This window comes from Harpegnathos saltator, unplaced genomic scaffold, assembly GCF_003227715.2.
Source record: "Harpegnathos saltator strain DR-91 unplaced genomic scaffold, Hsal_v8.6 scaffold140, whole genome shotgun sequence".
Classification (NCBI taxonomy): Eukaryota; Metazoa; Arthropoda; class Insecta; order Hymenoptera; family Formicidae; genus Harpegnathos; species Harpegnathos saltator.
Window position 1 is genome coordinate 7,111 of NW_020229918.1, and position 72,089 is coordinate 79,199.

At 42.0% G+C, this 72,089-nt stretch overlaps 3 protein-coding genes, 1 long non-coding RNA gene and 1 other non-coding gene across 20 annotated transcripts; 4 read left to right on the forward strand and 1 right to left on the reverse strand.

The window, feature by feature from the left end:
• Positions 1 to 6,757: 6,757 nt before the first annotated feature.
• Karybeta3 (karyopherin beta 3) lies at positions 6,758 to 14,954 on the forward strand. Its single transcript, XM_011151039.3, has 14 exons — positions 6,758 to 6,909; positions 8,205 to 8,354; positions 8,541 to 8,767; positions 8,844 to 8,940; positions 9,265 to 9,830; positions 10,306 to 10,414; positions 10,757 to 11,056; positions 11,147 to 11,329; positions 11,415 to 11,541; positions 11,668 to 12,033; positions 12,152 to 12,405; positions 12,489 to 13,009; positions 13,083 to 13,302; positions 13,375 to 14,954. The coding sequence occupies exons 1-14, from the start codon at positions 6,778 to 6,780 to the stop codon at positions 13,462 to 13,464; spliced, it is 3,342 nt and encodes a 1,113-aa protein (XP_011149341.2). The 5' UTR covers positions 6,758 to 6,777; the 3' UTR covers positions 13,465 to 14,954.
• On the forward strand, positions 8,984 to 9,117 carry LOC112590747 (small Cajal body-specific RNA 8). The gene has a single exon (XR_003114441.1).
• Positions 14,955 to 16,746: 1,792 nt separating the features above from the next.
• On the forward strand, positions 16,747 to 24,063 carry LOC105189131 (choline-phosphate cytidylyltransferase A). 9 transcript variants are annotated; one of them, XM_011151041.3, is made up of 9 exons: positions 16,747 to 17,064; positions 18,779 to 18,932; positions 20,115 to 20,223; positions 20,339 to 20,455; positions 20,534 to 20,685; positions 20,804 to 21,025; positions 21,168 to 21,335; positions 21,733 to 21,854; positions 21,933 to 24,063. In XM_011151041.3, exons 2-9 carry the CDS (start codon positions 18,822 to 18,824, stop codon positions 22,033 to 22,035), a joined length of 1,104 nt encoding a protein of 367 aa, XP_011149343.1. In that variant the 5' UTR covers positions 16,747 to 17,064; positions 18,779 to 18,821; the 3' UTR covers positions 22,036 to 24,063. The 9 variants fall into 9 exon arrangements, with proteins under 9 accessions (XP_011149343.1, XP_011149347.1, XP_011149342.1 ...); XM_011151045.3 differs by lacking the exon at positions 16,747 to 17,064 and adding an exon at positions 17,346 to 17,506; XM_011151040.3 differs by lacking the exon at positions 16,747 to 17,064 and adding an exon at positions 17,737 to 17,849.
• Positions 24,064 to 24,269: 206 nt separating this feature from the next.
• Positions 24,270 to 25,774, reverse strand: LOC112590746 (uncharacterized). The gene is made up of 3 exons (XR_003114436.1): positions 25,717 to 25,774; positions 24,862 to 24,997; positions 24,270 to 24,366 (listed from the first exon to the last, which is right to left on the reverse strand). It is a non-coding gene; the product is annotated as an uncharacterized LOC112590746 (long non-coding RNA).
• pbl (epithelial cell transforming 2 pebble) lies at positions 24,991 to 42,203 on the forward strand. Of its 8 annotated transcripts, none has more exons than XM_025308205.1 (17): positions 24,991 to 25,280; positions 26,981 to 27,191; positions 27,441 to 27,579; positions 27,686 to 27,889; positions 28,031 to 28,177; positions 28,404 to 29,651; positions 30,245 to 30,379; positions 30,452 to 30,656; positions 31,092 to 31,219; positions 31,312 to 31,711; positions 31,827 to 32,267; positions 32,336 to 32,490; positions 32,647 to 32,732; positions 35,516 to 35,608; positions 36,510 to 36,684; positions 38,373 to 38,571; positions 39,554 to 42,203. In XM_025308205.1, exons 1-16 carry the CDS (start codon positions 25,220 to 25,222, stop codon positions 38,484 to 38,486), a joined length of 3,942 nt encoding a protein of 1,313 aa, XP_025163990.1. In that variant the 5' UTR covers positions 24,991 to 25,219; the 3' UTR covers positions 38,487 to 38,571; positions 39,554 to 42,203. The 8 variants fall into 8 exon arrangements, with proteins under 8 accessions (XP_025163990.1, XP_025163993.1, XP_025163991.1 ...); XM_025308208.1 differs by having other exon boundaries at positions 35,516 to 35,554; XM_025308206.1 differs by having other exon boundaries at positions 31,101 to 31,219.
• The last annotated feature ends 29,886 nt before the right edge of the window (positions 42,204 to 72,089 follow it).

The following is a 72,089-nucleotide window of genomic DNA, read 5'->3' on the forward strand; positions in this document are numbered from 1 at the left end:
TTGGAAAACTTTAACCTTCGATATCTCCTAAACGGTTAGAGATACAGGCTTCGGACTGGTACCAAATTAAAGCCCTTTCAAAACCCTACATTTTGGACTACATGGACGACTCTCTACTCCCAGTAGAAGCGGAGATATCGAAGGATGAAGGCTGGATATCGATGGAGAAAGGATGGAAAACTTTAACCTTCGATATCTCCTAAACGGTTAGAGATACAGGCTTCGGACTGGTACCAAATTAAAGCCCTTTCAAAACCCTACATTTTGGACTACATGGACGACTCTCTACTCCCAGTAGAAGCGGAGATATCGACGGAGAAAGGTTGGAAAACTTTAACCTTCGATATCTCCTAAACGGTTAGAGATACAGGCTTCGGACAGGTACCAAATTAAAGCCCTTACAAAACCCTACATTTTGGACTACATGGACGACTCTCTACTCCCAGTAGAAGCGGAGATATCGACGGAGGAAGGCTGGATATCGACGGAGAAGTGTTGGAAAACTTTAACCTTCGATGTCTCCTAAACGGTTAGAGATACAGGCTTCGGACTGGTACCAAATTAAAGCCCTTTCAAAACCCTACATTTTGGACTACATGGACGACTCTCTACTCCCAGTAGAAGCGGAGATATCGACGGATGAAGGCTGGATATCGACGGAGAAAGGTTAGAAAACTTTAACCTTCGATATCTCCTAAACGGTTAGAGATACAGGCTTCGGACAGGTACCAAATTAAAGCCCTTTCAAAATCCTACATTTTGGACTACATGGACGACTCTCTACTCCCAGTGGAAGCGGAGATATCGACGGAGGAAGGTTGGAAAACTTTTACCTTCGATATATCCTAAACGGTTAGAGATACAGGCTTCGGACAAGTACCAAATTAAAGCCCTTTCAAAACCCTACATTTTGGACTACATGGACGACTCTCTACTCCCAGTAGAAGCGGAGATATCGACGGATGAAGGCTGGATATCGATAGAGAAAGGCTGGAAAACTTTAACCTTCGATATCTCCTAAACGGTTAGAGATACAGGCTTCGGACTGGTACCAAATTAAAGCCCTTTCAAAACCCTACATTTTGGACTACATGGACGACTCTCTACTCCCAGTGGAAGCGGAGATATCGACGGAGAAAGGATGGAATGTTTTAACCTTCGATATCTCCTAAACGGTTAGAGATACAGGCTTCGGACTGGTACCAAATTAAAGCCCTTTCAAAACCCTACATTTTGGACTACATGGACGACTCTCTACTCCCAGTAGAAGCGGAGATATCGGCGGATTAAAGCTGGATATCGGCGGAGAAAGGCTGGAAAACTTTAACCTTCGATATCTCCTAAACGGTTAGAGATACAGGCCTCGGTCTGGCACCAAATTAAAGTCCTCTCAAAACCCTACATTTTCGACTACATGGAAGATTCTCTACTCCCAGTAGAAGCGGAGATATCAACGGAGAAATGTTGGAAAATTTTAATCTTCGATATCTCCTAAACGGTTAGAGATACAGGCCTCGGTCTGGCACCAAATTAAAGTCCTCTCAAAACCCTACATTTTCGACTACATGGAAGATTCTCTACTCCCAGTAGAAGCGGAGATATCAACGGAGAAATGTTGGAAAATTTTAATCTTCGATATCTCCTAAACGGTTAGAGATACAGGCCTCGGTCTGGCACCAAATTAAAGTCCTCTCAAAACCCTACATTTTCGACTACATGGAAGACTCTCTACTCCCAGTAGAAGCGGGGATATCAACGGAGAAAGGTTGGAAAACTTTAATCTTCGATATCTCCTAAACGGTTAGAGATACAGGCCTCGGTCTGGCACCAAAATAAAGTCCTTTCAAAACCCTGCATTTTCGACTACATGGACGACTCTCTACTCCCAGTGGAAGCGGAGATATCGACGAAGGAAGTCTGGATATCGACGGAGAAAGGCTGGAAAACTTTAACCTTCGATATCTCCTAAACGGTTAGAGATACAGGCCTCGGTCTGGCACCAAATTAAAGTCCTCTTAAAGCCTTACATTTTGGACTACATGGACGACTCTCTACTCTCAGTAGAAGCGGAGATATCGACGGAGGAAGGCTGGATATCGACGGAGAAAGGCTGGAAAACTTTAACCTTCGATATCTCCTAAACGGTTAGAGATACAGGCCTCGGTCTGGCACCAAATTAAAGTCCTTTCAAAACCCTACATTTTCGATTACATGGACGACTCTCTACTCCCAGTAGAAGCGTAGATATCAACGGAGAAAGGTTGGAAATCTTTAATTTTCGATATCTCCTAAACGGTTAGAGATATAGGCCTGTCTCTGGTACCAAAATAAAGTCCTCTCAAAACCCTACATTTTTGCCCCTACAGTTTGCATTTCGTTTGTACCTCGACCGGTTCGAAGATACAGCATCTTTAAATTCTTCAAATAACGCTAAATTGGTACTACCGCTATTGGCACCCCATATAGGGCGATCGAGAGAACGACTCCAACATATAGGCGGCGCTTGCCAACCCGGATCCCCCTGGGTCTGCATTAGTCTGGCTAGAGCCAGACCTGCCTTTCTGATCCGGGGACCAGATTCCTGAAATGGGCCCTGAAGTCCCACCGGCCGTCCATCGTCAGGCCCAGATACTTTATGCTGGGCCCGACGCGGACGCGGACTCCATCCACCACGACCTGGGTCTCCGGTGGTACCCCACGGCTGCCGTCGTGAAAAAAGACGGTCTCCGTTTTTTGGGGCGCCACCTTCAGACCCAGATCACGAATGGTGCCCACCACGGACACCAAGGCCACCTCCGCATAAAGGCGGGCCTCCCACCAGTCCTCCCCCCCGGCTATCACTACGGTGTCATCTGCGTAGCAGATGACGTACAGCCTGGGGGGAGGGGCGTTCGCAAAACCCTATCGAACGCGATGTCCCATAGCAGGGGGCCCAGAACGGACCCTTGTGCGTACAATATTTTTTATTGCATTGTTGTAATAATTAATTTGTTACAATAACAAGTAAAATAACCATATAACTCAGTGTCCTAATAAATAATGATAAATTTTATTTGTAAAAATTTGTTAGTTTATTGAAAAATTTTTCGAACGAAAGTTGCATGGCTTGAAGGACGACACATGACGGAAATGTGGACTTGACCTTCAGTGACCTTGTCAAAATCAGGCCAAGGTCATTAATGTTTTTTTAAATAGAAACTACAATTTTTTATTACATATTCTTGTAGCTTATCTCGAGCGCTTTCCAAAACATTCTAACAAAGTTACATTTCATTAAGTACTTTCCGAGTTTTAAGGCTTGGATGTTAAGGCAAGACCGATCACTGATCCGACCAATTAAGGCAAGACCGATTCGAATATGTCTTTACACGTTAATAAGTCTTGGCCTTAGAAGTTCGAAATAAAACCTCTTTGCTTTAATTACAATATCCTGTAAGTTAACAAATATTCTTCACACATACAAGCATAATATTATTATATTTTTATTGAGTAGTGCACTGAACAACAAATGACATTGTTCTGAGAGTTTTCTCATTTAGAGCGACAAAACAAATATATTTTATGAATTTTTTTTCGCGCAGATAGAAAATTTCACGGATGTAATTGTTTTTGGAGATTATTTAATACTGTATGAAAAATATTTATTAACTTACAGGATATTGTAATAAAAGCAAAGAGGTTTCATTTCGTACTTTTTGATTCTGTTACAATATTCTTTTATATTTCATACTACATCCTTGTATAACTTAAAATTATTCTTAAAATATTATTAAACAATCCAATAATCAAACCTGTGAACCTGCCCGACTCCGCAAAATAATTAATAAAATATATTTCATTTTCTTGGCGCCGAATATTATTAATACTATTACAAATAATATTACAAATGATATAAATTTTTACAAATAATAAAATTTGTAAAAATTTGTATTATTTGTAACATTACTATACAATTATAAATAAAATTACAAATAATATTACAAATAATATATATTACAAATAATAATATTATTAATAATAAAATATTATTTGTAATAATTTGGGTGCGCCGAGTAGACAAAACTTTCAGTATTGTCATAGAGAGGAAAGGAGAGAGAGAGAGACAATCGCGCCCGCGATTCAGATTATGGGCAAGAAAGAATTAGGCTCGCTGAGCGAGAACGAGAGCGACAAGGAGGGAATGATATTCGCTCTCTCTCGCTCGCTCGCTCGGCGCGTCGACAATTGCCGATCGCGTGGTTCACATGGATTGACCGAGCTGGCTGTGTGCGTGCATGGGGGGGGGATAGGGGGAGAATTTTCGTGCAAGCCCGTCACCAAATTCGCATCACTGATACCAATGATGTCAAAACCGAACAAGCTGCGGACAAGCGTAACTTGTAAATATCGGAGATCAACTGTTTATCAGCTCATAGACAATTAATATGACGAGATACCCGCGGAGACCCGTGTACTTCTCTTTCGTCTTTGCGTACAATTGCGATCAATAAAAAATTTTCACGAATTGTTCGGTTTTGACATCATTGGTATACGTGTGTATGTGTACACATACATGTACAATTGCGATATACACTTATCATGTTAGCATTGATCATTTTTATTCATGCTAAAAGAAATAAGTATGATTATGTAAAGAATTTGTCTGCGTATTATTATACATTCTACATAGTTTTCCCTGTGATAGCAAAAATAACACACTTGAACAACCTCTACGCTCATATCACAAAGCCTGATCCACTGCGCTACTGAAGCAAATTGGTAATTCTTCTGCTATAACGACATTAACAGAAAAGACTAAACTTCAAACTGCATTTCCCAAAAACGTTTAAGATTTGCACTGTTTTTGGATAGCATTTGTTACTATTACATCAATATTATACTTTTCTAAAAGCAAAATCACGCGGTGATTTCAAGGATGAAGATTCCTCTTGTGTGAGATATTAATTATTCATTCTTTATTAATGGGAAAAGATTTTCCTTTGGTTTAAATGTTTAAGAAAAGTTATTTGTTCTCTAAGAATCTTTCAATTTTTATGTTCGTCAAAAGTTTATAAAATTCGTAAAGAAAGAAAATTATTTTATTACCTACCTGTTCAAGAGTTGCGCATAAGAGATATTTTAACAAATCTGAATCTGAATCAGTCAACAAATTAAATTTCTCAGAATTAAATTTCTCATTCAAAAAAGCATATGTAGGGTAAGCATAAGTAAGATAAGTATAAATAGTAAATTAAATATTATTCTCTGAATATAATAATAAATAAATGTTTTTTCTTTAGCTGAATCATCGAAGTAAATATTCTATTATAAATTGACTTTTCGGATTACAATATTAATTTGATTTTTCAGAGTACACTTTCAAATGGACTCTTCGGAATACGCTATTAAATTGATTTTTCGGAGTACACTTTTAAATTGACTCTTCTGACTACACATTTTTTAGTTGACTCTGTGGGGTACATATTTTTTAATTAACTCTTCGGAGAGAAGAGAAGAGAAACATATTATATTTTATTTAAAAAATCGTAATTTTTATAGAAAACTGATTGATGAAGAAAAAAATTAATTCACGACCTCAACGAAGATCTTAAAAAAATTATTGCAAGAAATGAAGTTGTTGTTATTATATACCATATTGTACAATATTAAAACATACGCGCAATAATTATCTATAATTTGCATATATGGGCGTTTGTGTAATTATAAATAATATAAAAGTCATGACAAATTAATGTGGCCGCGCGTTATCTCTGTCGCGTCATTGCTAGAAATCATCCGAACTCTCGAAATTATTTTCTTCACGAATTATGAATATAAAACAATGTGGAAAGGAAAACAAGGGGGTGAAAGGGAGGGACGGTGACGTCTGCCTTACGATAACATCATTGCTGGCTCGCTTCGTCGCGATTGTATATTCGCTGGTGGTGAGACAAAAACCGATTCTTCGTTTTTATCTAACTAATCTAGCTCGCTCGTGAACATAGCACAGAACAGAACCAAATAATTACGGACATAGCACGGAATAGTATCAACAAATCGTGGACATTGGCTTAGTAGTTCATGTCCATGAAAAATGGACCCAGTTGGCGCTTCGAATCAGCCAACTTTTCCATAACGCTGTAAATGCAGCCATGCCCGCTCTCAGGCTTCTCTCTGGCACTACACAGACATTATTATTTTGATTTCTTTGATATTGATTAAGAATTATCCAGAACGCAACTGCCATGTTGAACGACTCAATTGTCGTGTGAAATGTTTCGATTTTCACAAATTCGTATAAAATTTTTTATTTTTCACTAATTCACATAAGTCTTTCACTTTTCACTAGTTCACGCTAGGGAAAAAATTCATGAAGTTTGTTTTTTATTGCTGAACTGGCTGCACTAACTTGCACTTATTCTCTTCTCTCCCTTTCACTAACTCCTAGATGTATATCTATTTCTTTTTATGTTCCCTGAGTGTACACTAGTTCAGTGATAAAAAACAGACCTATCATCGCTGCTCTGATTTATGGTCTGTTCTTTGTAGCTGCACTGCTGAACTGGTGCAATAAGCTAGAGTGAGAAAACCTATATTTGTCTCACTTTAATTTATTGCACCAGTTCAACAGTGCAGCTACAAAGAACAAACCATTAATCGACTCCGGTTGGGTTAAAACCCGTTCACTGCAATACGCGACTAGATTCTCCCCCAAGTCTCGTTTTCGTGAAACGCGTTCGAAGGACAATGTTACCAACGTTTCAGGCGATGTTCATCGCACGCTGTTGGCGACACTAAATGACGATCAGGTCGGCCAAGCGTGCGTGTTTGCTTCATTCGTGCGACGACATGGCGGCGGATCTCGATCAGTTCCAACAGCTCCTAAGTACACTCCTCAGCTCAGAAAACGAAGTCCGTGCGCGAGCGGAGGTATGTATAATGGCCACCGGAGGTACCGTGAAGTGCTCATTAATCGGCATCCATTGCGCGTTGGAGCACACGGATATTCGCTATGCGACACACTACGTTCCAGTCGAGCACGTTGCCGACGTGTTGTCAGCGCCCGCATGTGCCCGCGAGCTCATTGTTGCGGTAACGCGGACGACATAGCCTCACGTGTCGCAATCACTTCGCGCCGTGCCGACGATGACGCGCCAACTAACACGGCTGAATTCGCATGGCCATGTGCCGCTCCGCATGCTGACAAGTGTTTGCTGAGCAAATCCAAAATGGTGTCATAGACGGGTAGCGCGCGCGCGCTCGCTCACGCTACTCGTCAACTCGACATGTCCGGGAGACAGGCGGACGGTGACTATCTCCGTTTGGCTTCATGTCGTATTTGTTTTGAGCGAGCGACCTCTTCGCGACTTGAAGACCGTCCGCGATGAGCCTGCAGCTTCGCCAGGATGTCGCGTCCGTATGAACGCGTGTCCTACGCGACCCGGCAGGATATGCGACTCGGTGCACCGTGCACCTTGCTTTCCCGCCTACACGCATCGCGATTTCCGGTAATCGTGTGAACGAGCGAGCTGCACGTGCTAGCCCGTTGCAACTAGCCGTAACGGATGTGATTTTTACAGTGCGTTTCGTGCTTTGTTCGATTTTACCGTTAATTTTACAACTTCCCTATATGTATGTATGTATGTATGTATGTATATATATATATATATATATATATATATATATATGATATATGCAGGCACACACATGCACGTATACACATATACGTTTTACCTTGACTCTCGCACGGCCGGATCACGTGTCGAGCGTGAGCGAATATTCATGCGTGCTCCGGTTGCGATATGTATACTCCTGATTAAATAAGTCTAATGTCGTTCGGTAAATTTAGTTTTGGAGTAATATTTGATCTTGGCATCCACATGTACATATTTTGTGTACACATGTACTGTGTGTGATATTGTTGAGATTATTAAGTTCTCTTTTTTATTTTTTATTTTTTTTTCTATTTATAGAATTATATTCCTAATTTGCAATTTTGTATATTATGTTTACTTAAGAAATAAATGCCATATCCATTTGGAATTATAAGTACATAATTCAGTTTTGAAGATAAGAGATTATTACTGTCTTTGTAAATGAGAAAACAACTTTGAAGATAATAAAGTATTTTTAGCTATTTGAATTCTTATTTTTCTACTTTTTTTCCGTCATTATCTTGAAGATTCCAGATAATTAACAATATTGTAATGTTTGAAACCATTTAGGAGACGTATAATAATCTTTCATTGGAGAGCAAGGTGACATATCTTTTAAGTACTGTTTGCAATGGCACACTTGTGGATGAAATGCGGTCTATGGCTGCAGTACTGCTACGCCGACTGTTTGCCTCAGAATTTATGGATTTCTTCCCTAAGGTAATTTAAAATGTATACATATATACAACTTAAAATGTGTACATATTTAAAATATACTTTGTGCTAATTTTAATATTTTTAAAAAGATTTATCAGCAGCTAAATTAGATTTAGGAATATTTATGTCCTCTTTCTCTTTTAACTCAAAGATTGGTTAAAAATAGATTTGATAATGTGATTAATTTAGATCCCATCAGAGGCACAAGCCCAGCTGAAAGAACAGATTTTATTATCAGTCCAAAATGAACAGAAAGAAACTATACGTCGTAAAGTCTGTGAGGTTGCAGCTGAAGTGGCTAGGAACTTAATAGACGAAGATGGCAATAATCAATGGCCAGAGTTTCTTCAGTTCTTATTTCAATGTGCAAATAGTCCTTCACCCGAATTGAAGGAAAGTGCACTCCGCATGTTCACGTGAGTTTCACGTAGATCTAAACATTTTACATAAAAATGACATCTAAAAAAAAAATGATATATGCATATCATACAGATCCGTCCCAGGAGTATTTGGAAACCAACAAACAAATTATCTTGATCTTATAAAACAAATGCTACAGCAAGCTGTTGTAGATATAACAAATTATGAGGTAATACATATGTTTTATATAATATATATTACTTGTAGTTTAACGGGAGATAGATACTTGAGTTTCAACAAGTTAAGATTACTTAACATAATTCTTCCCAAAAGCAAAGAAAAAATGCCTTTTGATGACTGTAACTTGTGAAGTATTAATTTACAGACAGATACGGGGCATACATTTTGCAAGAATAAATTATGTCATATTGATACAAAATAAGTTTTTCCTGCTTTTTTTATTAATAAGATTAAGATAAACTAATAAAATAAAAAGATTTGATGTTAAAGGAAATGTATAATTACATTAGTCACCATTGTTTTTACCATTCAGGTTCGATTTCAAGCAGTACGTGCAATTGGAGCATTTATAATATTACACGACAAAGAAGATAATATACACAAACATTTCTCAGAGCTAGTTCCTGCACTTGTACAAGTAACCGCTCAATCTATAGAAAAACAAGAGGATGATGCGCTTTTAAAAGTGTTAATAGACCTTGCTGAAGCCACGCCAAAATTCCTCAGGGGACAATTAGATAACATAATGCAATTATGTATGAATGTAGTCTCCAATGAAGAGATGTCTGATTCTTGGAGACAATTGGCATTAGAAGTTATGGTATCAATGTCAGAAAATGCTCCCGCTATGGTACGCAAAGCTGCTGCAAAATACATAGCAGCTCTAATACCATTAGTACTGAAAATGATGACTGACTTAGAAGAAGATGAAAAGTGGAGTTTCTCCGATGAAATCATCGAAGACGACAGCGACAGTAATAATGTAGTTGCTGAAAGTGCTCTAGATAGGTTGGCATGTGGCCTCGGTGGTAAAACGGTACTACCGCTAATCGTGCAGAATATTCCCACAATGTTAAGTAACAGTGACTGGAAATATAGGTAAATACTGTATAATTTATATAATTTTTTTTTTATAAATTATATGATATTAAATTGGATATGATATTATTGATGTTAAATTATGACCTGTATAATCGTGTTCAATATTCAGCATATGTAATATCTAGATTACGTGTATTATATAAAAAAACAATTTGAAACGTCACAGAAAAGTCAGCAGTTATATATTCTTGTGTGTGTAATTGCGTTACGTCTGTGGCAGAGTAACCAACGTGGTAATGCTCTTTTCCAGCTGCCGTTTTGGTAGTTGGTATTTGAGATTCTCGTTGGGTGTCCAAACTGAGAGTTGGCAGTTATTAGATGTGACTGCCATAGTTTTGAAACACACAGCTTTTCTCCGATATAGTAAAATTTTATTTTTTATTACATGATATTCATGTGTTGCATGAATGAATTACATAAAGTCCAAAAAAGAGGAAAAAGGAAAATATATATTTTGTTTTTCATTATTTAGGCATGCAGCACTTATGGCTATTTCAGCTATTGGTGAAGGATGCCATAAGCAAATGGAAGCTCTTTTACCACAGATAATGGATGGTGTCATACAATATCTGCAAGATCCAGTAAGTATAAAGAATAAATTTCATTCATTGATTCAATTTTTCAAATCCTATCATATCAGATTATATATACGTAATTAATTAATTAATTTATTAAGTTAATCCACAAGTCAAGTCAGCGATCATATTTAATATGATGATAGCGTTACATTTGTGGTAAATTAAGCGGAGGATACAGATTCTCACTGTATTACCGTTTTGGTAATGCAGATGCCAAAATCTATCCTCTGTAGTTCCTGAGAGTTGATTATTTGCTGTTAAACAATCATAGTTTTGGAACGTACAAAATTTCCGTTTATCATTTCTATATAATCGTGAAATATAAAATTTAATGTTGCTTTCTAGCATCCCCGTGTGAGATATGCCGCTTGTAACGCCGTAGGACAGATGTCTACAGATTTTTCACCTACGTTTGAAAAGAAATTCCACGATAAAGTTATACCCGGATTATTGATGGTGTTGGACGATAACGCGAATCCTCGAGTTCAAGCGCATGCCGGTGCCGCTTTGGTGAACTTTAGTGAGGACTGTCCGAAAAATATTCTAACGCCGTATCTCGATGCCATAATGGCCAAACTAGGATCTATACTAACCAATAAGTTCCATGAATTGGTTCAAAAAGGCAACAAGCTCGTGCTTGAACAAGTAAGAAAAATTGATTATAATAAATCGTTAAATATAAATGACTTATTTACAAGTGCAAGCATAACAAATACAAATCGCTGTTTTTTGTAGGTTGTTACAACAATAGCTTCTGTTGCTGATACTTGCGAAGAACAATTTGTAACGTATTATGACAGACTAATGCCTTGTTTGAAATACATAATCCAAAATGCGAATCAACCTGAACACAAAATGCTACGTGGCAAAACTATTGAATGTGTCAGTTTAATAGGCCTCGCTGTTGGTTCGGAGAAAGTAATAAGTCGTTCCGTTTTTTATTCTGATTTCCTCACGATAAGGAAAGTGTATATTAATCGATTGTTTCATTCGATTTTTACAGTTTATTGTAGACGCTAATGAAGTTATGGATATGTTACTCAAAACACACGCAGAAGGTAATCTGCCAGATGATGATCCACAAACTAGTTATCTCATATCAGCTTGGGCTAGAATTTGCAAAATACTTGGTAAGACTTCTCGTATACGCATATAATTCTAAATACTTAGATCGGAACTTGGGTCTGTGTGTTTACACAGTGTACACAGTGCACATGTAGTTTATTACAAATGTCTGTGTGTATATTTCTTCGCAGGAAAACAATTCGAACAATATCTACCATTAGTAATGGGACCCGTCTTACGAACGGCTGCTATGAAACCTGAGGTTGCATTATTGGACAACGAAGATTTGGAAACTATCGAAGGTGATGTCGATTGGCAGTTTGTTTCATTAGGGGAGCAACAAAACTTTGGAATTAAAACAGCCGGTTTGGAGGACAAAGCTTCTGCATGCGAGATGCTGGTTTGTTATGCGCGAGAATTGAAAGAAGGTTTCGCTGGCTATGCCGAAGAGGTAGTTCGATTGATGGTACCAATGTTGAAATTCTATTTTCACGACGGTGTCCGAACTGCGGCCGCGGCAAGTCTGCCGTACCTTCTTGACTGCGCTAAGATAAAAGGTTACTATAAAAAATTTTTATTGCTACACTGAGAAACATACAAGTTTTTTTTTATTTTTCTGTCTATTTTGCGAAACTTTTAAATCGTACGTTAATGTTTATATATTGACTTTTTAAGGCTCACAGTATGTAGAAGGCATGTGGGCATATATTTGCCCGGATCTTTTGAAAGCCATTGATACAGAACCAGAATCTGATGTCTTGATGGAGCTATTGTATTCTTTTGCAAAGTGTATCGAGACTCTAGGTGCAGGTTGTTTGAGTGCTCCGCATATGACTGAACTTCTACGAATTTTAGATAAATTACTCAATGACCACTTCGAAAAGGCATTCGCTAGGTTGGAGAAACGAAAGGACGAAGATTATGACGAGGTATTGCAAAATTGTGTGTGTGTATGGACTTTTATAAATACATTTATTGTGTATAATACATATATTCATATGTTGTTTCATAGGTTGTTGAAGAACAACTTGCTGATGAAGACAATGAGGATATATATACCCTCAGCAAAATCGCCGATATTTTACACGCCTTGTTCTCGACCTATAAGTCCTCATTTTTCCCATACTTCGACCAAATATGTGGACATTTTGTCAAGTTATTGAATCCCGAAAGATCGTGGTCGGATCATCAATGGGCTTTGTGCGTTTTTGACGATGTAATAGAATTCGGAGGACCTGAATGTGTAAAATATCAAGAATTCTTCTTGCAACCCATGATCCAATATGTTTCTGATAAATCTGCCGAAGTTCGACAGGCAGCTGCTTATGGTTGTGGAGTTTTAGGCCAATTTGGCGGGGAAAGCTTCGCCCAAGCGTGTGCGGAAGCTTTACCGAAATTAATAGAAGTTATTAATGATTCAGAATCTAGGTTGGCAGAGAATGTAAACCCTACAGAAAATGCTATTTCGGCGGTAACAAAAATTCTTAAATATAATAATAAGGCAATCAACGTCGATGAAATCCTTCCACTCTGGTGAGTTTCTATATTTTTCACGTGTAGTCTTCAATTAGCTGCATGAACATGAGACTGAATTTTGACTGTATAGGCTATCTTGGCTGCCAGTTGTTGAAGATGAAGACGAGGCACCACATGTATATGGATACCTGTGCGATTTAATAGAGGCGCATCACGTGGGAGTCTTAGGAACAAATAACTCACACTTACCGCGACTTATAAGTTTCTTTGCCGAAGCACTCTTCAGAGATGCTGTGCCTAACGATCATCCCGTTATGTCCAGAATTCTTAGTATTGTTAGAGAAATACAGGTGAGCTGATAATTCATATGTGTTATATACGTAGTTCAATAAAAGATAACTAATAATGTCATATCTTTTTAGAACAACGAGACTATATTCCAGGCAACCATAATGGAATTAACGACAGATCAACAACAAGCTCTTCATGAGGCACTCAGCACACTAAGTTGAATTTCTAACATTATAACATAAAAAAAAATAATCGTAAATTTAATCTATCTTCTGGGAAATCTCTTATGAAGATTCTAGGTAGTTAGATTATACCTATGAAAACTTACGTTCGCTCCAGTCTAGCTACACACACATACACATGCAGATACATATATATATACAAATTTTACGTGTTTCATATATTATTATTATTCACGTATTTGTTAATTATATCTTTCTGCATCATGCTATCAAATTTGATAATTGTCAATTTTTTACCGTCAGGGATTGTTATTAAACCTTATCTAAAACTAAATTTGCGTTTGTCACTGATTAATACAGTGCAAATAATATGAAAGAAATTTGATTAAAAATGAGGGCTCGCATTGATGAAATCTTGACGAATAAACTTATACATACAAATGTTTTAAACAGAAAATTTATTTACATATATTTAATATCTTGTTTGTTTGTTTTTTTTTACATAGCTTTGGTTAACACTATCTAAAAAAAGATTTACAATGTCGAATTAAATAAAATGTCCAAACAATGATATTTTATATTGAAAACCGAACGATACTTAACATTTTTCTAACGTTTAAGAAAAGTGATTTTATAAATTGCGTAACAATGCAAATATTAAATATAGTTTTGTTGGAACAAAATATTTAAAAAATTATGATTTTGTCTCTGCGATCTCTTCATACAAATTTATTTATATTCTCGAGCATTATTTAGCTAAAATGACGAAACTAATGCAAAACAAACTGGAAAACCAGCTTTTTGTAGCCATGAAATGACCGCGTGTGACTCATTGTGATTTAGATATTTTTATTATTAAATTTAGGTATCATGTTATTTAATGATAATGTCAATAATATTATGATGTTGGACGTTAAATGCGAGTGTATACGAATGCCTTTTGAATGAAACGTAATGGAACACTTAATAAATTGTAGATTCGAGGTCACAAGTTTGCAGACTGTGTATAATACACATTCTGTATATAATTAAAACATAAGATGCATGTTCAAGTACAGCAAAAATTCTTGTAATCTTATAGCTAATTAACATTGAGTTCTTACGCATTCTTAGCTGTGACTTGTTCATGTCATTTAAATCCAATGTTAGTCGAGAATATAAATGATGAAAAAGGTACACACAGCAGACGGAAAACAAGAAAAAATGAGTCGAGTAGAGAACCGACAATACTATATGCATTACGTTTCCTTCGACATGCGACACATGAATCGAAAAAAAAAACACTAATATTTAACGAAAAGGACTGAGTGGAATGATGTTTAAACAACTCCCTGTTCTTGTTGCTATTTATTTATACACAAATAAGTCCTTAATAAGCCTCTGATACAACTGTATTAAATTTCCCATAAAACTGACCTACAGTAGACTTTCAGAGAACGAGAGAAAGTGGCTACTTCTAACATAAATGTTCCAGGTGATGATCTTTTTTTACTGAAACGTGTAGAAAAATAAAGGTAAAAAATAAAACATTTATTTGTACATACAAGTATATAAATACCGAACAAGTATACATATCTGTATATATATATATATATATATATATATATATATATATACATATATATATATATATATATAGAGAGAGAGAGAGAGTTGAAATATACTTGTAAGTATCCTTAACGTATGGCAGACACTGCCCTTGACGATTGTTTCGCAAAAAAATCGACACCTCGACGAAGATTCTTGCAACAAAATACATGTATACTTACAGCATACAATCGCAAATCTTGTTTATCTATAGAAATGACGGACTGTTCATGCGGTACACGCTCGGAAAAGAAAAAAATCGGTGTGAAGAAGAATGTAGCATTATATAGAGATTATTTTAAAGTTATTATTATTTAAAATAAATCTCAGCTTTGTAACTGATGGTTTTGTTTCACCTCAACATTCGTAATATTTCGTTTCAACAAAGTAGATAACATGCACGCATGGCACTGTGTTTACTTCATATAATGAAATATATACTATACGTTAAGTCGTATAATCTTTCATAAAAATTATCGACTAATTGTAAATTAATGATGATCATATGATTTTTATTTTGTGTGACTGTTACTTTTGAGATAAAGTTACTTCAAATGCAAGTTAATACGTTATAAGAGACGCGCATCTGCTATCCTTTGTAATCGAAACTGGAATTAATAACACAGCGTATCGTATTACTGTCGAGTAATGCACTCGTACATCGTATCGGCTTATCGATTATTATCATTCACTATTGCGAAAGATGATTACCCGGCCCAGATAATCTGCCCGTATAAATGCAATGTATAAATTGGGTAATTATTTAATTTAAGAGAGTCAGAGTTTCAATTATTTCAGTCATGACATATTGTATGAAGTCATCTTGAGGAATAACCTATTGTAGAGATTTTAGCCGTCGTTCATTGTTTATTAAAAAGTTATTATCAAAAAAAGTTCCATAAACAGAATTTGTTTTTCCGACACAGTATACATTAAAAAATGTTAAGTAGTACATATAAGTACGCAGGAGGAGCGAAACTCCCTCCCCACTGTACCTCTTCCTGAAAAAACCTAACCTAATTCAACTTACACATCTTTGTACATGATTGGAAAGATCCCTTTAATCCCACAACCACGTCGGAAAAATAGACTTTATTTATAAAATTTCTTTTGTTAATAACTTTTTACTTATAAAATATTAAAATTATATAAAATCGATCATTTTGTATTTCTTTGCTCATTTGTCTCATTGGGAGAAGTTTATATTCTAAGTATTATATATTGTATAAAAACTCACTGTGCAATATAAACAGACATGGTGAATACTTATTTCGATGAATATCTATTATCGAATTTCATATATTAATATTACCCACATATTTCTAATTATATAATACGATTGAGAAAACAGTGTCAACACCTTTATCAACTTTATATACAAATAAATTTTCAATCTACCTATTAAAACTGGTTTAAATTCGCACTCGCGACTGCACGTGTATAGATTTGTTTAGTCTACATTTGTGATCGTTGCATTTTATCACATATAACCATGTCTGCACGAACGAAACACGACGACAGCCTTTGTGCGACATTACAACACAAGGCACCGCCGAGCAAAATTTCCCCAAAGTTCTCATAAAAAATTCATCGGCGCGCAAGTGACACTCTGTGCTACGTGCGTTAACCCTTTCGCATGTAGGTGCATGCACACCGGTAAACATGAGACAACACACATGACGCCGGCGATCATCCGATATTACGTCATCGTTTGCCCCTCCGCCACGTGTCGAGAAAGACAGCTACCGCCTCGCCGTGGCATGCAAAGTGCGATATCGCGCTGCGACGCGGCTCTACCACGCATTACGCGCAGCAGTGATTCCCGACGAGTCTCACGTGTCTATGACGGTCAGTGACGATAGAGAGTCCTAAAAGTCGATCGAAATCTCATTATATTAGCCGGCCGGCTACATTTCGCTAAGATTTGCCACAAGATAGGCGAACGTCGCGAGGTCGCGCCGCGATACGAATACCACCCGGTGCTTCGAAAATAATCGCGTCGTCAGCCGTCGCCGCTATCTGAGGCCCCAGACGCCCGGGAAATTTCGAAGGGTGAGTCGTACGTGTGTATGTGTGGTGTGTGGTGTGTGTGTATGTGTGTGTGTAATGTTCGTATATGCGTGGCTGTGTTAATCCGAGTATTCTCGACCATCCGCAACTACCTGCGCGTTGGAACCGTATGTTCGTACCGGGGCAACCGACCGGGCTGCTTTGTGGTGTCTTTAGGGATTTAATTTCGAAGCGACTCGAGCTTCAGAGGTTCCACGTGCGTGGGGCGCGACGAGAAGAGAGTGATCTCTTTTTTAGAACGATGTACCAATGCCATTTTTTTAGCCATGACTAACGCACTGCGAAGATCGATCGCGATCCTATTTAGTGCCGCGAAATTAACGCCCTGTAACGTAGTGGTCGATGTTAAATAGAGCGGAACGTTCATCGCGAAACCGTCGTTGTTAGCGACGAACGAGCACGCCGATAACGCACTTTTGTAACGGTATATCTTATAAATGCGGCGAAAAATGCGACGAAAAGACGGGAGAAGAAGTGCGCCCGGTGATGTGATCGAACGTGATAATTGCGACTCGTTGACGAAGAATCAACGTAGCGACGTCCTTGCTTCGTGAGAGGACTCGACGGAAATCAGCGCGATATCGTTCTCGGGGCGTTGTTGACATTTCATGAGACTCCGTCGGTACTTTACCCGCTCTCTCCTCCTACCTGTGGTCAGGGTTAGGTGCGTCGGAAACGGCACCGGTACGATGGTCCCGTTGGGGTTCGAACATAAGTGGTAGAGACGTCGTAAGCTCGTGCAGAACGTTCTACCGAGCTTCTGCTAGGTCAGCTGTTTTTGGTATTAGCCATTAGTACGGCCCACGTGTAATTATCGCGATTTGAATTGCTCGATAAATGGTCACTGAAAACGGAACTCTGGCCCAAAGCGAAACGCGCACCACCGGGTAGCATCAACGGACGAGAACGTGCGATTTCGTCAAAGTTGTGCGACCGAATTCGTCGTCTCGCATTGGTATTCTTTATTTGAACTATCTCGTTCCCCTACAGTCCCCTACAGTAAGCATCTTCGCGTTCTCGGGAATTCGGGGTATGTTGCACAATGGAAACTAGGGCGTACGAAGCTCGACCCCGCAAAGTCGCAATTTTTCTCGCCCGATCCTCATTCCTCGTTTTTTGCACATACGTCACGTGTAACGGAACGCATGCGTAACGGACGGATCGTTGCAACGAGTGCCATCGTCGACGCGTGTGTATCTCAAAATTGGCTGAAATTCGCCGGCTCTGTGTGCGTCGAGCAAACGAGTCTCATTTGTTCGCCGCGACGTCGTGAATTTTCAATGGTAACGTCAGTCAGACGTGCGTGGCATGCGGCATGCAGGCGCGGTCTGTATGACGTCGACCGGTAGACCGTAGATCGCTTCCGATCTCGAAAATCTGCTTCCCGACAAGCAAGGATGCTGTGGGTTGTGTCGCACTTACGCTCGTTACCGATTCACGATGGTGTAAATACCAGTCTAAATCGTTTTTCTCTCTGATACGCGTATTGGTTCTATCTGTACTATTACAGGTCTTATATTGTTACAAATACACACATATAAAATTAGTATTTTATATTTTTTGGTATAGTTTTTGGTATAGTTATAGGGATTGCAATATTGTTATGATATATCGTCAGTCGGGAATGATCATAACATACATCCTGATTAAAAATTTATATTGTTATAATTTTATTGTGACTTTTACACCCTTACAGTTAGGCCAAAGCTGTATGGCAACAGCATTTCAAAGGTAAAAAGATGTCCAGGAAGCGTCCCAGAGAAGAAACTATGATAGCTACTGCAACCCACCAAGATAGTATCAATGGAGAAAGTCCATCTTGTTCAAGGGAAGATTCTCCAGTACATGCTGTAAGTATCGACATGTGCAAATAAATCAAGGGGATATAAATTAAGAGGTGAAAGAAATTAAGAGACAAAATATATTATATTATCTCACAGCTGCTACCAACATCATATAGTACTCTATTTCCATAATCGGTATTACTTATATATGACATATTGACTATTTGATACAATTTTTTCTAGCAAAGATTTTAAAATTACATGGAGATATACTATTAATATAATTTACAAGTTGTGCTAATATATAGGATTCATATCTTGCATAAGATATATAGCTAAGAAGAGGTCATTTGTCAATATCCATTTCTTATGAATAAGCATTACTCATGATAAGAAATTTTTTTAACATGTCACTATAAGTAAAAAACAGAGTTTAAATATTTTCTTTTAAATATTTCTCTTAAATATATTCAGTTTTATAACAACTTTTGAATATACAATATATATAGTAAAATATGTTTATTTATAAATAGATATATATATATATATAATTGAAGATTATTCAAGAGAAACCAATTATCAATACATAGAAAATATTATCATTGATATATACTATTTGGTGTTGCTTTCAAGTGATAATTGTCTGGCGTGACCCAAGATTAACTTATCTAATGTGATAAAAGCTTAGAAATACTCTACCAATTCATCAGTCTTGCTCAATTCACCAAACTGGTCACACTGGCCCATATTTAAATGTTAAATTCAATCTAAAATATATTGAATTTTATAAATTTATATTTTATACTTATAAATTGTGACTTAAAAGTGATTTAATGTATATATAATTGTGCAAGTTATATTTTTAAATACCAAGTGTCCTACGCGTCAGATTTCTTTATCAGAAATCTAGTTAACATATTTAGGATATCAGAAAGATAAATTTTGATCTTGTAAGCATATTGTCAAATTGTGCAAAGAAAAATGACTTGGGGATCCAAACACAATGGTAATGAAAATAACGATGCAAATTTGATGTTTCTAAAAGATTATAATCAAATTTCTGTTTGTAATGCAACAATTCCAGTAAGTTCTATATGTTTATTTTATCCTCCTGTAATATATAATATAATTTATTAAAATAACACTTACTCTACTTCTTTTTATCTCCATGATATGACAAGTCGAAATATAAATAATAAATTATTTTCATTTAAACATAAAACATATACTTTTCTTCATTTGTTTCAGTCTATTTGTAAAGAAGCTCCTTTCAGCGATGATATAGAGGCGATCATAGAGAGAAATTCATGTGATTACAACATACATATTACTTTAAAGCAAGCGAGGAGTGGTAAAGGTTTGTTACATCTATATTTTTATATAGAGTACGTCAAATATTATATATAGATACTTTATTCTCTTATATATATTTTTTTTTTTACATATGTTTATATATACATGTCCTTTTTCAGTTCCTAGAAGAGTAAGAGTCTATGCTGATGGTATTTATGATCTTTTCCATCAAGGACATGCGCGACAACTTTTACAGGCTAAAAATATTTTCCCAAACGTTTATCTCATTGTTGGAGGTAATTATTCTGAGAGAAAATATATTATTGCTAGCTCTAATAGTTGCTACATATCAAATATAACATTTAATTTTACAGTGTGTAATGATGAACTTACTCATAGTAAAAAAGGAAGAACTGTAATGACAGATTTAGAAAGGTATGATGCTGTTAGGCATTGTAGATACGTAGATGAAGTCGTGCGAGATGCACCTTGGGAACTTGATGATCAATTTCTTGAGAAACATAAGGTATACTCATGAGAAAGATATATATTTTTCTGTTTTTAAGTTTGAGCAATAATATATTGCATTTTAGAGTTGCTTTGTAAAAATTGTATGAATTACATATGTATATTTTGTATTTCAGATCGATTTTGTTGCTCATGATGACATACCCTACATGACAGATGATGGCTCAGACGTCTATGCGAAGTTAAAAGCTAAAGGTATGTTTGTAGCTACACAAAGAACGGAAGGAGTGTCTACATCAGATATAGTTGCGAGAATAGTTAAAGATTATGACATATATGTCAGGAGAAATCTTGCACGTGGTTATAGTGCAAAGGAACTTAACGTTTCTTTTCTGAACGTAAGTGATTGTTAACTGTTATATGCGATAAACATATGTATAATGTGTTTATGATATTGTATAGAAAGAAACACTATATTAGAACATTATATTAGAATTATTAAAAAACAAGACAGTAATTACGATAAAAATAATTTTGCAGGAGAAAAAATTCCGTTTACAAAACAAGTTTGATGACCTAAAAGATAAAGGAAAACGAGTGATGGAAAACATTGGTGAAAAGCGAATGGATATGATCAGTAAATGGGAAGAGAAATCTCGTGACTTCATCGATGCTTTTCTTCTGCTCTTTGGAAGAGAAGGCAGATTGGTATGTATAATGTGTATATAGGTCTACATATACAATTTTTTTCTCTAAATAGAGTGGACTGACCAGTCATTTTTAATATCTTAAATATTTTAAGATAAGATAAAAACTAAACGGAAGACTAAACACAAGGCTAAGATAAAGAATGAAAGAATAGAAAAGTGACTATAAAAATTACAAAAAATTTGTTGCCATCATATTATTACCCCTTTTCTCATTGTCAAACTTTTCGTTATCAAAATTTTTCTCATAATTTCGAAAATATTTTCAAAGTGAAAATTACTGATGTCATATCTCGTTTATAGACGCATTAAATCTAAATTTATTCATATCTAAATTATTAGAAAAAAGTTATACATCGAAAATTTTAATTTGTATTGAATGTGTATTTCATGTGTAGTCAACAATTTGGAACGAGAGTAAAGGACGTTTGATGCAAGCATTATCTCCACCAGCAAGTCCAAAAAGAGATGGCAGTCCAAATAGTAGTAATAGTAGCAACAATGATGAAGATCAGACAAGGTACTTTTTTGAACATGTGTAAAAACATGCTCACATTTGATTAAACCATTTTACATACATGTATATCTTGTCTTACAGTCCACCACCAAAAAAGACAGGACGCTATGAATTTTCGCGCAATAATCATTATCTAAGTGATGATTATAGCGACGATGAAGAGGAAAACTTACACTCTAAATGATAGCCCACTATATTAAAGAGACATGCTCTGACCAAAAGTATCGTGCAATTTTCATTTACTATTTTGAGGTCTAGATGTATTTTCATACAGCTACATGATCTGGTGGTGCAGAGTGTAACTCTATGCTTAATAGATTTTGTATAGTATGAACAAATACTATACATTAAACGAAATTGTCCGTTGTGATGCGAGTGTTTAGTTCAGTCGCCAGTTTTATTATTCAGATTACGATATACACTTAATTTCGATATAGTTTCGATAATTCTTCTCTCGTTGCAGTTTAGAACGCAACCAATAGTTTGATAAGAACTTGACTTCTCGAGATTAGCAGTAGTAACAGTATTTATTTACTTCAGCTTTTCGCCAAGACTGCGACATTTGGTTTACATTTGGTTCTGATACCTTAGACTCATACCTTAGACCTCATACCTTAGACTTCGAAATTAAGAAAATAAAAAAATTTTTTTATTGGATTATCATCCGATGCGTCTCTACTTGCAACGTGAAAATAAATATGTCCAAATTATATTGCAATCCAATATGATGACATGGATGGTAGACTATTTAAAAGGAATACGAAGTTCGGTGTTGTATTATTGTTATGTTTTGAAATATCCTTAAATTACTTTGTTCCTATATTCTATGAAATATAAAAGAATTATTTATTTTAAATTTGATACTTTACTATGAATATCGTGATTTTTGTTCAACATCTATTTTTTGTAAAATAAGCACAAAAGGCTTATTAAAGTAGTATTCGTATTCATTGTAAAATATCAGAACGGGCATAGATGTCAGATTATATTTTATGATGAATTTTTTTACTAAGAATTTTATAAAATTGATCTTGTTCGCATAAGCAACTTTGTTTAATCTTTGCAAGTGCAAATTAATTTAATTTTAAGCAAAAATTTATAATTTTTTTTTATTCCAAGTACAGAAAATCTATAAAATTTACGAAGTAAATACCTTTAGCTTCATAGAAATATAAAATTGTGTCGTATTCCGTATTAAGTACAATGCAGATTAAAAAAAAAATGAACATTTAGAAAGTCAGACGCTTATATAGAATCTGTTTTAGCATATATTAGACATTTAATAAAAGTTTAACAAATCACGCTTACAAATGTATTATTTGTTAAACATAAGTTTCTGTTATGTGATAATTTATTGATATAACATTAAATTACCAATCGCATTGTAGAAGTAATTAATGAAAGAGCTTAATGTGTATGATGATTCTCGAGGAAACATCGAAGATGTAATAATAACAGATATCGCTAATTACAACACTAAAATGTACTCCACATTTATGGAGTATAATTTTAGTTTTGACGCATATTAGCGAAATAAAATCAAGCGTGAGCTAAGACGGATAAATATCAAACTTCGGTGCGAAAGAGACACATATTTAACCACAGCAAGTTTCTCGTGATATGCCGATGCTGCCTCAGTTTGATATAGCGTGCATTTGATATTTATCGTTGATCCAAAAATCCTAATCTCTAAAGTATTTTATGACCGACATAAATATAAATGCTTTTTCTTCAAAAGAATGTTACAGATAATACACATTTTATAGCCATATATGTTCTTACACTTTTTAGATACATAAATTGTTACATTGCAGATTGCTTAGTACGCAGAATTAATTTTGTAGCGTTTGAAATTGCATTTTGATACTATATTTAATATTACAATAGATCTGTTATCACGATTGTAACTTAATTAGACATATTTATAGAGTTTCTTTAGGGATCAAACGAATGTTTTTCTGTAAAATATTTATTTGCACGACAAATACCGTGCAATAAGTGAGAAAACTATATATATCATTAATTACATGTTATTATGTAAGTTATTTATATGACTTAATCGAACGTTCGTATTTCCCTACAATGAAAATGGACACATGTTTTTGCAAGATTTGTTCTTCAAGATTATTGTATTATGATTTAATTCTGTATTTATATATATATATATACAATGTGTATGATTTACCATATTTATTCTCCAAATGGCAATAAAAAGCACTTTCTATAAAAATACTGTTTACGTGAATCGGTACAATTCGATATGTATCTACTTCTCATTGCGTTATCAAATTTTGTGTGTGTAGACAGAATATATTACAAAGTAGAACCAGAGGACAAATCAAATAATTACTATTAATATTAAAATAATTTTATATTTAATATTAATATTAAAAATTAATATTAAATTTTAACCTGCTTACCAATCTCCTTTGACTCTCGACTATTTCTCAAATAGTCCACGGGGAATGGAATTTCAGGAGAAATCGATTCGTGGGGTGTTCGTTCCGTTTTCGCGCTGTATATTCAAAATATATCAAAGTATCAAGATTACTAGACGAGTATTATCGTTTCTCGAATAGGGGATTCATCATCCGGAAGAACATGACGACAAAATTTGAACGGAAACTCCTCCGTAACGTTTGTACAGTACACTCAGTGTCAAATATGTCGTAGCGGTTACCGTCAAAAAGCATTTTGACACAAAAACATGCTCAAAAATTCGACATTCCGCGTTTCTTGTAAATATCGAAACGATAAAACTTCAGAAACATCCTGCCTATCACAAGACATGGGTATCAAAATATAACGTCCATCTTGATGATATCTGTTCGAGGACATTCGCAAGCGCGAAAATATACTTGGAGCAACTGTACAACAGCCTGGGCCCGTTCACTCAACGGCTTGAGATTGGCTATCGTTGGAGCAAGCGTTGACGCTTATGTTCGCGCATGCGGGAAAAAAAGGCGGGCATTGAAGTGTGAGAGAGACAACGAGAGTATTCGAAACTCACCACAAATTCGTTGGGTATAGTGCAGGAGCACGAATAGGACAAAGCGTCCGCGAAGGTAATCGTGATGGTGCTGCTAGTGGAGCTGGTGGTATTGTTACCGATACTATTGGCTGGTGTTGTTGCACTTGACGACGAGCTGAAAAGTAAATGCGACTCGATGATGCGCCCATGTGTACTCAGTGATATTCATGTTGAATTCGCGCACGGTGACGTTCGTGTTTGCGATAAAATTTAAATGTTCAACGACGGAGTGTACACATACACGGGTGTCGTTGCGCACTACTGACGAGAGGACACGCGTAGCAAAACTTCGCATACAAAGGAGAGAACGGGCCGATGTTGTAACGCACGTGCCAAAATGGATGAGCAAAACGTTCACGGAGGTATCGGCGATATAAATAGTGCGGTGGCGACTAAAGGTGAGAGCGCGAATATGTCAACGTTAAATCATCTCCGGCAGCATCGTAAACGGGACAGCGACGTAGTCGTCGCGGGCTCGTTTGACCACATGTGGCTTTTTACCTGCTTTGCGAAACCGGAATCTCTTTTAATTAGTGAAAATATCGCTGTGAAAAGATAAGATTCCGCCCTGTTCCGTCTAACCTTACTTCCTTCCTTATTTTGTGCTCTCTCTCTTTCTCTCTCCCTCTCTATCTCTATATATATATATATCTCTCTCTCTCTCTCACACTCCTCTGCTGTCTCTCTTTCTCTCTTGCTCTCTCATGCAACTTTGATGATCGCGTCCCGCGTATTTGTCACCGTTTTTTCTCGTACACGTGACTAGATTTGCTGCTGTACTAGTCGGCTTACACACAATCGTAAGCTCTTTCTTCCTTTAAACACGATCCTTACCGGCATGCAAAACGGGAGGGCAGACATGAGCAAGTGCCTTCTGCGATTCCTCTCCTAAATTTGGCCTTGACTTATTCTCCAAAATTACGTCAGAGACGAACGGTTTCTCCGCGACGAATATCCTTATAAGAAGCCTTGAAAATTGACAATTTCGCCGTGACTCGTGATTGTTCGTCTATTTATCTATTTTCTGTCTCCTTTTATCGTTCTCTCTTTAGATTTTTCGCTTCTTCGTTCTCGCTCTGGCTTCTCTCTATCTTCCCTTTCCCCTCTTCTCCCACCCTCTCTGTCTGTCTTTCTCTATATATCTCTCTCTCTTACTCACTCACTTCTCTCTCTTCCTCTCTCGTGTGCTTTTCGCAAGTTAATTATCTCACGCCGAGCACGTGAATCGTGTGTACAGATGTGTACATGTACACAGGACTTCCCGTTGTCTACGATGATACGAAATAGAGCTACATACTTCGTACAATACGTTTAAATTTTACCGGAATGCTGACACAGCTAAAAATAGCATTTACTGACAAATCTTCCTGCTAGCTGGTGGAAACTTAGTTACTTTATTCGTTTAATAATAGCAATGCCTTGCAATTGTTGTATATTAATGAGTACCTCATTGTGGGGAGTATTTATTCATTTCTACCTCTTTCCTTTGTTTCTCTGTTCTGGTAAATATGAGAACAGTATACAGATACTGTGAGTTAGAACATTAAATTTTATATTTTGCTTTACATATTGATATTTTAAATACAGATTCTTGCATGTATGCATAATATGCATAGTAATATACAGTGTATGCATAATAGTTTACTCTAATTATGATATCTATGCAAGATATGACATTTCCAAGATAATTTGACATTCATATTATTTTTAAGAAAATGAACAATAATGTTATCATTTACTATTTACTGTTTGAAATTACAATAAAGTCAGAATAATTGTTGTTTTTATCTTTATTTTTCATTATAATCGTTACATACTTGTATAATTACTTCCCTAAATATAATCATAATTGTAGATATTCTATCTTACGTTGATTATAAATTATTGCATAAAAGTTGACCTAATTGAAAGTTTTGTTATCAAATTTTTGCACATTTTTTATATATTGTGGAGAAAATAATGATTATATTATATTAATGACTTTCTTATACTTTATCATATACTTTGTATATATAAATATGTATATCAGCTACAATAATTTACACATGTACTTGATTAAGTTATATAAGCCAAATTTACACTTAAATTTTACATTTAGCCTTAATTATACCACGCAAGAAGAGAATATGCTTAGTTGGCACAGCTTGCAATGATCCTGCACTTGGTCATGCTGCCCTGCAATTTAAAGTATCTGTACTCAAGTCAGAAACTGGTGCAGAATATGTCGAGGACACTAGTTATCACACTTATTTTGTACTCAAACAATTCGAAGGTCCCGAGTTTGATACCTTGTGTAAGAGTGCTCATAGGTTTGTACAATGTACTGTATCAGATTTTTATAACAATCTAATTAAGACATATTTGTCATTCAAGTATGAAAAACATAGTAATAAAAAAATATAAACATAGAAAAACAAACAAATAAGAAAAGTAACTAATCATTGATCTTAGATCAAATTAGTCAATTTGGTTATTGCTAACATTTTTGTGTGCTATGTGTCTAATATAAGGAGGAAACGCAAAATCCTAATGTTATCTACTTTGTTTCCTCTGATTAGAATACTGGGACCCACAGCTTTACTGCAACTGGCAGAGAAGAAAGATTCACTGCCTAGTATCAAACGACCATTGTACACACAAGCTATGGTAGGCACAGTAGTGGTGTTTAGTGGATTTCGAGCTAAAGAGGATGAACTGGTAAATTCATTATTTATATCTGTAGTAATATCTTGCGATATTATTAATTTTGACTAATATGTATGTGCAACGTCTTTATACACTTATAAGATTTTATTTTTAATAGCGCAAATTAGCCAATATGATTCTTAGTATGGGAGGTAGTATCCGTAAAGAGATGGGTATCAAAGTGACGCATCTCATTGCAAACCATTGCAGTGGAGAGAAGTATAGATATGCCGACACATTTGGATTGCCTATTATGTCAGTAGAATGGATAATAGCATTATGGAATGCCAAAGATGATGTTTCCAGTTATGCGAAAAAATTAGTAAGTTTTCTTAAATATTACAAGGATTAAATATAATAAAATAATTATATATTTGAAGTATTATGTTGTAATAATATTATGATACATATCATTTTTTTTTTTTTATTATTATTAAGTGCATGTGCTCGATTGTGATTGCAGATAGCAACTTATAAATTAAAACCATTTTATGGAGCAAAAGTGTGTTTCTTTGGTTTTCCCGAAGAAGAGAAAAAACATATGTGTGAAGTCCTGGAGCAACAAGGTGGTGAATCTACTGAAATAGATAATCCAAATTGCACTCATGTGGTGAGTTGGCAATATGATCTTTATTTATGTCTCTCTTGTTTCTTCCTTTTATTATTTCTTTTATAACGTGTACTTTTGTTAATCGGAACATTCTTTTAGCATTGTTTATAAATTCTGCGTACAAACACACGTCATACAGATTTATTAAATTTTATTATTAAATTTATATATCACAAAAATATCAAATTCTCATTATTTTTATTTTTACATTATACACATGCTCTAGGTGATAGACGTACCGGGTCCTTTCTACAAGAAATCCAACATGATTAACAAGTTATCATATCTGAAATATCAACCTAGTCTTAATCCGCTTTTCTTAACACGTTTCAAGCCGGTTCCTTCTCCTCTTTATAATCCTTATTCAAACTCATTTTTTATTCCGATAAAAACACGTGCTAAATATAATGGTATATCAAGCAATGAAAATGCAGATTTTGTAGAAACACAAAAACATTACTTTTCATCAAAAAGCATTTCGTTTATATCGCAAATGCTTGATGTAGACACCAGTCAGTATAACAGTCAGTGGTCTGATCTTATTCCTAATAATAACCAAGATTCTACCTTTCATGCTAGCATGGACAATTATTGTCCTGACTTGCAAAATTCAATAATTAAATCTGGCAATATGCTTCATCATTTTGTAGAGCAAAATGATTCTGGTATAGATATAAACAAGTCATCTAATCTATCTGATGTTTTTACCTTGTCAGATAAATGTTCAAATTCGATATTAACAATAAATGATAACAAAATTAAATTTAATATTTCCGAAAATTCTTTATTTAGCAGCAATCATTCTCTTTACGAGATTACGTCAAATTTTCCAATAAAATCGGATGACTTGAAAAGTCCTAAATCTTTTGAGAAAAATAATGTACATAACATTTCTATATCATCAATGAATAATAACGCGATGTCCTTGAAATATCGTAAAAATATTCACTACATACAAAATAACACGTCAATGACTAAAAGAATTATAACTCCGAAACGATATGTAAAGTGGAGGAAAACTAGTTCTTGTACATCCGTCCATAAAATGGCGACATTTGAAAAATATAAGTTCATGAAGACGCGTTCATATCCGAACATATTAAAACATTATGACGAACAATATAGTGATACGTTCGTACATAATACATTAGGTGAAAAAAGTAAATATTTATCTAAATCGTACACATCCATTTTCTCAAAAATCAGTCATTTTTCCTTTTGCACGATATTTCCTGTTGACAAACAAGATATTTCCAACAACTCTTATTATCCGCCTCCCGAGAAAACTATGTTCAAAAAGAAATATACATCCTTATCCAAGTCTTTCCCAGTACCTACAAAAATTTCGAACGCTAAATACAACTCAAGGAATACCTTTATACCTAATGGGAAAAATTGCAATGCCGCACCTACATCAGATGATACAAAAATTGACTGCACAGATTTGAGAACACAGGACAAATCATTGCTCGCGGTATCTTTGCTTTATTTTTGTTTATAGGGTATTGTAGGGTGTGTGGTAATATTCTTCAGATTAAACAGTTACTCAACACGTTGCACGCGACGTTCTGTTCTTTTAATCCAATCTCAGAGTCCACATATTGTATATATATGCCAACTCGTCTCTTTTCGTCTCGTCATTTTTAACACATATTTGTTTTGACATTTATTATCTATATCCTATTATAAGAAAATGTGCAGACAAAATAACGTCGTGATTCGACCTTAACATATGTTTTGCAAAACTTGGGATATCTTATGAGTCGTATGCAATGTGTTAATATATAAAAAATTTATTCTTATCTCTTTTATTGAATAAAATGTTATGCTTTATGCAACTATCTAATCGGTTTTATTACATTTGTTATATGTGTTCAGTAATAAAAAAAACACTCTTACACATGTTTGTCCAAAAAATATTTGTATATGTGAAATATTAATATTTACAGCATGTACATACATAATTGTCCTGTCCTGTTGTTTACTCTCTGGTAGAGACTATGTAATATGTTTATGATAAACGGAAATAATAAGGTGATATTGCTATAATTGTGTTTATTGTTACAGGTTGTAGACGAGTCCAATGTGAATGTATTACCAAACTTGGGTTCAGTCTCAGCTTTTATAGTCAAAACTGGATGGTTTTGGACATCTGTACAGAATGAAGCAGCAGCCGACGAGAAAGACTATTTGTTTGAACACGTAAGTTGAAATAATAATAGTGACGCTAATAATATAATTGATTCAACACTGTAATCACTGTTCTTTTTATAGTACCTAGAAACGGTCCTGTCTCCTAATGCGTCTGGCAGACGGGACAGTCAACAGATTGCAGGACAGAGTGTAGCGTTACCGAAACATCCCTACTGGTTAGGTACTCCATTATCTAATTTTTTGCAGAATGGGGCAGATTCACCAGCAAGTGTTAGTGGGAGCTTTTTGGATTGCACGGCGAGTCCTGATAAACAATTGCTGGACGGTATGTTAATTCTATTAAATATAATTTAAAACATATATTTGTTGGCAGTCATATGCAATCATAATGTTATGTATATATCCAGTATATGTACAATATATGTAAATACATAAAACAATAAATACATAAAACATTTCATAAAATGCATGTTAATTGGCATAACAAAAGTGATATTATTTTACATCATATTAAAAAATTTATTATCTTCCCTTCCATCATGGACTTTTAGGCATATGGTGTTGTGTGCTTATTGTATAAATTTATTTTCGTCGTAATAATAAGCATAAGCTTTTCCTCTCATAAGCTTAATACATACTAAAAAAACAAATATTACATGTGTGATTGCGAAAGCAATTGTTTAACATAAGTTGTAAAATATCTGAGATAAACCATATGAAAGGGAAGATGGTGTTAAAATTATTTATTGCTAACTAACAGATATTCCAGAGGTAGAAACTATTGACATAAAGAAGGTCAGGGGAAATTTGTCGAAACGTCATCAAGTTTTCCTTGAATTAGTAGAGACTGAATCCAATTATGTGGGTATTCTTAATACAATTATGACGGTAAGAGAATATTTCTTATATATATTGCATATTATCTCTTCTTGTTATCAAATTTTTCAGTATTTCCTAATAATCTATACTTATTATTACAGCTATTCAAATTACCATTGGAAAATCTTATTGGGAAAAATGGAAAAGAATTATTAAATAGTACAGAAGCTAGAATAATATTTGGAAACTTTCCACCCATCTACGACGTTCATAAACAGTTGTTGGAATCATTACGTTACAGTGCTACACATTGGACAGAAGACATTAGTATCGGCAAAATATTTCTAAAGTTCGAACCAGATTTGGTTAAAGCATACCCGCCATATGTTAATTTCTTCGAAAATACAAAACAAATGTTGGACCAATGTGATCAAAACAAACCACGATTCCATGCCTTCTTGAAAAATTGTCAGACGATACCAGAATGTGGTAGACAAAGCTTGAAAGAACTGTTAATTAAACCAGTACAAAGGTTACCCAGTATTAATTTATTGTTAAACGGTAAGATAAATGTTCTGTTTCACAATTGGTTTATTACTTGTTATTACTTGTCTAAACAAATTTCCGAACGTCACCAAAATGCTTATTTATTAATTCTCATTTCTTGAACATACAGATATTCTTAAGCATACTGATAAAAGTAATCCAGATCATAGCGCCCTGGAAGCTTCTATTAGCTGTATTAAGAATGTCATGACGTACATAAATGAAGACAAAAGGAAAACGGAGCGCCAGTTAGCAATGTTCGATATCTTCAATGAGATTGATAATTGCCCACCGCATTTAGTTTCCTCGCACAGATCGTTCGTCGCCAAATGTGACGTAATGGAACTTACAGAAGGTCTTAGCGGTCGGGGTGACCATTTGGTATTGTTTCTATTTACCGATACTCTCGAAGTATGCAAGAAGAGGTCGAAAGCCTTTAACTCTTTAAAAAGCCCCAATACAATGAATGGCTTGCAATCGAGTAAATTAAGTCAAGGAAAGCCGTATAAGCATATAAAACTACTATCACTAAATACTATACGAAAAGTCGTGGACATACGAGAAACAGAAGGTAAGTAAATCACATAAATAATGTAAATGTACATAATTTGTCTTCTATTATTTTTTTTATCCTATCAGAATGTCACAAAGTATTTGCGCTTGTGGTTCGAAGCAATCAAGAACTAAAGGAAAAATTGTTTTCATTTGTGATTACCGATGAAGAAGTGAACAAAACGAATTATTTGCGGACTTTGTGTAGACAAATGGCTATCGCTATTTGCGTAGCTGATGCGGTGCGTTATTTATGATATGTACAATCGATACAAGTTTTAATATTAAGCTTTATATCAAATCATTTTATCTTTATTTTGCTTCTATTTATTTAATGACTACTACTTATTTGATATCTTCTTTTCTTCTATCTTTCTATCTTCTATTCTTTCCATCAGGATACATTACTCATTAGTCATGACTCCCATCAGTTTGAAATTGATACAAGCGATATAGCGTCAGGAACATTAAAGAAAACAATTAAGTAAGTAACAGTATATTTTAATACTAATTATATTGTTACTTTATATAATTATTATCTTAATTCCTTGCGTTGGAGCTATATTTCTTAGATGTTCTACTATTTACAAGCTAAAATCGTTCAGCAGATATTTAATGCAATGTATGTTTTTGTCTTCTCGAAGGATTAACTTAAATAGACGTGCATGTCTTGCGTGAGCGTTAATTAAATGCCAACGCCAGGAATTGATATATTATACGAGGTGTCTGACAATTATCATCCTAACGTTTTGTGATAGAGCACGTTAAGCTGATTTTGAAAATCGTCTATCATTTTGTAAGCTTTAAAATAATTTTTAAGATATTTATCAAAAAATATCAACGAATGGGTATGCGGGGAACGGTAAGACGAGCTTTATACACAATCTCCGCAATGGCAGGCGGCACGTGATGCTAAAATGTGGAGGCGTATGGCACTATCGCTTCCTGTGCACTCATTCACTGATATTCTTTAATGTAATTCCTTAGTAACTATAGCGCGAAGCTTGCAAAAAGATAGATTTCTCTGTTCAGTCTAATAATTCTGTTTAATAATTCTGTTTGATGCTTGCACACTAGCGTTGATACAATATTTATCAGATACTTTGTACATAAATAGCGCATTTAAATATATTATTTAAATATATTTTATAAGTTAATCTACATGTATCGTAATATTAGTTGTGAGTGAAAATGTTTTTCACACTCACCTAAACTTTAATCAAAAGTTTGTTTTTTTGTTGAACTGGTTGCATTACCTTGCAATAGTTCTTTTCTCTCTTTTTAGAAAAGTCTATATATATACTTGTCTCTTTTTAAGTTCTAAATTTTAAACATAACGATCGTTACAATCGACATCACAATAAATACAAAACTGATATTACGATAAATATATAGGATGTCCCATTTTAAATCCCCCAGGCAAATATTTCGAAAAATATGGAAGATACGGAAAAATATTTCAGACAAAAGTTGCATGGTTTTAAGGGGGACATAAAACAACTATATCAGTTTGTTTACAGATAACGTCACTTGGGAGATATTCACTGATCGTTACTTTTCTTAAATGGAAATCCTAATTTTTTATTATATCATGTTTTTCTATCATTTAATTTGAACAACTTTTGTCTGAAATATTTTTTTATTTGCCTAATATTTTTTTTAGATATTGCAGGAAAACTTGGTAATTTTTTCAATATTTAACTTACGATATCTCGCTAACTGTCGGAAGAAAAAATTATATTAGATTTTTTTTACTGTACTTGATCTCAAGAATATATTGTTACAATAGCGCCCTAACTTTTGTTAACTTATCGATCTTTGGAAATTTCAAAATCATCAAATTAACAAAAGTCAGGACGCTATTGTAACAATATATTCTTGGGACCAAGTAGAGTAAAAAAATCTAGTATCATTTTTTCTTCCGACAAACAATTAGCGAGATATCATAAGTTAAATATTGTAAAAGTTACCAAGTTTTCCTTAAATATCTCAAAAAATATTAAATAAATAAAAAAATGTTTCAGACAAAAATTATTCAAATTAATTAGTAGAAAAAGATGGTGTAATAAGAAATTGGGGTTTCCATTTAAAAAAATTAATGATCAGTGTATCGAATATCTCAAAAATGGCGCCATTTGTAAACAAATTGATATAGTTTTATGTCCCCATTGAAACCATACAACTTTTGTCTGAAACATTTTTCCGTATCTTCCATATTTTTCGAGATATTTGCCTGGGGGATTTAAAATTGGACACCCTGTATATCTTAAGATATCAAAAAAATCTTTTTATCTCTTTGCATGTTAAGACATCCTGTACAAAATTTAATTTTTTCTTCCATGATCTATTCTATGATCTATTTGTCAAACGCTGCACATACTGAAGATTAATCTTTCCTCTAGTACTTTCATCTATAATTTGTTACTTTTACCATTAAATCCTATTCAATCTTTATAGGTTTATATTCAGCTACAAATATCAATGAAAAAAATTTAGAAAGTCATAATTTATAAAGTATGAGTCATCCCACACAGGGATAGTACGACACCAATATCCTGGGGGGGATATACGAATGTCTGTTGTTTTAGATCCTACAGATATCTTACGGATATCTCTTTTAATACTAATTTTTAAAAACTGAGAAAGTTTCTAAAAGGGAACTAAAAGTTACTAAAAAGGATCTAAAACAGTGGACATTTGTATATCTCCAAGATATTGTGGTATCCCAGAATGATTGCTGTCGGACGTCCCTGAGATAAAATGTGCTGTGTAGGATTGTTCAAATAAGACTTTTAAACTTGTCCAAGAAATATTTTAATATTAAAGATATCTACAAAGAATATGTTTACAAAGTATACTTTGCATAGTACTTTCAAATGTTGTGAGTTAATGTTGACACATTGAATGCAGTTAATGATCATAATCTTTATTAAAGATGATTATAATTGCTACTACATGTAAATTTGCATGTTTTCGAGATTAAAATGTAGAAACGGAGCAGAATTTGTTTATGATATGATTGCATTTTATATATTTAATGTTAATAATTTAATGTTATATAATTTAATGAGAAACGTGCTATTATATTGCCAATCACTAGTGGTCTTTACGAACTTGTTAATAGAAGCATGTATCGTTAATATTTGAACAAATACTTATAAATAATGTTGTATTTCTACAAGTACACAATCAAAATATTCGCTACTGTACATATACTATATTGCATGATGTAGAAAAATAATGGGACAACAACCCGTTTGGTTACAGGAGCCTATTTCATAATTTTTACCTGGAGTATATGGACCCGTATGTGTTCCTACTCAATAGCATGTGTGAAACTACGTTACATGTCCCACTACCGTTAGTTTTCGCACCAGGCTGATTATATTTTTTACTTGCTTTTTTACCCTCTTCGCTTCTAAAATGCCGTTTATGCTTGGTGGAGGAATATAATTATTTAGAAATAATTGCAGCCAACCAGTTCAAGCATGACATAATATAAACTCTAAGCTGTATCTATTGATTGTTTGTAGAGATGCAAATTTTTTTTCAGGAAATTTTACTCGATGAATCACAAGTTGAAATATGTTATATATTTTTCATATATTATATATTGTGTGTATACGTGTGTATTTTGTTATACACTACACTTATACGCTCTTTTAATTTGTAATATAATTTTATAATTTGTTATAATGAACATACAAAAATGTTATTTTGCATCGCGATTTAATTTGCAATTTGATTGTATTTTGTTCCATTTGAAGAATTATTTGCTTAACATTTTTTAACTTAATTTTTCTTATCTGAATGACACTAACATGTCTTATATGTACTTGTTTTTTTTTTACTTTTTATTTTTTTGTTTTCTTGTTATATTGTACTATGCAGCCATGGTGCATTTCCACCGTCTTTAATTATTGTATGTAATATGTTTTATCATACTGCATGAAATTATGTATGTGTGTGAAAAATTTATATTTTTTATATTCTTTTTAGCATAATTAATATTTAGCTTGAACTGGTCTTTCTCATATGGGTTTTTTAACGTTTTTGTAGAATTGTCGCACGTCCCCTATTTGTAAGATATTTTTTCCTCCTACGAATAAGATTCCAACATTTACTATCTAATTAGAAATAAAGCCATAATTTTAAATTGAAAAACTACTATTTTGAAGGAGGAAACAATATTTTAACCTTGCATTTGAATATTACAATCATATATGTTGATGAATTTGCAAAGGGCAATTGTTTCTCTTAGGTTCGCATCTCGTACAAGGGCGAGAGTTGGCAGAGCTTTTAGTTTCAATAAAACTCCAAGCAAATTAAATAGAGCAATGTCCACAATTATGTCACCGTTCGGAGTGCCGCAAAATCTTGCTCCAACGAATCAGCAGAGAAATCAGATGCGGCTAGGCAGCTGCAGCAATATCAACGTTAGTTGACAATTTTTCTTGTACATATTTCTTTTTTGCATGTGCTCATCTTTTTCTTCTCTACTCACTTATCTTCGTGATAGAAAATATTGTAACTTTTTATATTGATTTTACATTAACACATACTGATTTTATCTTAACATGCTCCATACATGTAAAACCAGTTGTGAGAGAAACTCTCATTCATTTTACTCATTTATTTTATATTAACACGTTGACTGCCGCACGTGTTTGCAACGAAATCTCCGTCAGGCCACGCGCGCCGCTGTACGAAGCGTGCGCTGCTGTCTCATTTTTGTTCATTTGTTACTATCGATACATTCCTAAAGTCTTCACTTGTCACCTCGCTACTCTGCATGAACAGTTCGAATCTTTGCCGAGTACCGAGTGGTATAACTTAAAATCTCTGCCGTAATTTGTTTCAATATTGAGAAGAAAAATAGAAAAGTTAGTTCTTAATGAGTAGTCATATAGCAGTGAAGAAGAAACCTGTTACGATATTCATACAAATTCGGATAGCAGCGATGAGGAAGAGATCAGATTGCCCAGAAAGAGAAATATAAATAGAATTACATCGTCAGATTCTGATTCGGATATTGATAAATGCAATCTTAGTGATAGTGAATGTAATGAAGATACTATTGACGAGATTTTACGAGAATTAGTCTTGGAAGAAGAAAGAAATGTTGATGATACCGAGGAAAGTACAATTCAACTTAGTGAAAGAAAACAATAACTTTTTGTCCAAAATGTCCTGACCAACCTCAGCTTTGCATAGAATGCTTTAATGTTTTACACTCCAAATCACTTTTTTAATAAACCATTTTTATAATAATTCAATAGTTTTATTACATTCTGTGGAATATCTGTCCAAATATTTTCGAAGATCCTTCGTAAGTAGTCAAATAAGCGTCACCCGAATACGGCCGAAGACGCGACCCGATGAGAACTTTTGCTGTCACCCGAATACGGGTGACGCGGCGGTCAACGTGTTAAAGTTATTCTAAAACTTTGTATTCTATACTTTGCTGTCTGTTTGCAACACTTCTTTTATCCCTATTATATTATCTTCATGGGAAGGACAAGACATTTTAATAATTATGATAAATTTGCACGCTGATTCAAAATGAACGGATAAAGCTGTATTAAAGATCATGTAAGTATGTGATATAAAATAAGATTTTGCTGCAGATTCTTATCTGTCAGATATTAACAAATTAATGTCAAATGTTGTTAAACTTAGTTCGCAAAAAAGTAATATTATACATTGACGTTAAAGAGATATAAATTAGAACGATACATTTATATTTCTCTTATTAATAAAACTCTATAAAGGGCCTTTATAAAAACTCTATAAATATTTAACTAATAAATATTACAGTTACATTTTCTTTTCATTACGATAACGTGGTTAAGTTCTAGATCGATATCTCTTTCTACATATTATTTTGAATTTGCTAATATAATATGATGTATTTATCATACTTTTCCCTTTCCCGCTTTCTTTCTTTCTCATACTTATTTTCTAAATATTCTAAATATTCAAATTCTTTTTTCTGTCATAAATATTTTTTTTTTTTTAGTGTTGCAATGTCTTTTGTTGCAAAATATCTTCATCTAATGTCTCTATTAATCTGAAGAAGAAGGTAAGTTAGAAAACAGATATTAAATTTTAGATATCTTTCTAGGAGCTGGATAATGATGGCTCAAGTTCTCCAACTAGAGATGACGTTATTGTAGCACCGATGTCGGATCAACCGACTCGAAAGGCTCTTAGTATGGCTTCGTTGCGAAGGTTGTAATTATTATGCAGGAAGTCGTACTTTCTTTTTACTACAGTATATAGTATTCTGACAAAGAGACGTGCATTTGTAACAAACTACTGTGGTATGTTAAAATAATATAAATATATATGTATACACATAGTCTATATATTGGCATACATAAAGATGTTAATTATGGCTAAAGCAAGACAGCAGTCCCGAGAAAAGACGCAACATAATATTTTTCTGCAGTTCAATTACAAGTAATTACAATCGCTTCGTTATCATGAGAAAATTCGATATGATTCTCTTAGGAATGTCTTGTGTCCTTGAATGCATCGTCGTAGAAACGATACTATTGTTATTAGTGCCAATAACGTCTAGTTATTATTGTTGCATAACTATTATTAACATTTTTATTTATTTTATGTAATATTATCTTGTAATTATTGTACATGTCTACTTAGCTTACGCGTATGCTCGCCGGTGAGATGTATGATTTCCTTTTACTGTCTTACATCACCGTCTAATATCGGAAACATTAGACACGCAAAATCGTTGTAATATAACGGACTATGTCGCCGCTTGATAGAGATACACTAGCACACACCTCGCCGAATCGATTCAGTTTCTTCGTTAGATATATCGTAGTGAGAATGAGGAGGCTGTTTGTTCACAAGTTTCCTAATTATTATTCTAAGAGACGGACTACGCGCAAAATGTACATTACACTTTATACGTTAGCAACGTAAAAGCAAACGGCGTTATTCATTGCTTCGCTTGATCCTCGCAATACTGATGGTTCCGGCAACCGCACAGACTACGGTGCTCGAGTCGCTCCGGGACCCAGGCACCGCGTTCGGCGAGGGTTAATTAACGTGTCCCAGTGCACTCACAATCCCCGATGTCTCTAATAAACAGGAGGGAGTACTTGTTCCCGTAAGAATGGATTCAGCAAGTGCGCTAACGTCTAGTCACAGCATGGAAGAAAACAGGGATTTAATGTCCAGTCGATAGTTCCTGTTCTTTTCTATGCTACTGACATCAGAGATTTGTGCAATTTTACTGTTTCATTATTTTTGTCTTTCTGTTTCTCTATTCATCAGAATTTGTTCTGCGGGGATCATACAGAGGAGGTCCGACCTTTGAACAGCAAAGCAAAATTATTACGTACTACTACAACTTCGTCTTTATTGTTATAACGGGAATACAGATCTTTCCATCAAGCTGATAAATTCCAAGTTCTTTATCGCAAGTAGAATTAAGTTTCAAAGAAAACGTGCGCGTATGTATATTATTCGAACTCAAATCTGAGATCGTCCATAAATAATCGAATAATTTGTTGTACTTGCCAATGTGCCAATGCATAATTGTGTCCATTTTGTAACGAAATTGCATATCGCCAATTACTATGAATCTATAATGGTTCGCTTTGACAATACTGTATTCAGTGACTTCCGATTCGCGTCCAGTTTATCACAGGATGGTCATTTATTGCTATTTTATACATCGACAAGATTTGATATAAGAATTGCAAGAATAGCTGAGAATCAAGCTCCGCAATTTTGCAATATAGACGAAAGCAAGGACAGGTTTGCGAAATCCCACGAATATTTGTTAGTGATCTCGCGTACGTGGTAGGTGTTAAAAATTCCCGGTGTCAGATGTATCATTGGAATTTATCCGGAATAACGATAAACACGCCGATTCCTTCCAAAAGATTGATCATATAACGACAATGAGAAGGATATTGTAAATTGCTGCATACATACACACACTAGCACATTAGCATTTTGTTGATAGTCCGTTATTTTAAAACAGGCTCCGAAGTTTATTTTTCAGTTGAGCCGGTAGCATGAAGCAAAAGGAGGTTACACACAATTTAGTTTATTTGCAAAATGACCGACTGTTAAATGCACTCGGCGAAAGATCTTATAAGCGTAATTTTCGTGTTTTCTTTTTTTTTTCTTTTTTTCTTTCGTAATCTCGTTTTTGTTTACTTAATCAATACATCCTGTGCCTTTGATTTATCCCGAGGAAATTGCGATAGCGTCGCTTTTAAATGAATTCGATGAAGCCGAGGACCAAACTTTAACGTTTCACAACATTTGGTATTAACGACAAACTTCTTTTATATGTACGTCTTTCTTATCACTAGGATAACAAAGCGAAAGAAATTGCGATGTAACGTTGGTAGATGTATTTTTAGAGCATCGTATATGTATTGATTGATTGAAGAGAAACGAAGCGAGAGTTACGAGAGACTGTAGAGAAAATTAATAGAATACAATAGAAAATTTTGGTTATAGCTTATAAGGCCTCACGGCTGATGCAGATTTACATTACTGATTGCACGCGCGCCCGCGTGCGAGAGAGTGTATTCCTCCCTCTCTCTTCTTATGATAAATATAATTAGTGCCTTGTGTAATTGGAAGCGCGGGCGGAAGTGTGTATCATATGACAGTGTGTACATTGTGAATGTGAATTTAACGCGTGATTCGTGCAAGATCCGTAATTAGCGGCATATATTTAATGTCTCACGATTTGCCGAAGTTGCTGAATAGTATTTTATGCCCGATACACGCCGTTCGCGTTAGATACTTAAGTAATATTACTACTCGTCGACATGGCTGTATGCGCTTTCGAAACGGTGACATGATACTTTGTACTTGTTTGTGACATAGCATATCTCGTAACAACGAAACAGTGCTTCTTGCCAATGCCATTGAACAGGCAATACCTACTCAAAGTAAGTATTGCCTATTCGTAATTGTTAGAATGAGAGTCCTCAGGCAAAATGGTAGCATAAATTTCGCCTTTACATCGCCTTTATGTCGGAAAGAGAACGTGCGGATTTTTCACGTGTACCATTCATCTCCGCATGTATACACTCACATCGTCGTGAACGTGAAATCTTAACGTCGAGTGTAAAACGGTGATCGTTACGACTTTCCATGATGAGGCCGATTACGAATTTATTCTGCTCTTTTGTCTCATGGTTCGAGCCATCCGGTGAAATTCGATAATAATAAATGTCCACTCGGACATGTTCTTCCCGTGTATAAACACCAATATCATCGTCGGTCTAAAAGATCGCTAATTAGTGGTGCGACCGCACGGGGAACGCTTCGATCATCGTATGCGCTTCGCACGTGACCGGCACCGAGTGTCATTTTTCTCTCTTATCTCAAAGAGTATTAGTCGAAGTGATGTAGTAGTAGTGGTGGTGAGAGAGAGACAGAGAGAGAGAGAGAGAAAGAGAGAGGCAGAGCTGTGTAGTTGTATGCGCCGAGGCGAAAGCTTTCCGAGTTATCACAAACGCATTGTAAATATAGTGGAGTTAAGTACCTAAGATAGTAAAACGCATCGTAATATAGACGACATTTTGTACTACACGCGTAAGGTTGTCGTAATATCGCCTGATGATTTTCCGCGTAGCCGTTATTATTTATATTATACTGTAAGGGAATGTATAAATTTAATCTTTATTATGTAAAGCCAAAAACACATATGCAGACACAATACATACACACAGACACACACACATACGGAGTGCATTGTTCATTCAAGAAACGTTCGTCCGTTTCCCTCCTACTCATCCATCTCACTCTTCCGAGAGTACTTCCGGACACGCGATAGCGACGTTATCGCCGAAAGTTCACTCCCGAAGAGCCCACGCTCGCCGTTTTATTGGCCGTGAGAGGAGGCATTTGCATCTTGCACTATGCGTGGTCTTCCGGAAAGTAGATACGGCTACGTTACGAAATTCGTGATCACGTGTGTGTATGTATGTGTGTGTGTGTGTATATGAGTGTGTGTATGCCTACGGTGTACTAAATTCACGAAATCGTAAACTGGAGTACGGGGCCCGGTAGCAGTAAGGAAATTTCCGACGAGTTTACGCGCACACGTCGGATTGAATGCGAACAACGCCGTGAACGATGCCGCTGCGGCAATAAATCGCAACGGAAAGGAGTTTTAGAGGACAACAATTTGAAGAGAATCCTGTCGCTCGTATTTAACGTGCACGGGTGCGCGCGATACTATAAATTCGTATCTTTACGACGATGAGAGCGATCGACGCGAATCGCGACCGAATGTTCCTCCGTTATTTCACGTTCCTCGTGCTTTCCTGCGACGGGCGTGAGGGGAAAAAAGCGCGCGCGACTTTACGTATCACGTAGCAAGACGCCGAAGAGACTCGGCCGCGCGCCAAGGAGGGGAAGCGCCTTCCGCTTGTGAAATTGGGCCGCCTTGCTCCCGAAACAGTGCGATTGCAACGAGTTCATCCAAGACAACTTTCATCGACCACAGATTATCACCTCTCATCTGTGTCGTCTTCGGCGACGATTTTATTCGTTGCGTCACGTTGCCTCGCCTCGTGCAGTTGTGTCAGCGCTCGCGGACGCGACGATATCGCGTCGCAGCAATTAATCACCGCGACTGCGTATCGTCGCAACTAGTATGTAACGTTAATATCACTCTCCCCTACGTCGCGAAAATGCGAATTTATTATACGAGTGACACTCGTAAATCATGGCGCGCGATATCCACGGGGATTTTTGAGAGACGAGTGCACAACACACGTGCCTCACATTTTCTACGATTTGCATGTCTCGATATCAGTCCGATTGATGAGCATCGATGCGGATAATATGCGAGGATGTGATATCTTTGTATAATGTACTGCAAAAGAAATCACGAGGTCGGAGAATTTACCATTTCTCGATGTTTTAGCCGAAGGTAACGACACATGCGAAATCGTCGACCGAGAAAGAGATATAATGTTAAAGGAAGCGCGATTCTCGGGAGTATTTGTTGAAATAAAAATGTCACTTGACAAATGAAAATATTCTGGTAGTTTATCGTGCTCGCGCAAGTCTACTCCGTCTCGGACGGTCGGGATTCTCGTCGATTTGTCGAGACTGAGACCGACGGCGACCGCGTGAAACATATGCCCACACGGCAGGATAAGCCCAATGCGGCTCTGTTTGCGCCGGGATAAACGCGTGGGAACAACTTTAATTGCCATTGAAATCTGCGAGCGAAGTTGAGATCGAACATCCGGCTTGACAAAGGCGTAATGCGGTCGAAATCGCTGAAGCAACATTTCCCTCGGAAATAGGGCCAGGGAACAATAAACTCAGTTAACAACGATGCGCTCGCGCCTCTGTTGCTCGATACAAATTACAAGTTGGAGATCGCGGGATCTCGCCCCTATCACCCGTCTTTGTCCGCGCCTTTGCCGAGTGTTCTCCTCCTCTCTCCTTCTCTCTCCCTCTACTCGTGAGCCCAGTAATCTTAACTTTGGATTGCGCCACCAAACAAGAGTTTAAGGACACCCGACAAAAACACTCCTCTCGGAACAGGTAGATCCTGCTTCCGATAAATGGCAGATCCCGATTTTGATACGACGAAATTGCAGCGAGCGCCAAGATGAATGTCCCAATTAGTGACAGTGTCTCAATTTAAGACGATCGTGCCCGTTTACCTTTATCAAGCGGCTAATGTGGCTGCGCGTTTATCGAACGGTTACTTGCCGACATCCTACAAGTTGACAGTTAACATATCAGATACAGATAAATCAAAGTATTTCTATAAATTATGAAAATATTTGATAATTGAAACCTCAAGTTTCCCAATGAAACCAACTTTGTGTATTCGTCTTAACACATACGCTATCAATTTATTGTTAATTTATTTTCACAACCAAGTCGCTTGGCTACTGATTGGAACATTCGTCTTATCATCTTATCTCATGTTGTCACGTGCATGCTCCGTCGCGACTCTCGCGGCTTTGTCGTTCCCCTTTCGAAGAATTGCCTCGCGACGGAGAGTCTAGCCTAGTCACGTTACAACGCGATGAATTATTTTTATTGCGTCCTCCCCGACTTGACCGTCCCGAATGACGCGTGAAGTATCGCGACACTTTCGGAGCGCCGCGAAAATCGCTGCGCGCTCTTGCTCGGCCGGCCGCTCGGCTCTTGATAAACATCTCCGTACGAAATATGAAGTTTTAAATTAAATTCTTCCACGGAGAGTTTCGTGCTCGCCAAATAATTATTAAATAATACGGTCGCGTAATTCCTCTCCCCCTTGCGGAGAAACTTAATTAAAAAACTTCGTATTTATTATTAATTTCAAACACCGAACTTCGGAAATCGATAGAACTTCGCCCCGAAAATTCCACGTGCGCTTATTCATTAAACGCGTCTGTTCGCGCAGCGACATTGTCAAAATGCGCTTTCCGTTAAAACAGACCACACATACGCTGCGTCTAGTCGCTTAACGTCGAAACACGCACGCAAGCGACGGCTTATCGGCGGCGCGCCTCCTCGTTTCGTCGAACGACGCCGTATATTATTGCTAATTTGCCCCGAGCCACGAGTGGCCCGCGACTTCTCGGTAATTCGTGACCCCTTTAATTAACGAACGGCGAGATGACGTGCGCGAGCGCGCCCGCGCGATATCAAATAAACTCGCGAGACCCGCGAATAACAGTCACGCCCGCTGATTAAAAACGCCGTCGGGGTCACGAACGACGGGATCACGTCATCGTCGCTCACCTCCCTGTTTTTTCTCCCCCCTTCTCTCTCTCTCTCTCTCTCTCTCTCTCTCTCTCTCTCTCTCTCTCTCTCTCTCTCTCTACGGCAAGAAGAATGAAAACGTTTGCAACGCAGCAAAATCGGGAACTCACGAGCCCGGCGTTAACGTCAGAGGAAAGGGGCTCAGCGCGCGGGGCAGGGTGACTTTCCCCTTTCTTCCTTTTTCCCAGCGTTGCGCGCACTGAAAAGGCAAGCGCGGGAGCGTTTCATTACGGGGACGCGCGTGCCGCTTGCCTGCATGCGTGGGTGCAAATATTCAACGAAGCAAATTTACGAGCGAGTAAACAGTCCAGCCGGTGCGTTGTGTCGCACATACGCTGATCGCGCCTATCCTCCGCCTGCTCCCTCCCAATCCTCGCAGCCCGAACGTATCGCCCGTTACGCCTGTCAATTCGTCGGGAAATATCAGCGCGTCCTATCTCTTCGTTTTATTTTTTCCTCTTTTTTTATTCTCTCTCTCTCTCTCTCTCTCTCTTGCTTTCTTTTCTCGCTCCATCGCGCAGAACGGCCGCTTCATTACATTGGGATTACGATGAAGTGGCGCGATATCACGTGGGTATGTTTGACGTATTTCTTGGGGGGCCTTAAGGGATGTAATGAGAAGCGCGAAAGGACGTTATCGTTGCGTGAACGACGGAGATCGCGTCGATGTGTGATTCGAATTTCGTAAAGAAAGTTCCGGTGTGTTGGTCAACACTTCGAGAAGAGACGTCTCGTGTTTGTCCATTATTTTCTTTTTTTTTTTCAATTAATGATCTCGCGCAAATAATTGCGACGTTACCCGGCGAAACGCAGGCTGCGCACATCGATGATTGTGTGGGAAAGTCGAACTCGCGCGAGACGCCCGTTGGGAGCGTTAAATTAACGAGCGTTAATGCGCGCGTCGTTAAAACGATGACGCGGTATAATATTTGAATCGCGGCTGCTATTTTATCGACCGCATCCGGCCGCCCTTAATTTCGACTTGCGCACCGGCGATTTGCAGCGCATGATGTCGTAATTAACTAATTACCAATGAAGATATGTATATATACACGCTCATGCGCGCGCGCGCGCACACACACGCACACACACACACACACACACGCGCATGCAACGGCGCCCGACGGAGGCTCGTAATAATTAACTACGTTCGATCCATCAATTATACGATCATATTAGTAAAGTACGACAGATCGCAATTGCATGTACGTAGGCCGCAAAGTGCGGTAATTGTGCATAATCGCCGGGCGGATAATGAACATACTATTTGACCAATTTACGTCCTCGTTACTCCTACTAATGTACGATTATCTGCGCCGCCCTGTTGTATCGCGAAACGCGGCAAAACTTCGACATAAGGACTGCGAGGGCGAGCGACAACTCGCGTCTCGCCGGCTTCACTTCGCGCCTTCATGACGATCAAACGACGTTCCTTCAAAGGGTGACGTGTCGCGTCATCGTCGGCTGACTCGATGATTGACGCGAAATTTCGCGATTAGCCAGGATCTTCCAGCCAACGTCTTAACGAGGCACGCCAACTTGCAGCCGAGACCGAGCGACGCTGAGTCGCTGAGTGTTATCACTCGAAGCGCCGATTCAGCTCCGGCTATTGTCCCTCGGAGTATCGTTCCTCGAAGGGAAGCGTCAAGAGCTCGGATCTGAGGAAGAGGATCTGAGAGAGAGAGAGAGGAGCAAGAGCTCGCGAGTTTCTCAGCACGTTAAAATGTTACAAGCGCATCGATCGCTATACGAAACTATCGCTGCCTCTCGACGCTCAATCTCTTGAAAAGTGTCACTTAAGCCTACGTCATCGCTCGTCTGCTTCCCCTTGTTTTATATCGGGTGATTCTCCCGTTATCGCCGAGATACCTGCGAAAACGTGTGTTCGCTCGCGGTATTTATCTTTCGTGAATTTATCTGCGAAAAGCCAAGGGTGGCGTCTCGTGGCGTTACGCAGCTCGTTACAGCATAATTCCACGGCGACGCTCAAATTTTTCGTTTTACGCGCAAGATCACGACGGTTCGGGCGAAGTGCACACACGTCGACGCGTACACTTATTTTTAGGTTCACGGAGGGTGAAAGGGAGGGCGGGAGGATGAGAAGGAGAGCACGTTATCAGGAAGGTTAGTAGCGAGACCACAGCGGCTCACATTGATTTTCACAGGGGTTGGGGTTCTTGAAGGCCACAGCTGGAATGGAAGCTGCGGCCTTCAATTCTCGCTCATTCACCGCGGTCCCGATCCTCTCTCCTTCTCTCTCTCTCTCTCTCTCTCTCTCTCTCTCTCTCTCTCTCTCTCTCTCTCTCTCTCTCTCTCTCTCTCTCTCTCTCTCTCTCTCTCTCTCTCTCTCTCTCTCTCTCTCTCTCCTCTCTCTCTCTCTCTCTCTCTCTCTCTCTCTCTCTCTCTCTCTCTCTCTCTCTCTCTCTCTCTCTCTCTCTCTCTCTCTCTCTCTCTCTCTCTCCTCTCTCTCTCTCTCTCTCTCTCTCTCTCTCTCTCTCTCTCTCCCGCCCTCCAGTTCGCGCGTTTCTCGCCGTTTCGCCTTATTTTCCATCACTCTCACTCACCCTCGGCCACTGTGTTTCTCCTTCTCTCCTCCTCTCCGTTTCTTTGCCCTTTTCAACCCGTTCTCTCCGCGTTCCTCCTTATCCGCTCTTCGTGTCGTCCGCCCTCTCCTTTCCTCTCCTCTTTGCTCGTGCCGAGGCACGTCAACTTAAAATCCCATTCATTCACGCCACAATGTTTCTCTTTCTCTTTCTCTCGATGATAACGCGTTATTTTTCTTTTCTTCCTCGGGCGAATTTCTCAATTAATAAATCGACCGAACGTGCAATATTAAATTCCACCGAGGATTATCTTTCCCCCCCTCACCCCTTCGCCCTTCTTTTTCACGCGCGTGTATTGCGAGAACTTCGAGCACGATGCGTCTCTCGATGGATTGGGAAAATCGAGTTTACGTCGCGCTGCGCCGCGTCGGCTCAATTATGCACTCTTATTTACAAACGCGTATGTATGTCAATTGACGTTTCAATTAACGCTCGCGATGCGTTTTGAGAGCGGACACGCCAGCGTGGTTTGATTTATTGATTCCACATGCGATACCAATTGTCACGAAAATATTATACCACTAGTAGCGTGCATTATATTGCGTTGCTTTCCGCTACGCGTTGCGCGCGCGGTTCATATAATATTAAGTAAAATACATATCAGTTTCCAGTAACCCGAAGTCGTCGATGTTTGCAAAGCGACTCGCATCGGCTCTCGTCGTCGCTGTCGCGCGGCGCTATGAATCCCTCGCGATCGATCGGATATATAATAAATTTCATTTCGACGAGAATGCGTCGGACCGACCGACCGTATTCTGCAGCGCGGGCGAGCGCATTCTACCGAGATCGAGTCTCACGGATCAGCAACCGATTTTATTTCCTGCCCCAATTTCTTAATTCGATACATGAAGATAACTCGTACAACTCGTGCAACTTTGATTCGAGCGAGCTGTTTGATAGCGGCGGACTCCTCGGCGCTAAAAGTCCAAGACGAGGAGAGAAGCAGCGTCGGCTAGGAATTTCATTTTTAAAACAATCCGGAAAATCCGCGCGACGCAGAGCAGAGGCGACGGTAATTGCGGTGCTCGGCGGTCTCCCGGCACGACGGCACGATATCTTAATCGTCACGATCGATTCCTTCCCTCGCGCGAATTTCGACGCGAGAATCTCTTCTCCTCGGAGAGGAGTACGAGACGGGCGACGCGCGGCGGCGATAAACGCCGACGCTGCGTGCGCGTAGACGCCGGAGCCGCTCATTTCGTTAGTTTTTTCCGCATGGCCGACGTCTAATTAGCAGTCCGCCGCTGCTTACGCCCTCTCCTCGAAGTAATCTCTCGCGCAACGCGCGCGCGGCTCTTAATTAGCGGCTAATGACGTCGCGAACAATGTTCGGCCGCGAAATCATTCCGAACGCGGAGCGCTCGACTCGAACGGCCGACCGAGTTCCGCAGAAGCGACACACCGACTCGAACGCACGCGAGCAACGACGACAGCGGCAGGTACAACGATAATCAGAATCGCCGCTTATTTTCACCAATTAACGTCCCAACGACATAACATTTCCCTTTGGCGTCGGACGCCGGCCAAGGCTCGCCTATGCGCGCTGAGATGCAAAGGCAGCGACCTGACTTTAATGAAGTTTGCCGAGGCATTTATCGGCACGGGCTTGCGGGCTAAAACCGGACCGCACACTTCCACCCCGGACCGCTTCTACTTAAGCGTCAACGAGAATCGGCGGTGCGCCATTAATTCCAGACGCCTGCAGACGATCGCGTTCCGCTCGTGAATGACCGGTCACCGACCGGTCACCTGTTTCTCTCTCTCTCTCTCTCTCTCTCTCTCTCCCTCTCCCTCTCTCTCCCTCTGTCGCTCTCTCCTTCGTCTCTCCGTTTCTCTCTTTCCCCTGTCCTCTCTTTCTCGTGTCGTGGCATTTTCGAGATTTAATTTCCTGACGTTGGCCAGCTCGCGCGTGATAATTCTCTCTCTCTCTCTCTCTCTCTCTCTCGAGATCTCTTAGCACACTATACAGCGACGCAGCGCAATGGGGCTTCCGTAAAATAATAACGTTCCTGCGAAGCGTCCGTGAATCGTTCCGACGAAAATTCCACGTCGCCCCGGTAGTTTCTTGTTAAAAATATCGATGATGCGCGCGCCTGCGACGTGTTATCCGTAGGCGATTAAAACGCAACGCGCACGGCTTTAATTAAGGTTTTAATTAATTTTTAATTTCCTTGTAAAGAAAATCGGCGTCCCAGCCGCTAATTCGAGTCGTGTAGAAGGCTGTGTAGAAGGTGCGAATGTGCGCGCGCGGGGGATATTTATTTATATTTACGGCGCTTCCTCTCCCGCGAATGCGTCAATGCGAGACGTCGAGCATAGCTGTAAATTACTTGGCACTTGTTGCCATCCACTTTTACACTCATCTGCTCCCGCTAATTTATTCCTCGTCAGATTAATTAAAAACGCGGGCGCGGGTTTAAGGGGCCGCTATTGGAACAACGATAATGGAGTAAACTGGCCGGGACGAGAGGCACATTTCGCAGTTCATATAATTACTTTTCTACGCGTCATAATAAATTGCGGTTTTATATCCAATGTCGCGATGACGTTTCCCACTCTCCACCCTCCCGCGTGCGCGCGCTATTAATTTTCATCTGCGCGACCAGCGTCGCGTACATCGCAAAATAGTAAATTTGACTGGAAACAGCGTGGTTTATAATTGCGCTCGTTATATGCGTTAACAGTAAATTGCGGCTCTTTTTCCATTGCGGCCAAAAGTAAACTAGGGAAACGATATTTCATTATTTCCGCGCGAGTGCGCGTTTTTCTGTGTTGAGCGCCGAGATGCGCTGAAAAACGGAGTCGAAAGGAACAGAAAAGGAAAACGCGTAGACACTGTATTAACTCTCTCTCTCTCTCTCTCTCTCTCTCTCTCTCTCTTCCTCTTTTGCTCTCTCGCTGGCTCGCTCACACGCTCTCTCACAATGGCGACATTAACGGAAGGACGCTCGGCTCTCCGAAGGGAAAGCTAACGTGGCGACAGTGGAAAAGGAACGTCTCCGCTCGGCCGAGTGGAGCGAGTCGAGTTGCGTCAGCCGCGGCAGCTAGTAAAAAGGTCGTTTACGTAAGACAGTATCCAGGCGAGTCGTGACTTCCGTGGTCAACCGTCGGGTAACAGCTGTTCGTTCTGCTACGTGTGATATATACGGCGCGTCTTCTATCTTTACGGTGTCAACGCGGTGTCGCGAAGTCACGTTTTAATGCGCCAAACGCAGCATCGTGCTCGCGCGATACACTTTTCGAGCAGGAAACGATGAAACGCATTCGCGGCTTAATCCGCCACGAAATTTCAAATTATAAGCAAAGACCGAACGGTGTTCAGCTGCAAAACCGACAATGTGAATTTCACTGCAACCGGTGTATTGACATTTGCGGAAATGGAGATAAGAGATCTGCTTGGCGAAATCAAACGGAGAGAAGACTTTAGAAAATTGTAGATACATCGAACTCCGCACGAGACGTTGGTCTTTGCCGTACACACAAAGTACGTACACACAAACGTAATCGTACAGACAGAGAACTCAACTTGCAAAATGAGAATTCGGATATGATAGAGATTGGTTCGCAGAGTCAAGTTTGTCGAGACTCTCCGTCTGTTTCTGTGAGTTTCACCAGTCAGTCTTCACCAGTAATCTTCGCCAAATACATTCTGTACGTGCGTTCACTTTTTAACGAAGAGCAGAAGCGAGCAACGTAGGATCGAAGAATCTCGTTATAACATCGTTCTGGATATCTCTAAATATGTCGCCAAAGAGATTAGTATCCCGTTCCTTAGAAAAGATCCCGTTTCTCCCCCCCTCACCCTTCTCGACTTATATGTCACAAGTCATAAAAATTACAGCGCATTACGCTTTAACGTCACAGCGCCCTCGTTTCCATTCGCATCTCGTCGCGACTTTCTTACACCGCACTTTCGAGAGCATGTCGCTTACTTATGCTCGTGGAAGATTTCTTAGACTTCGGTGGAGAACGACGTCGCGTGTGCTTGCATATTACGCCCTTCCGAGTGGAATGAGGAAGGAAAAAATATAAAAAAGCGCGAGGCCGAGCGGAGAGGGCCGGGGATTTGAGTTCGGGAAAGCCCGGTTAAATTGCTCGGGTTAAAAGCCCGGTTATCGTGGCGAGGGGCGAGTTTCGCGACGATCGTAATCGTTCCCGACAGGTCGGAATCGAACACTACAAGACGTCGTCACCGTGAGTTGCGCGCAAGAGCGAATAGTTATCCGCGCGAAGAGCGGTCGTTGCCCAAGAGAGAGAGAGAGAGAGAGAGAGAGAGAGAGAGAGAGAGGGGGGGGGAGAGAGAGAGGGGGAGGGGGAGAGAGAGAGAAAGAGAGAGACGGCGAGCATTTCGGCGAAGGTTTCCGGATGGAGGAGTTGTCAACGATTCGCCGGGAGACCGCATCAAGATCGCGCAAGATCGCGCTATCGATCTAAACGGGCGGTCAAGTTTACCCCTCGCCATGTTGCACGGAGTCTATTTACAGGGCGGCAAATGAGTTTGCAGCGGACAATCCGGGTGCGACCGCGGCGCATTCTCGAACTTTCAGATTAATCGGACTTTCGACCGAATAACATTTATTCCATTATCGTGGCCGTATTTGCAATTCAAATCGCTCGCGGCGCGAGAAAGAACGAACGAGTGAACAAACGAGCGAATGAACGAACGAACGAGCAAGTGAACGCGGACGGCTGGCTGGCGAGCGTCGTCCGTTACGACGACGTCGTAGCGTGGAAAATCAATCGTCCTCCGCGAGAACATTTTCAATCTATCGATAAGCTCGCGAATACACATCGCGTTTATTCCAGCATGAATGGCGTTCGAGCCAGAAGGCGAACCAACGAAGTTTCACTTGTCCGTCGCAATCAACGTGCAAGCGCAACGATAATGCACGGAATGAAAATCTCTCCGCCATAATAGTAGCCCACCCTAAGTGTCGTTCTTGCCATTTAACAATCTATTTAAGTTCCGTCACACTCGACGTTTTATCGATACGTTACAACCGGGAGAATTCCTCACTGTTTAGTTTTGCATAAAATTAATAACCATCATATAACACATCTAACTGCGCAAACGGTCATTGTGAAATTTGGAAGGAAGCCAATACCTTACAGAATCGTCGCTAATTTCACCCTCCACCGTCGAGTTGCTTTGCACAAATTCATAAAGTCAAAAAGATTCACAAATCTTGTGAATAACAATTGTTCGACGCGACATTACGATGGCGTTGGCGCACGAGTCGTTAATCAAATCAAATCACCTTGCCCGCGGCATCCTTAGACCGAACTCACGCGAATATCCTTAAGAAAAATCTCGCGGAGAAGTTTCCGGAGCGGGCGCCCGAGGAGTCTCTCCCTTCTCCTCCCTTCCCGCTCTCCTTCTTCTTGCTCTATCACGTGCGGAATTAAAAACAATCTGCTCCAAACTGTGTTCGGACTTAGAAACTGAGTGGATCAAACTAGTCTCGGAACTAGTAGTCGGAGGAGGAGGAGGAGGAGGAGGAGGAGAAGGAGGAGAAGGAGGGGGGAGGTTACAGATAGGGAACGTAGTTAGCTCCGCGCGAGAATTATGAGAACATCATCCCCGGTGCCACGAGCGCGCTCTGTAATTCATTAATCAGCAGAATAAAACGTTCCGAGGAAGCCAACTCCGCCGAGAGTACCATCGCTGGCAGCATCTAACCCGATTGGATTAAACGAAACTTTTACTTACCCCCCGACCGTACAAGCCGCAGGGCGGAAGTCTTTGTGCCATTGGGAATAGGGGGGAAGGGGAGGGGGAGCTTTGTCGGTGGCCCTCTCTCTCTCTCTCTCTCTCTCTCTCTCTCTCTCTCTCTCTCTCTCTCTCTCTCTCTCTCTCAGTGGCGCCGGCCAGCGCGAAATTTTCCTTGTCAGCGAGATGATGAGAGAGAGGATGGGCGAAGGGGAAACAGGAGGAGGAGGAGGGGAGGAAAGAGCTTGCCAACTCGAGGGCGATAATTAAGAGGCGTAATCGCATATTTAGTGGCAACCTACGCGTTTGCCTTATCCGCTGCTAGCCCTCGGCCGACCTCGATAAAGGCGAGAAATCCTCTCGGCTCACCAGGGGAGGGTTGGGTCCTCCACGAGGATTCGTACGGATGAGAGCGAGACTTCCGAATAGCTTTATCCGAGCTTTATCCAGCCGGGTCGTCGTGCGAGAAATGATGGCACGCGAGAAACGCTTATCTGATTACCATTCCAGCCACGTTTATCTCTGTGAAATTACTGATCGTCATTTCTTTTTACAGCGGGGGAGGAGGAAAGCGAAAGCGGGAAGAGGCTGAGACAGAGTACGCAAAGGGATGTTACGTTTCCGCGGCTTGGCCTAATGGAGCCTTGACTTATTCAACGCCTCATTCTCCTGCTCCATCTTCTCCCCCTCCCCCTCCTCCCATTCCCCTTATCTCTCTCGCGCGCTCTCCCTCTATCTCTGTCTCTCGGCTCGCCTTTCGTATTTTGCGTCTAGTTGTCGGAATACACGTTCTATCGCGCGATCTCGATTAATCATGTTTTAAGTAGCGACGGATGAGCGACGCGCGGAACTCACTCGGTAATGAATTACTCGCGCATCACCTCGCGCGCAACTCGCGTCGTTTACCGTCGCCGTCACAGCGGGAAGGGAGACAGGCGTATAGGCGGATGTGCCGTTCTGGAGGCGAACCCTACGCGGCAATCCGCTCACTTAAGGAATGCACCCCGATCGACATGGGAAGGACAGGGACGCGTCGCCATTCTCACAGCAAGGCGGCTCTCTGGCTGAGGGAATAAACGCGAGAACGAGCGAATTAGAAGCCCGTAAAAATGGCCGTCAAACGGCCAATAAACATGTGGCGTCCGGCGGCAATTCGCTCTTTACGGGTTAATAAGCGAAACTTGATAGCCGTTTGCGCGCCCGCGCACGCGATTCGCCGCAATTTTTTCTTCCGCACATTTCCTTCATCCCGCGCGCGCGCGCGCGCGCGGAAATCCCCGTGAAAATCAATCCGCTCTTCCGCGCGTGGCCTCGCTCTTCGCGCTGCGCGCTGCTTGAAGAAGATTTCGTTCCGTCGCGGCCGAGAATGTAAGCTGATGGAATTTTTGCCTTTTGGCGGCACACGACTTCGTTCCGTTTCCACCGTCGACGACGTAATTGGATAGTCGGCGAGCGAGGGGAAATGTCGATCCAGTCGCGACACTTACGACTTTCTATTTAAGATATCCCTTGTACCTTTCTCCTCGGAATCAAACGCTGCGAAATGTCCGAGAGCGAAATGTCCTTTGTGCAGCGTAGACGGTTAACGGTGCTCGTAAATTGTCCGACGTCCATATCGGAATATCTCTCTTCTCGAAGTTGACGTAGGTAACAATAAACGTCGGAAGCGAATGGATTCTCTAATGTAATCGAAATACGGCTGCCTCTCGACTCACGATGGCCTTACGTCCGATAAGCCCACCGTGAGTTGAAAATATCGTAGGTCGAGAATGCACTTAGTACATCTAACTCACGGGGAGAAGATCAAAATCCAAAATTGGACGGTGCAGTAGTTTCTACTGAATGCGCATCGCGTCGCCGTAAAGTCGAAAAATCCCAAGTCGAAGCATCGTAAGTGGGGCACCGTCCGTGTACGAAGAATCATCTCGCTATTCTCCGCACGTTCTCCCTAAGCTCGATGACGACCGAGTCCGGTTTTGCGAAATTGCGTCAAAATGCAGGAAGAAGAGATGTCCTATCCTCCTCTTCCCCCTTCTCCGTCTACGACGAACCCCGGACCTCACGTGCGAGACACGACTCTGATCACGCTCCTCTCAGCAATGTACAATTCTAAGCAGCGACGTAATGAAACTTTCAGTCGCGGGCCGTGAAGGAGAACAACGTCGATCGCACGGCGGCGCGGATTTGTCGCTATAATCCGCGCAAACTCACGTGTGTGACGTATTTGTCTGCCGACGACGGTGCGGGGGGTTTATCCTGAATGCCAACAGAGCCGCGTCGAACCGTTGGTCGTTGCCAAATGCAATTTTCAGCCGTCACTCGATACCGAAAATCGCGAGACGCGCGTGCGTGCGCGCGTGACTCGGCGACTGTCTGTCTTTGCCGATACGATGATGAAAATTTTAAAGGGATCATCCCTTCCTCTTTTTTCGCCCTGCTAGGTAGGTGGATGGGCGCGTGACGTAAAGCCCAACGGAGACTACAATCTTTATTGGTACACGCGCTCCCGCGGGACTACGCGGCCAAGTAACGTACTACACCCAGAAGGAAGATGAGAAATTAATAATGAATGGGACGACACGCGCGCCGGTTCTTTTTCAGCTGCCTCGGGGGCCCGGTCTCGGGCAAAGTTGTAACGAGACAACGAGCCGCATTCTGCCAACGATCGGACGCAGAGAGAGAGAGAGAGAGAGAGAGAGAGAGAGAGGGGGTTGGGAGGGAGGGACGGAGGGAGGGACGAGCTTACGAGGAGGGGCATGTTTAAAGCGATGGCGATTAATCGCGCCGTTAACGCGATAACGAGACTCGAAAAGTGAGCGACGAGCCGCGCACCAACGCCGCGGGAACTCGCCGTGGAAATTTCGCACCGTGGGACGATACACGAGCGGATAATTATGGGATGTGACGCTCAGCGGGGCCGGCGGGGAGCTGCCGCTTCGTGGCGGCGAATCTCGCGTGTGCCGTGGTTAACACGGAGCGTCGGCGGCGCTGAGGCCACCGAAATTGACGGCGGAGGAAAAGGCGCGATCGTGCCGCGCCGTTTTAGGATCGCGTGCCTTCTCTCTCCAGAGACCGATAAAATGTTCAAGAATATTGCCCGCCTTGCCTCACCTCGCCCCGCGCCACGCCGTTCTGTCTCGAGTACACACAGAGTGGCTTCTGAGTGCGGTGGAAGCTCGCCGGTTTGTTTTTTTAGGATATATCGAATCGATATTTTCGCTCCGCGAGCCGCGAGGTTTAATCATGAAAGATAACCGCGGAAAGTCGGCCGTGCGAAACGGCAGCTCTTCTTTAATCCGGAGGTGAACGGCGCGATCTCACTGAATTTGGATTCCGATGCAGCGGATGCCTGACGATACGATCTGAGGGTGAGAGAGAGAGAGGGGGGGAGGGAGGGAGGGGCAAAAAACTCCTCGAATAAATACCTCCATCGATGCGAAAAATCCGGACGCACCCCGACCGCGTTCGAATTTCGAGAAATTATCTATGACTGCTCTCTCTCTCTCTCTCTCTCTCTCTCTCCCTCTCTTTCTCGCTCCCTCTCTCGCCGCTCCGTCTCCCTTAAGCAAGAATATTTCATTGTTACTGCGATATCGTTCGTAACTGGAGAAGCGGAACGGTATACTTGTGGGAATAACTCTCTTGGCTTTTATGAAGGAGGAGCAGCTTTCTTAATCTCTTTCTCCTCTTTAAATCCCCCGCTCCGTACTCCTGCTCAGGCGCGGGGTCGTGAACTTCTTACACGCAGATTACTTTTAATTACGGAGGCAAGCTCGTTATATATATATATATATATATATATATATATATATATATACGTCGTCGCGGCGACGAGCGTCGGCGGCACCATGCCCGCGCCGTGCCGAATCGAGTTGCCGTCGCGCGGATCGCCCGGAGAATCAGCCGCGACGACGTCACGAGCGTTCACGAAAGTCTCGATGTCCGCCGGGACAAACTCACGCCATCCCTTCCCAACTCCGCCTAACACATTTCGCTGCAAAACTAATTGACACGCTACGTAACACTTGTTTGTTGGCGGTCGTATCATCTCAAAGCGCGCTAATTTTCAAAGCGATTGCCACTCGACGACGTGCAGACCTCGACGTTCGTACGTACACAGCACGTCGAAGTAAGCCAGTTTCCCGTCAGCGTCCCGGAATGTTATCAGCGGAGCATGAAATTAAAAGATGTCTCCCGCGTCGTCCTTCTGTCGTCGCGCTCCGCTCGTCGGCTCGTCGTGAAAATTTTCGCAATTCTCGGTATTTACGACTGACGCAATCACCAGCGCGATAACCGCGCTAAATCGGCGCGAATTTGAGCAGCCCTCTTACGCGACGAGCAACCCGGTCGCTGAATCGACACCCCCGTCGCCGGAGCAGAATTGATCACCCGGAATCTCTCCGGTTTAATCAGCATGCGAAAAGGAGGCGGAAGCCGTCGGCCCGTGAGAGATTTGTCACGAAGCGAAGCTGGCTTAAACGGATATCGACGTGTTTCTGCCGTCCTTTTCTCCACACCTGCTTCCCCTCCGCGCGCGCGCCGCTCCGTGCTCTCCGCTACCGCCGGCGTTTTCCCGCTTTTCTCCTTCGTCCGCCGCGCTCCTTTGTCTCGCCTCTCCGTCTTCCGCCCGGGCCCGTCGTAACTTCTGATCCGGTTGTCTCTCCTCTTCTCGCTCGATTCAATCCCGCCGTGTCGCGTCTCCGTTAGCCTCTTTCGAGTCCGTGACTCGTTGGCGTCGTCGTCGTCATTTCCGCCGCCGGGGCTGCTACAATTTAACGAGAGGGGAAAAATTCAACGGAGGGAGACACGACGACGTAGACGTGTCGCACGCGCCACGAATACGCCGCCTTAATGAAACGTCCTCTTCTTCGTCGCGCATTAAGAACAGGCATCGCGTCATCAAAGCCGTTCGCACGACGACGTGCGATTCTCTTTTTCTCCGTAACACGTCTTAATTAACGGCTGCTGCAGCGAGCGCATCTCCGGCCAAGTTGGCGGTAAACACTGGTTCGAAGGAATATTGACTCGCCCCCGGCGAGAGAGGGCGTGAGAAAAACAATTTAACGACCAAATATTAATTACCGCGTTATCACTCTCCTCCCTTTCTACCCAATCGAAAACTTAATCTCTCGCGACTGTTTATAAATTGACAGTCTCTCAACAGTGCATCTCATCTCCAGCGGTAAAATATTTACGAAACGTACATAAGTCTTTTAACGGAGAAACCGCTGTCTCTCATCGCGCCGAGCGATGCTTTAATTCAGAAAAATATCATTGTCGGTACGTTTGCAATCCCCCGTCCATCCCCTCCATTCTTCCTCTTTCTCTTCCTCTTCCTCCTCTTGTCGTTTTTCTACTCTCGCGAACGCTCGCCGCGAAAGATATTGCTGTCTCGTTATTTGCGCTTCGCTCCAACTTCGCGACCGTCTTTCCCGCCAGCAACGGCATATTTCTCATTCGCGCTTCTCTCTCTGTCTCTCTCTCTCTCTCTCTCTCTCTCTCTCTCTCTCTCTCTCTCTCTCTCACGGCTTTCACGCAGCACGGACTCCCTTCGATAGTGATAATTGCCCGCGCGAATGTACTCGAGGAAATTCTTCCCTGGATCAACACAGACATCGTCGAACTTTAAAGGGGCACTCGAGCCACGCGCTTCACGTTAATCCACTCCCCTTTGCGATTTACGTCTGTTGCTTTTTCTTGCGAATCGCGACGACCAACGTCGCGGACCAACTGCTTTTGTCCGTCCGGAGTGAGATTCAGTTGGGAATTGCGTCATCCGTCCCAGGAAAATCCACTCGGATCAGTTTGTCCGTCAAAGGAAGATCTTCCGCAAAGTTCCAATTAAGGTGGACAACATGCAGCGGTTGTTGCGGCGGGTTTGCGCCGCGAGCGACAAAACCGCCCGGCAAATTGCGGCCATTAGCAGCGGCGGAAAGTAGCTAATTATGCTCAATTCCGGAATATTAATTTCCCGAGTCGAAAATTTGTTCGTGAAACACTTGCGCACTTGCGTTGTATGCGTACGCCTATGCGCGCGTGTGTACGTGCGTGCGTGCGTGCGTGTGTGTGTGTATGTGCGTGTGTGTGCGCGTGTGCGTGTGCGTGTGCGTGTGCGTGCGTGCGTGCGTGCGTGCGTGCGTGCGTGCGTGCGTGCGTGCGTGCGTGCGTGCGTGCGCGCGCGCGTGCGTGCGTGCGTGCGTGCGTGCGCGCGCGCGCGCGCGTGTGTGTGTGTGCGTGTGTGTGCGTGTGTGAGCGCGCGCACTCCCTGAGCCGTCAACAAGTCGCGAACGAAAATAATTTGGCAAGACGCAGTGGAAGCTAATAAGGAACGATAAATATTTATGGGCGAAAGGAAATAGAAATTTTTGCGGGAATAATATACCGGATGACGGAGGGGGGGAGGGAATACGCATGCTCGCCGGAGCATGGATTCTTGTTAGCTTGTTTACCGCAGATAGGAAAGTATCTGCTCTGTACGCTCGTAGTATCGACTCGACTATCGCTACGGATCCTCGAGGGAATTTCGTAACGAAGAGTGAGGGAACGTAAATATTGGTGCATTATGCCGAGCATATACAAGTCAGTGGGGATATTATTAGGTATCGAGATTCGGCTGACCTTCAATAAAAGTTGTAAGTTCTATTTGTCTGCTCGTAAAATTCAAATGACGGCGAATGAACGTACGCTATTAATACCGTTCGCACCAACTATATTTTCCAATCCGTATTTTCTCGTCTCTGAAGAAGTGAGAGCCAAGCATCCGCCTTCAATCTCGTGAAATTTCTCAAAGCTGCGAATAATCCACGCACTCGCGAGCGAAAGGAGAAAGAGAGAGAGAGAGAGAGAGAGAGAGAGAGAGAGAGAGAGAGAGAGAGGGGGGAGGGGGAGAGAGGGGGGGGAGAGGGAGGGAAGAGGCAGAACGACTTGGATGCGGCTTAATCGACTCGCGAAGTAATCGATGCACGCGCGCGCACGAATGTCGCCTTGTGCAACGGGCGAGAGGGAAAGCAGCGAGATAACGGCTTTGAGCCGCTATCAACTACCGTGTCCGTGGGGACTTCTATATTGGCCCCATCATCGCGTCCGAGCGAGAGTTGAATGCCTTATTCATAAATATCGATTTCATACGCGAGCGTATTACACCCATCGCTAGCGCACAGAATAAATACTCGTTTCGCGAGGAGCGGTCTGCAAATGGAGAAGAACAGAAAGGGGAAAGAGAACAAACATCGCGCCGCGCGGCGTACGCAGCGAGAGAGAATGAGAAGCGGGGGTGGAGGAAGCAACGGCGGCGGCGCGCGAGGACGGACGGGGAGGGCTGATATTATTAGATAACAACAATGAAACGATACGCGATCGCTGATAAGACACGGAGAAGCAACATGGAAAATTACGGACGTCGTTTGCGGACCTCTTCCCTTTCTAATGTTCCCAGCATGGCGCTGCTCGAAAGCTGTTACGCGTTTGTGCGCGTCGGTGTGTGTGTGTATGTGTGTGTGTGTGTGTGTGTGTGTATGTGTATGTACCACGTATGTTTTCTATCTGCAAGAAAACCGGCAGAAAAATCCGGGCTTTCCGTTCGCGGCTTCGTCGCGTACCGTGATATTGTTAATAGGTAAACAGAAAAATACGTAAATGTTTAATCCGCGCCGCTGCTGCGGATATATCTGCCGATAGTTGCGACACTTTTAACGGTTGCGGGTTCGAGCGGAACTCACCGAGGAACAACGATTTCGCAATTCAACGGGAGTGAAAAAAATACAAAGTATCTCGCAGCTCTGTCGCAGCAAACTCCGCTCGATTAGCGCGAGACTTCGCGCGAGAGTGGACAGGCCGGATTTTTGGGCGGGTCAAAATTCGCAAAAAGGCGCTTCGCCCGCTGGGCAGGATTTTCGAAATCGCATTCCGCGTTCCAACGATTAATGCGACGAATCTATTCAGCCGCACGGCCGAACTCGAAGAGAAGCCACCGCATGTGCGCCTTTTTGCGCGTTTTGTGCGTCGAAATCCAACACAGCAGATTCGCCGAAGTGACTTCCATATCTCAGGCGGCGTTCCCGACTACCCCATGTCGGCGACACACGACGTGGAATTTTTTTCACTCATCCGTACGCGCCACCCTTTATCACCCATTACTCACGATCGCGGTCCTGATCGCGCCACGATGAATCAGACGAATTGCCGGCGCCGAGACGTTACGCTAGGTTGATTTCCATTTGTGTGCACGAACGCCTCCTCGACACACCTTCACGTTTATCGCGCGATTCCAAGTATGCAGGAGAGCCCATGGAACGATCGTTGACCTTCGAGGGCACTCGCCAATATCCCAGAATACTTATCGTCCTGAGTTTAGTACAGCGATGGAATAAATTTGCCCATAATCTCTCCGGCAAATTTTGAGGCGTTTTGTGTTCGTGCGCGCGCGCGAAAGAGAGAGAGAGAGAGAGAGAGAGAGATGTATAACTATCGTGTGCTTAGTGGATTAATAGTCCACACACACTCATACACAAATACACACAGACACATAATATGAAACTTTCCCATCCCTTAACCTATCCGTATAGTTCCCGACAGTCTAGAAGCCAAAGCTGATTATAAATTAACACAGGAGTATTATGAATAATAAATGCAAGGGTATGTACATTCTGTGTTGTTCTTTGCGCGCGTGGAACAAAGAGGGAACGAATCTTCCGAGCACCAGGCAATCTGCTGTAAAATTATTCAAGTTGATCCAGCTGTACGCGAGATTTCGTATTCCCCTCTGTCTTTTTGGTTTCCGAGTTACGGCTGTACGATCGCCTTATCCCTTATCAAGCCGATACTGCGCAATCAGCTTCATCGATTCTTTCGATGTACTAGGTGCGCAACTAAGTTTCCGGGTTTCACACATGGATGGCGCTAACGACACATGTAGTCGACATACATGTCTGAAGTTGTGTTTTTTTTTATAGCTTGGACATCTGTTAACAATAACCAGTCGTAATACCGCAACAACACATCGCAACGGAAAAATATTTTTTCTAACAACGAAGATGTCGAATTTTGTGCCAAATAAACAGCATTTGCGGGAAGCTCTGCTTTTCTGCTTTAACTTGAAAAAAAGTGCAGCTGAAGCACGTCGTTTGCTTGAGAAGGTCTACGGCGAACATGCACCATCGAAAACTACCTGTGAAGATTGGTTTAAACGCTTTAGAAGTGGCGATTTCGACACTGAGGACAAGGAGCGCTCCGGAAGACTAAAAACAAGCCGGAGGACGCCGATCTGCAAGCGTTATTGGATGAAGATGATATGCAAACACAAGATCAACTTGCGGCGAGGCATTAAACATGACTCGCCAAGGTATTTCCAAACGTTTACATGCCATGGGAGAAATTCAAAAGGAAGGAAAATGGGTGCCGCATGAGTTGACTGAGAGACAGATGGAAAATCGAAGAGCCACTTCCGAAATTTTGCTTTTGCGGCATGAAAGAAAGAGTTTTCTGCATCGAATTGTTACTGGCGATGAGAAGTGGATATATTTCGAGAATTCCAAACGCAAAAAATCGTGGCTTTCACCTGGCGAAGCATCAACATCGACGGCACGGCCAAATCGCTTCGGAAAGAAGACAAGGCTCTGCGTTTGGTGGGACCAGAAAGGAATCGTGTACTATGAGCTGCTGAAAAGAAGCCGGGCGAAACTGTGCAATGGGCATCGCTACCGACAACAACTGATCAATTTGAACCATGGATTGCTCGAAAAACGACCAGAATGGAACGAGTGATATCGCAGCACGACAACGCTCCGTGTCATCGCACTTCCATCGTCCAGGACACCATCAAAACGCTGAAATGGGGTCTGCTACCGCACCCGCCGTATTCGCCAGACCTGGCCCCTTCCGACTATCACTTGTTCCGGTCGATGGCGCATGGCTTGGCTGGGCAACACTTGGCCAATTTCGAACAAGTGCAAAATTGGTTGGATGAATGGTTTCGGTCCAAAGACGCGTCGTTTTATCGTCGCGGTATTCATGTATTGCCAGAGAGATGGCAAAAATGTGTAGCTAGCGAGGGACGATACTTTGAACAAACCATTTTTGTATTTCTCTTGAAATTTTCCATTTTTCATTGATCAAAAAAACCCGGAAACTTAGTTGCGCACCTAGTATAGTTATATGCATATATATTTATGTGTGTGTATATATATATATATGTGTGTGTATAGTTGTGAGATGCGCGAGACTCTCGGCTGTTTGTCAAGGCAATGTTTACATGGCCGCTGGAAGGAAAAATAACGGGAAAGGGGCAGGCTTTAATCAAGAGCGCACATACATCTCTTCGGAAAGGGGTGGCGGTATTCTTAGAACGCCGGGAGGTGGTTGTCTCTCTCGGTAGCCGAGTCTTTAGCGGGGATTATTGATGCGGCGGTTACAATGGGAACTGCTTCTAACTACCTGTAACCCCCCGTAATGGATAGCCTTCGGGAAAGAAGCTTTCCCCGCGAGAAGCGCCTGAGACAGCGCGGCGAACGAACGCGTAGCAAAGGCGCGCACGACGCCGTCCGGTGAGTGCACGCGTCGCATAGAATAAATCGACGAAGATATCGAAGGACGAATATTGAAGCGACGTTACGAGTCGCTGCGCGGTTCGCGGTGATTCGCATCACGACGACGATTTTACGTAGCGCCGGCCGGCCGGCTGGCCGGCTTAAATCGCACCGAGGCTCGTGATTTATTCAGCCGTGCGATAACGCTTGCGCGATTTTCGCGCGTGGCAATGTTTTATGAAATTATCGTAACGCATCAAACGCGCTTGGCCATGCAGTCGCCGTGAGTTTACATCGCCCGAGGATCACGGGAAACGCCTGTCGCCCGCGTGATGCAGTATGCAGGCCGCATCTGTAAAATGCCAAATTATTTAGAGACTGCGCGGTATAATAAAACAACGGGGTGAGCGATTTTTTCCTTTTTTCCTTTTATCTATTTTCCTTTTTCCTTTCACAAAGGGGGTTAAATGTGAAGCGCGTAAGCCCGTTATTGTTAACGTTAACGGAAATTCGTTAAATTGATAAAAAAAAAAGAAGAGAGAGGAAAAAGCAATAAAGAGGATTTAACGCGAGGATGCATTCGCGAGCGCGACGCGAGGTAACGCGGCGCGTCGATCGATCGTCGGCATATGTACGTACGTATGATTCCAATGTTACGTGTGCATACTTAAAGCGAGATGAGGCTACCGCGCGTGGCATCAATCACCGCGAGGGCTCTACACGGCGTGGCGCAATCGCGATCTCAATTCACGTACCGAAAAACGAGCAGTGCAAATTGAACGTTAGGAACGACGACGCTACGTGCGTATAAACCCCAAGTATCCGTGAGCTTTTTCCGCACTTTCGTCCCCTCCCCCTCGTTCCATCCGCCATCGTCTCTGTGTACTTAGCGAGTAGTCTCTAATTGCGAGAGTGCAATGCTCGATGGGGAACGATCGATGGATCCGGCTCTCTCTCTCTCTCTCTCTCTCTCTCTCTCGTCTCTTTCTTTTTCTCAGCCCCCGCTCTCTGAAAAATGAATCCATCCCAGACGATACCGCGTAGCGCAGGTATAATTGGGACTGGGTATGATTAATCGATCGGCAGGTTAGTCGCCGGAGAGCGAATCGGAGACAAGCCCGCCGGTCGCTCGTTAATTATCATCGTGCTTAATGGATCGGCCGTGAGCGAAGACGGGACACGGGTGAGTGTCGTTCGCACGTGAGGATCAGTACTGGGTACGGTGCGCGACGCCATTGCATCGTGTCAGGCGGAATTCTTAGCTCGGTGTAGCGTCGCATAATCGCCGGCCGAAGACGAAAGCAGATAGAAAGCGCCTTTGTGTCGCAAATTACGACACGGAAACTCGCAAACTTCGCAGCTTGTATCGGCGCCCCGGCCTGCCGAATCGATCGAGGTGCTTGATTCGAATCCACGTGTATCTCAATTTGTAGTTCTCGATTCGATTTCGCTCAATGCGATTCGAATCTCATTCCATTTCATTTCAACTTCCTTTGACATCTCTCCTTAAACTACATTCAGCATGAAACGCGTAACGACGAGCATCGCGAGAGCGAAGTCTTCCTGTCAGTCGCACGGTGTATTGATTCGTTATAAACGCGGAAAATCCAGCCGCGCCGCGACCGTAAGTGCGTTATATTATTAGAGACCGCTGGGGGTCTCTTTTCCTCAAATTGGCAAACACCACTTCACAAGTCCGCCAATTGTTTTTCATGCCCGTTGCGCATTCGCGCGGGGGCAGCCGATGCATCATCCCGGAGTGCATTCGGTGGACATTCAAACGCGGGGCTTTCCCGACTCGTGAAATCGCGAGAATGTCGCGAGAGATAATTGCACCCACCGTCACCCGGCGCTAACAATGATATTGTCTTGCCGGGGAGAGATGCCACGTCGAGAGATCGTTTTATCTAGCCCGTATTTCGAAATAAACTTAACAAGAGCGCGTGCGACAGCGTTTGTCTTGCTTTAATTTCGCTTAATCTCAATCTCGTTTCGCACTTCGTTATCGAGCTAACCTCGCGCGATTTTGTGAATGTTAACAGAGCGCTTCTTGTTTGGGATCTGCGCACCTCTTCTCATTTGCTGCCGGAAACGCAAGTTTGCTCTCCTCCTCCTCCTCTTCCTCCTCCTCCTGCTCCTCCGTCACACGCGGAGAGAAGCTACGAAAATATCTCGACGACTGTCGAATTCTCTAACGAGGCGAAATTTTCGGAATTCAACGGCAACAGGCGGGTTATACGGGTATATTCGCATCTATTTGCTACCGTCGATCTACCGAAGCGTGTATGTACAGTCTGCGAGAGTCCTCTTCACTTTCAATCCACCGTGACAGAAAAGCGCGCCTCTATCCCAAGATTTTCCTTGAGGGGAAAATACACTTTGACGAGATACGGAGAAAGTTATATTATATTATATATATTATATTATATATATATATATATATAAATATACAACCAGATATTATAACGAGTACAGATATTATAACGAGACGACGAGCTCGAAGCGGCGCGTAAACCAAGATCCAAGCAGACAGATGGTAGGAGGATAAAGGATGAGAGAGGAAGAGCGAGGGAGGGAGGGAGAGAGGGAGGAAGAAGACAAAAGAAGAAGGAGGAAGCGAAACGTAGGAAGACGAAAGGAAGGGCCAGGTGAACGTCCCTAACGACACTTTCATACTCGAGTCGGCTTCTCTGTCGTGCGATTCCGCTGATAAAACTTTCCTCATGAATATTTTATAAGTCGATCCAGGCGATACAACTCTCGGCCAACGATGCATCATCGCGCGGTGTCTCGCCTCGCGAGGATATCCTTGATCGAGAGCGGCTCGAGCCCTTCGCTATCTTTGATCCACCTCGCGCTCTGCGTCCGCGGCGATACGCGGCGACCGCGCACCCGCTTGGACACGGTCACAACCCCTGTATCTCGGGCTTACAACATACACAGGAGCGCTTAGAGCCGACTATGAAGACGTATTTAACGGATACACCGTGTGCAAATGATCTACGCAGAGGCCCGGCGAGGGGCCGAGAGGGAGAGGACCATTGAGAAAAGGGCGGCCGCCACTTTGTCGGCCTCGAGATTCTATCGTCCTCGGGCCGCGACGCGCAGAGGGGAGCTCGGTGATAAACGTTCGTACATATTTTACGGTCTTAACCCTCTGGCCAGCGGATCTATCAGACCCGGATCATCTGTTTCTAGAAATCGCGCGCGCACGCGCACGCGATAAATTCGGGGAATGGGACTTGTGCTCTTTTGTAACGTCTCACCCTGTGAAACGTTCGCGACTGGTGGAGCATCGCGTAGATCTCCGAGATTCGGCCTCTATTCTCCTACGTTCGATCGTATCAATAAAAGCGTCATGGATTCAAACGCGAAGTGCCGGACGACAGGTGTCGTCAGAAGGAACATTTGCGCGATGGCGCGTCTTCTTCCTTTTTGGAAGATCTTCTTTTCGTTGAATTCGCAGACTTCTCGACCATGAATTCACGCGCGCGCGTTCTGTGTTACTTTCACTGAGTCTGACCGGGACCGCACGTGTAGAAAGTGCGCAAGAGTCGGTAATGCAGGATGGAGTTTTCCACTTTTCCTCGTCGGAATTTTCTAGGGCGCCGGCGACGAGAGCACATAGTGCGCGCGCGGTCGTATCACAGTACGTCAGCTCTTTCGGCCTCCATCTAACCGCGTTTTTCCTACGCCATAGTAGCCATCGTGGTTCTTCGCGTCTCGGTGAGCTGACACGCTGCTTCTTGCGGGGTAACAAACCGAACTTCCTGGTCCTTTCGGTCCTTCAGCCCCCTCGCGGTACTCGTCTCGCTCTCGTGTTTGCTTTACGTTCAACGTCGCGTCGTGTTTCTTTTTTTCCCACCCCTCTGTCTTTTTCTGCACTAGTCTTTCTTTCTTTCTCCGTCTTCTCTTCTCCCCCTTCCCCCTCCGCCGCACGGCCATAGTCTTTTCGTCGCACGAGTTATCATTTTCTGTTTAGATCCCGCGAGAAGCAACCCCGCGTACACCTCCACCCCTTTCTCCAACTTTCTTCCACTCGCGCGCGGTCCGGATCTTCACGGCGAACCATATCTCCCGGGAAGATACTCTCTTCCTCCGTTCTACGACTCCCGATCTACGACTCCCGTCGTCGTCAACTCCGTTCGCGCACTGTCTCTACCCGTCTCCATTTGATCGGCGCGCTTTTCCCTCTTCCGCTTCTCGTCTCTCTTCGGTCCACCCTCTCTGCCTCGTACTACGCCTCCACACATCCCTGTCTCTCTCTCTCTCTCTCTGATTCATTCCTCCTCACTTCAATCGACGACGCTTCTACTGTCTTCGTTCGTCAGCCACCCCGTGGTGGTGGTGGTCGTCGTCGTCGTCGTCGTCGTCGTCGTCGTCGTCGTCGTCGTCGTCGTCGTCGTCGTCGTCGTCATCGTCGTCGTCTTCATCTCGTTGCCGCACGCATTTTTTCGTCTCGCCTCTTTCAACCGATTCACCCCCGCCGCGTCACTATCACGACCTCTTGTTGTCACGCTTCAACCACCAACGCTTCTCCGTCTCTACGCTTCTACGAATTACCCTCCTCCTTTGCCATTGTCCTCCTTCAACTTGCGTCGTCCGCCTCAACCCTTGAAATTGTCTCTCTTCAACATCGCTCTTCGCGCCGCGTCTTCTCTTTTCAACCCTTGTTTTCTCCCTCTTTAACCCTCGTCACCCTCCACGAGCTCACCCTCTCTTTTTCTCTTTCTCGTTCTCTCCCTCATTTCCTCCTTCCTTCCCTCCCTCCCTCTCTCTCCCTCCCTCTCTCTCTCTCTCTCTCTCTCTCTCTCTCTCTCTCTCTCTCTCTCTCACTCACTCACTCACTCACTCACTCTCTCTACCTCCCACCAGCCCACACACGCACCCTCCGCCGTCGTCAAGCGCCAGTTCCGTGCGGATTGGTCCTGCGCGCTGGGGATGCTGCGAGATAATCGCGCCCCCTCACCCCTCGCGTAACCAACCCCCGCGAGTCACCCCGCGTCGAGGGAAGCAGCAGTGAGAGCCAGGCCGCCGCCATAGCCGCTCCCCGGGCAACGAAGGAGGAGAAACCGGCGAATCACTCTCTCTTCCTCTCACCCTCCTCAATCACCCTCTTTCACGTTCTTTCTGTCTCCGTTCAACTCCCGGGTATCCGTGTTGCGGTGCGCGTTTCTCCGACGGCGTTCTCTAACCTATATATCCTGGGCTGGAATTTCACCAGCGTGACTCGTCGTCTCGCACGCGCGCGAACCGACCAACCGACCGACCGACCGACCGACCGACCGACCGACCGACCGACCGGGCGAGCACCCGGCGGTAAGGGTGACGTGGACCCGGACACGCGCGCCGTTTTCGCAAGCAGCGTGCACTGGACGCGAGCGTGTGTGAGAACGGTGCTGCTGACGAGACGTCGGTGTCAACGAAGACGACAACGACTATGACCAAGACGCGACTACCTTGATGATGACGGCCAAGCAGAGAGTGCGTAGATGAGCGAACGAAAACAGTGGAGGCTTACCTTCGACGACGATGACGGCGATGTCACTTCGACGACGACAACGGCGGTAGAGGCTCACGCGTGTCGTCCCCGTAGGTGACCGTCGCTCATCGTCAGGTGTCATCGAGGGCACGAGACCGATCGACGAGGGTGCTCTCGTGCGATATAACAGGCCGTTGGCTGTCCGTTGGCGAACCGTTCATGCGGAAGATCCCAGCGATCTTTCGAGCTGATCGTTCGATCGTGACAGAACCGAAGCCCCGCGCGCGCGACCGATGGTACGCCGTTTCGCGCGAGTTTCGCGCGAGTTCGCCCCCGCGCAGCCAGCACATATGATCCCCAGCGTTCACGACGTTGACACCGTGTTTGCACGCACCCGATCCGGGTAGATCAGGCACAGTGATGTGGACGACCGCGTGCCGGTGCCGCGCCGGTCACCGCTGATTAGGAATCGGCAAATCGCGCAAGCCCGACGCAGTGCGTGTTTCGTCCGACGACGAACGGCAGTGACGGCATGTGTGGATGAGCAGTGAACTTTTGGCCCATGCTGGCCCGAGAATCTTATGGATCGCCATGTCAGTGTGTGAGTGTTCGTCGTGGAGAGTAGAGAGAGAGAGAGAGAGAGAGAGATAGAGAGAGAGAGAGAGAGAGAGAGAGAGAGAGAGAGAGAGAGAGAGAGAGAGAGAGAGGCTAGAGGGAGAAAGATCGTGCAGATGTTATCATGGATGGATAAACACGGATCGCGCGGACGTGAAACACCGTGACACGCGCACGCGAGTGTTTTAGAGAGAGAGAGAGAGAGAGCGAGAGAGAGAGCGAGAGAGAGAGAGAGAGAGAGAGAGAGAGAGAGAGAGCAAAGTACGACAGCGCGACGAGTAGAGACGCTCAGACGCTGCTGAATTTCGAGGCGATGATGACGTAAATGCGCTCCGCCAGCGGACGCAAGGATTCGGGGCTTTCGTTGGACACGAGACGCTTCTCCGACGAGGTGCCGACGACGACGACGACGAGTCGCACGAGTGTCACCGTTAAGTGGGAGCATATCGATTTCACGTCGACGATGTTTATGTCGGGGCTGTGCGGTAATTCGCGAAGAAGCGCACCTTCGCGCTGACTCTCTCGCGCGCGCACAGGACGCGAGATCTCGTAGGGGAGGCCGAAGAGAGGAGGTCAGGAGGCACCGCTTCCTGATCGTCCAGCCGCGCGAGACAGGTCGCACAAACGAAACCTCGGTGCATTTGAGGCTGCGAGGCGTCTCGCAGCGAACAGTCTCTCCGGCCACTCTCGAAGAGAGGGGGCGAGAGACTCGTAGTCAATAACGCGCCGGCGAGTGCCCACGGACAAAGTGCGCGCGCGATATTTGCCAGAGAATTTAATTAAGCGACCAAACAGCGGGGGAAATATCCAAAGAGTCCTGAGCGCTGAAGATTTCTCGCCGGCGGCGAGCTCGATTGCGTGCGGTCGGACGTCGGAGCGGACATCGCGAGCGTCGCGCGAATATCGCTTAATGGTCATCTCCTCGGGCAGGTAGCGAAAACATTTATACATCAACTTTATACAGCGCATCTAATTTCCCTTTCCAAACAAAAGGCGAATGAGAGAGGGGGAGAGAGAGAAAGAGAGATAGAGAGAGAGAGAGAGAGAGAGAGAGAGAGAGAGAGAGAGAGAGAGAGAGAGAGAGAGAGAGAGAGAGAGAGAGAGAAGGGAGAGAAGGGAGAAAAGGAAGACCAGCGCGCGGGCGATTTTCTCGCGGAAACCTGCCGCGTCGCGTTCGTGCCGATTCGGCGCCTGAAAGTGTGACGATCAACCGGCGCGTTGACACACCGGGAAAGTAAAGCGTTCGGAAAGCATCCCCGGCGACAATCGAGCGTTCGATCGAAGCAGCAACAGAAGCAGCAACGGCAACAGCAGCAGCAGCGGCGGCGGCGACGGCGGCGACGGCGACGGCGACGGCGGCGGCGGCGGTGGCGGCGGTGGCGTGTCGGCACGTGCATGGCATTAAGCGAACCACCGCGAACAATTGAACGCGATAATTCGATTGCCGGTGCATCTGACGCCTCAAGTTCCGGCTTTCGCCTGTCCGAACGTATGTAGTTCACGGGACGCTTGTAATCGCGGCTCATTAAACGTTACGAGAGCCTGAACAGTGCGCCCGGCCGTTTGATCGTCCACGTCCACGTCGCGCCGCTTTGTCCGCCGATGCAACGTGTGGTATACTTGCGCGGTCACGTGCTCCTGACGTAACTCTCTACACTGCAACCGATAAGCAACCAAGCCGACCGCGCGCGCGTGCGCGCTCGCGCGCGCGCGTACGCGAGCGAGTTCGCCGATCGCCGGAGATTTAAGAGCGCGAGCAGCCGCCGGCCGTCTCGATAGTTCAACGACGATCGATTCGACTCGCCGATCCCGTCCGGCAGCCGAATCGATCGCGCGCACCAGCCCATCGAGGCCTCCCTTGGAGAGCCGCAACGGTTCTACTTGTTGCGAAGGGACAGAGAGAAGCGCGTCGGCAGGACGGCAAGAGAGAACACGGCCGTGTGAGAGGAGCCAAGAGAACGGTGAGAAACGGAACGGAGCATTCCGAGTCGCGAGTGTGTCGTGATCCGCGTAGCCGCGAGAAGTGTCGGAACAAATGTGAGGAACGAGGTAGCGCGGCCCGGTATTGTCGTCCATCAGCAGCTTCCCGCCGCCCTCCAACGATCCGATCGCGCGGACAACA

Bases quoted from the DNA above. Each gene is read 5' to 3' on its own strand.
- Karybeta3 (XM_011151039.3), top strand. From the start codon at position 6,778: ATGACGATCAGGTCGGCCAAGCGTGCGTGTTTGCTTCATTCGTGCGAC. The intron at 11,330-11,414 runs GTAATAAGTCGT...CGATTTTTACAG, and splicing joins TCGCTGTTGGTTCGGAGAAA to TTTATTGTAGACGCTAATGA. The intron at 12,406-12,488 runs GTATTGCAAAAT...GTTGTTTCATAG, and splicing joins AGGACGAAGATTATGACGAG to GTTGTTGAAGAACAACTTGC.
- pbl (XM_025308205.1), top strand. From the start codon at position 25,220: ATGGATGAGCAAAACGTTCACGGAGGTATCGGCGATATAAATAGTGCG. The intron at 27,890-28,030 runs GTAAGTTTTCTT...TTGTGATTGCAG, and splicing joins CCAGTTATGCGAAAAAATTA to ATAGCAACTTATAAATTAAA. The intron at 32,491-32,646 runs GTGCGTTATTTA...TCTTTCCATCAG, and splicing joins CTATTTGCGTAGCTGATGCG to GATACATTACTCATTAGTCA.
- LOC105189131 (XM_011151041.3), top strand. From the start codon at position 18,822: ATGTCCAGGAAGCGTCCCAGAGAAGAAACTATGATAGCTACTGCAACC. The intron at 20,224-20,338 runs GTTTGTTACATC...GTCCTTTTTCAG, and splicing joins GCAAGCGAGGAGTGGTAAAG to TTCCTAGAAGAGTAAGAGTC. The intron at 21,026-21,167 runs GTAAGTGATTGT...ATAATTTTGCAG, and splicing joins TTAACGTTTCTTTTCTGAAC to GAGAAAAAATTCCGTTTACA.